The following is a 72,089-nucleotide window of genomic DNA, read 5'->3' on the forward strand; positions in this document are numbered from 1 at the left end:
GCAAGGAAGACGAGGTGCAGGTCGACTGCTACCTTGTTCTTCCGAGCTACGCCACAAGTATAACGTGCGCTCCACAAGGAAGACGAGGTGCAGGTCGACTGCTACCCTCTTCTTCCGAGCTACGCCACAAGTATAATGTGCGCTCTGCAAGGAAGACGAGGTGCAGGTCGACTGCTACCCTCTTCTTCCGAGCTACGCCACAAGTATAACGTGTGCTCCGCAATGAAGACGAGGTGCAGGTCGACTGCTACCCTCTTCTTCCGAGCTACGCCACAAGTATAATGTGCTCTCCGCAAGGAGGACGAGGTGCAGGTCGATTGATGCCTTCTTCCTCAGAGAAACGCCGCAAAAATCCTACCGAGTGAAGAGCAGACCTCCCACTCAGGGGCTTAGCTGCAGCCCAGCGCTCGCCTAAGTTTTTGAAAATCCTACCGAGTGGAGAGCAGACCTCCCACTCGGGGGCTTAGCTGCAGCCCAGCGCTTGCCTAAGTTTTTGAAAATCCTACCGAGTGGAGAGCAGACCTCCCACTCGGGGGCTTAGCTGTAGCCCAGTGCTCGCCTAAGTTTTTTAAAATCCTACCGAGTGGAGAGCAGACCTCCCACTCGGGGGCTTAGCTGCAGCCCAGCGCTCGCCTAAGTTTTTGAAAATCCTACCGAGTGGAGAGCAGACCTCCCACTCGGGGGGCTTAGCTGCAGCCCAGCGCTCGCCTAAGTTTTTGAAAATCCTACCGAGTGGAGAGCAGACCTCCCACTCGGGGGGCTTAGCTGCAGCCCAGTGCTCGCCTAAGTTTTTGAAAATCCTACCGAGTGGAGAGCAGACCTCCCACTCGGGGGCTTAGCTGCAGCCCAGCGCTCGCCTAAGTTTTTGAAAATCCTACCGAGTGGAGAGCGGACCTCCCACTCGGAGGCTTAGCTGCAGCCCAGTGCTCGCCTAAGTGTGTTGAAGAACAAGTTGATTGCAGTAAGTGCTTCATCCCAGCCTGCAAAAGACACTTCATACCAGATGCCAACATATTCAACGTCGAATTCAAGCTCAGATAACGTCTTACGGAACCGAAAGTGCTCAGGCGCTAAGCCCGTTAAGGTTTATCGGTTACAAAAATCACTCGGCATACCGAGGCAAATTTAAAGTATCAAGCACAGAAGTTTTTTACCCCTCTTGCGGAAGGCTGGAGGGCGCAACAAATTCGTCCAGGTCGATTCCATCTGCAATCCGAGTGGCAGCAGCGATGAAGGTCTCCATGAAAGATCGGAAATCATGCTTCTTGGTATTGGCCACCTTAAGGGCTGCCAGCTTGTCCTCACGTGCCTCCTTGCAGTGAACACAGGCCAAAGACAGAGCAACATCCGCGCCGCACCTGGTAGAAGACTTCTTCCATTCCTGCACTCGACTTGGAACCTCGTTCAGTCAAATCATCAGAGACTCGAGGTCGTTCTGAAGCGTCTCTCTTGGCCAGAGTGTTGTATCAATGCGAGAAGTTGCAACCTTCCGCCTTGCGAGATAGTCAACAACAGCAGCAACGCGAGATTCAAGTCGGAGCACATTCATAGCGACTTCGTCTGTCACAGGAGAGTTGATGGGATCCAGGTTTATTTCCAGTCGACCAGTCTCCTCTTCAAAGTTCTGGCAGAACTCTGCAAGCACAATCCCAAAGTCAAGACATCAGTCTGATGGCGAGATCATAGTTAAAATGTCTATCTGTTACAAAAGATTACCTTCAAGCATGAGGAATAGCTTCTTGGCGAGCCCCCCTAGATAAGCCTCCAGATCATTCTTCTTTCCCACCAACTCACTGGCCTTGTCACTCAAGGCAATCTTGTCACTCTTCAGTCGACTGACCTCCTTGTTGGCCGCATCAAGAGCAGCTTTCAGATTGGTATTTTCCTCTTCAAGCTTGGTGATTGAAGCCAGCTTCTCATCTGCGAGCTTGGTCTTCTCTAAAGCCGCTTTCTGCATCTCAGCCAAGTCAAGGTCTTTCTTCTTCAGAGCATCCCTCAGTTTGTCTGCAAAGTCACAGTGAGATCAGACTCTGAAACGGACGAGAGGCAAAAGCAGTCGTCGAGGTTCTCACCAAACATACCTTTTGCTTCCTCCTTCGAATTCGTGAAGTTCTCCTGGACCAGTTTCAGATCAAGCTCGAGCTGGATTTGCTTGTTCTCCAACTCAGTGTAACGAGCCGCAAGCTCGCAAGATTTCTGCTAAGAACCAATCGACAGATGTCGAAAACAGCTCACTTCCGAGTGACTAAGGAAAAATCATAGCATTACTAAGACTACAGCCAAATATAAACATTCGACCATAGTCTCAGGGACTACACCCAGTGGGTGCACTCAGCGTGCCCCCACTAGTTCTATCAGTTAGAGTTGATCAGTCAACCAGCAAATAGCTCAAAAAAAAAGTTATCTTCAGACTATAGTCGACTGCCAGCAGTCCACCACAGTCTCGGGGACTACACCCAGTGAGTGCACTCAGCGTGCCCCCACCGTTCTATGAATCCATTCGACCTGATCGAGTCGAGAAAAAGCTTAAGACATAAAGACTATGGTCGACTGCCAGCAGTCCACCATAGCCTTGGGGACTACACCCAGTGGATGCACTCAGCGTGCCCCCACTAATCCAGAATTTCAATCAACACACCCAGTGGGTGTACGACAGATACTAAAATTTTCAGAGAGAAGGATTTTCAGATATCATATCGTAACAGAACAGGCGGTGACCGACTGACCTGAACATTACTCTAAAGAGCTAAACTGGCGTCATAAGCTGCCTGACTGGCATCTCGGATTGCCTTCACTTGCTCCATCATGACCCCTGCCTGGCGTATTGCCTCTTTAGCAGCACTGGCTTGGTCCTCTAGGATGTGGTGGGTCGAGAAAAGTGAAGGATGAGCAGCACTCGACGACGAAGGGCGAGCACTCGTCAGCGGCACCGCAAAGGATACGGTAGGCCGAGTGATGTTGTCCCCCTCCACGACCAACGTCTCGGGTGTAAACATGTCCTGAGTCGCCTTGCCAGTAGACGCTTTCCTGTTCCTCCTCTGCCTCAGTGGTTCCTCCTCGTCGTCGTCGGGAAGGTCAATAATGATGTTAGATGGAGCTGCAGAAAAGAATCAAAATTAGAGACAAAGAGCCAACCGACTGAAGACGAAACTACAAAAGTCATACTAGGTTTTGAAGTGACAGCATCTTCCATCTCGTGATCTTCAGCCCTGGCCGAGGTATCAGAAGTAGCAGCACTGCAGCTCCAGAAGTCAGTCGATCAGCTCATGAGTCGGCCAAGAATAAATTCATGTGAAACGGGAAAACTCAAGTTACACCACTATCCTGAGATAGTGGGGATCACCATCTTCATCTTTGGCAAGACCTTCGCCGGCTTCGACGGCGCCACTCGAGATTGCTTCGGAGCTTTCTCATCGGCACCGGAGAAGTCGTTCGAGGACACTTGGTCGACTGCGTGACGGGTGCAACCCCCTTACCACACTCGGCTGGAGGATCATGGACAAGCTTTGAGCGTCTTTCCGAACGAGGAGGTGCAACTTCCTCCTCCTCCTCCTCCTCTTCCTCCTCAACAGAGTCATCATCTTCATCGTCGTCATCAGCATCCGAATCCCACTCCTCCGGGCTTTCGCCCCCACTTCCTTCCTCCTCCTCAGTCGGCGCTTGCGCTCCATTAGGCATCGAGTACAACTCAGTGGTGGCCTGACAGACAACAAAACAAGGCAAAGGTCAATCGACCGATATGCAGTGAAACAGAATGAATAAAACGAGATCACAACTGGGGATAAGCGGTTATACCGTGTCCAGTTGGTAGGTATGGTCCAGTGGTGGGATCCTCCTAGCCCCTCGAGGGTTGTCCTTATTCCCTGTGATGGCGGCCATCCACCTCTCCAGTGTGGCGTCGTCGACTGCTTCTGGATGGACTCGAGTGGTGTCTTCAGTACCACAGTACAGCCACATCGGGTGGCCTCGGTATTGAAGTGGTTGAATACGCCGTCGAAGGAAGACCTCCAGAAGGTCCATACCCGTCACTCCGTCCCGAATGAGCTGGACTACGCGCTCCATCAACATTTTTACCTGAGCTTTCTCCTCAGGGAGCACCTTCAGAGAAGAGGGTTTGTTCACTCGGTCCATGGAGAACGGAGGGAGACCAGTCGACTGCCCTGGCGTCGACTCGTCTTGGCTGTAGAACCAGGTCGACTGCCACCCTCTAACTGACTCAGGAAGGGTCATGGCCGGAAAAGTACTCTTACTCCTCATTTGGATCCCAAGACCCACGCACATCTGGATAACCTTGGTCCTCTCATCATCCGGACTCGCCTTTTTCACCGTCTGTGAGCGACAGGTGAATATGTGCTTAAAGAGACCCCAGTGCGGTCGACAACCCAGGAAGTTTTCGCACATGGACACGAAAGCAGCAAGATAGGCAATGGAATTGGGAGTGAAATGGTGGAGTTGCGCCCCAAAGAAGTTCAGAAACCCTTGGAAGAAAAGACTCGGTGGCAGGGAGAATCCGCGATCTACATGAGTGGCTAGGAGAACACACTCACCCTCATGTGGCTGCGGTTGCCACTCGGTCCCCGGAAGTCTTGCTGACCCATGAGAGATTAGTCCCTCATTGGCCAGGTCGTTGAGATCCGCCTGGGTGATGGTCGAGCGGATCCAATCTCCTTGGACCCAACCTTGCGGCAGGCGGGACCTCGACGAAGATCCACCCCGACTGGTCGCTCTTCCTTCACCATCGCCGTCACCTTCTTCGCTCGCTCCAAGGCCGATGTCTTCTCCTTCACCATCGTCACCGGCGAGGCGCGCGAGGAGTGGATGGGCAGGGACAAAGGCAGGCGCAGCAGGCGTGGGTGAGAAAGGCGGAGGGAGGAATGGAGACGCACTGTTCAAAAACCCTCGGCCGGCACCTTATATAGAGACGCTTCCGAGTGGCTGACAGGTAGGCCCGGGCGGTCCTGTCAAATCCCGAAACAGTTGCGCGTGCGATACGTGGCAAAAAAGGCGGCGCAGAAATCGAGGCGTCTACGCCTTATCCAATCCGAGTACCGCGGTCCACCCCGCTTTGCGCGCATCCCAAAATTCGGATCCCACAAAATCCGCTAACGGCAGAGCAACCTGTCAGACGGTAGATTTCCTACGATCCGTCGCTCGGAAGATTCACCAAGTTCAAAAGTTCACTCGACAGAAGAAAAGAATGGATCAAGGCGACTGAAAGAAAAGTTGATGCCATCATTAAAAAAGGTCATTGATCCAAGATGAGACATGCTCAGAACACCAAAAACAGGTCGGAAAGATTATCAACACCTTCCTCACTCAAACATCGATCCATTCGGGGGCTAATGATGAAGTCATGTACCTAGGGTAGGGTCACGAACCTGTCCAAAGTACCCTCCCCAAGGACATCTTTAGAAGAAGCTGCCTTCCAGTCGACCAAGAGGGAATCCACTCGACAGACTCAAAGGCACTCGACCATGAAGACCCACTCGACCACCAGGAGATCGAGAGCCACTCTGTATCCAAACGGTCTGTAATTAAGTAGTCTTTATGGTCATGATGACACTTAATGTAGGACGTTACCAGTAACGCCAATCCTTTATGTACTTTAAACCCTGCATAACTGAGGGCCGGAGGGGTCTGGCAGACACTATATAAGCCACCCCCCTCCTCAGTGTAAAGGGTTCGCACCCCTGTAACTCATACGCATATAATCCAGTCGACCGCCTCCGGGCTCCGAGACATAGGGCTATTACTTCCTTCGAGAAGGGCCTGAACTCGTAAATCTCTTGCGTGTACAACTGCTCCATAGCTAGGATCTTGCCTCTCCATACCTACCCCCCATTCTACTGTCAGTCTTAGTACCACGACAACAGCCAGACTATATGATTTTGTAGCGATAACTTTCTTTGGCCATGTTACTTTGAGAAGACATGATTACTTTGATTAGTATGCTTGAAGTATCACCATTTTCATGTTAATATGAACTTTTATTTTGTATCATTTGGATCTGAACATTCATGCCACAATAAAGAAAATTACATTGAGAATTATGAGGTAGCATTCCACATCAAAAATTTCTTTTTTATCATTTACCTACTCGAGGACGAGCATGAACTAAGCTTGGGGATGCTTGATACGTCTCCAACGTATCTATAATTTTTGATTGTTCCATGCTATTATATTACCCCTTTTGGATGTTTATGGGCTTTATTTTACACATTTATATCATTTTTGGGACTAACCTACTAACCGGAGGCCCAGCCCGTATTGCTGTTTTTTTTGCCTATTTCAGTATTTCGAAGAAAAGGAATATCAAACGGAATCCAAATGGAATGAAACCTTCGGGAGCTTGATTTTTGGAACAAACATGATCCAGAGGACTTGGAGTGCAAGTCAAGAAGCAGCCGAGGCCTCCACGAGATAGGAGGGCTCCCCCCTATAGGGCGCGCCCCCTGTCTCATGGGCCCCTCGGGCGGCCACCGACGTACTTCTTCCTCCTATATAAGCCTATGTACCCCGAAAACATCCAGGGAGCCAACGAAACACAATTTCCACCACCGTAACCTTCTGTATCCATGAGATCCCATCTTGGAGCCTTCGCCGGCGCTTCGCCGGAGGGGGAATCGACCACGGAGGGCTTCTACATCAACATCCTTGCCCCTCCGATGAGTTGTGAGTAGTTTACCATAGACCTACGGGTCCATAGTTATTAGCTAGATGGCTTCTTCTCTCTTTTTGGATCTCAATACAATGTTCTCCCCCTCTCTTGTGGAGATCTATTCAATGTAAACTCTTTTTGCTGTGTGTTTGTCGAGATCCGATGAATTGTGGGTTTATGATCAAGTTTATCTATGAATAATATTTGAATCTTCTCTGAATTCTTTTATGTATGATTGAGTTATCTCTGCAAGTATCTTCGAATTATCAATTTGGTTTGGCATACTAGATTGATCTTTCTTGCCATGGGAGAAGTCCTTAGCTTTGGGTTCAATCTTGCGGTGTCCTTTCCCAGTGACAGCAAGGGCAGCAAGGCACGTATTGTATTGTTGCCATCGAGGATAAAAAGATGGGGTTCATATCATATTGCATGAGTTTATCCCTCTACATCATGTCATCTTGCTTAAGGCATTACTCTGTTCTTATGAACTTAATACTCTAGATGCAGGCAGGAGTCGGTCGATGTGTGGAGTAATAGTAGTAGATGCAGGCAGCAGTCAGTCTACTTGTTGCGGACGTGATGCCTATATACATGATCATGCCTAGATAATCTCATAATTATTCGCTTTTCTATCAATTGCTTGACAGTAATTTGTTCACCCACCGTAATACTTATGCTATCTTGAGAGAAGCCTCTAGTGAAACCTATGGCCCCCGGGTCTATCTCTTCTCATATTTGCTTCCAATCTACTTTTATTTGCATCTTTACTTTTTGCATATATATTATAAAATACCAAAAATATATTTATCTTATCATACTATCTCTATTAGATCTCACTTTCGCAAGTGGTCGTGAAGGGATTGACAACCCCTTTATTGTGTTGGTTGCGAGTTCTTTGTTTGTTTGTGTTGGTGTGTGGGACTTTTGAGGAGCCTCCTACTGGATTGATACCTTGGTTCTCAAAAACTGAGGGAAATACTTATGCTACTATTGCTGCATCACCCTTTCCTCTTCAAGGAAAACCAACGCAAGCTCAAGACGTAGCAGGCTTCCTCAAATGCCCTAGGTCTTCGTGAGCAAGCAAGTTGGATGCACACCCACTTAGTTTCTTTTGTTGAGCTTTCATACATTTATAGCTCTAGTGCATCAGTTGCATGGCAGTCCCTACTCCTCATGTTGACATCAATTGATGGGCATCTCCATAGCCCGTTGATTAGCCTCGTCAATGTGAGACTTTCTCCTTTTTTGTCTTCTCCACACAACCTCCATCATCATATTCTATTCCACCCATAGTGCTATATCCATGGCTCACGCTCATGTATTGCGTGAGAGTTGAGAAAGGCTGAAGCGCGTTAAAAAGTATGAACCAATTGCTTGGCTAAAACCGGGGTTGTTCTTGATGGGAGTATTTTGTGTGATGAAAATGAAACATAGCCTAACTATATGATTTTGTAGGGATGAACTTTCTTTAGCCATGATATTTTGAGAAGACATGATTGCTTTAATTAGTATGCTTGAAGTATTACTATTTCTTATGTCAATATGAACTTTTATTTTGAATCATTTGGATCTGAACATTCATGCCACAATAGAGAAAATTACATTGAGAAATATGCTAGGTAGCATTCCACATCAAAAATTCTGTTTTTATCATTTACCTACTCGAGGACGAGCAGGAATTAAGCTTGGGGATGCTTGATACGTCTCCAATGTATCTATAATTTTTTATTGTTCCATGCTATTATATTACCGGTTTTGGATGGTCATGGGCTTTACTTTACACATTTATATCATTTTTTGGGACTAACCTACTAACCGGAGGCCCAGCCCATAGTGTTGTTTTGTTGCCTATTTCAGTGTTTCGAAGAAAAGGAATATCAAACGGAGTCGAAACGGAATGAAACCTTCAGAAAAGTTATTTTTGGAACAGAAGCAATCCCGGGAACTTGGAGTGCAAGCGAGGGAAGTGTCGAGGAGGCCACGAGATAGGGCGGCGCGCCCACCCCCCTGGGCACGCCCTCCACCCTCGTGGGCCCGTAGAGGCTCCCCCGACCGACTTCTTTCGCCTATATATTCCCATATACCCTAAAGCCAACAAAGGACACAGTAGATCTGGAGTTCCGCCGCCGCAAGCCTCTGTAGCCACCAAAAACCTCTCGGGAGCCCGTTCCGGCACCCTGCCGAAGGGGGAATCCCTCACCGGTGGCCATCTTCATCATCCCGGCGCTCTCCATGACGAGGAGGGAGTAGTTCACCCTCGGGGCTAAGGGTATGTACTAGTAGCTATGTGTTTGATCTCTCTCGTGTTCTCTCTGTGGCACGATCTTGATGTATCACGAGCTTTGCTATTATAGTTGGATCTTATGATGTTTCTCCCCCCTCTACTCTCTTGTGATGAATTGAGTTTTCACTTTGAAGTTATCTTATCGGATTGAGTCTTTAAGGATTTGAGAACACTTGATGTATGTCTTGCCGTGCTTATCTGTGGTGACAACGGGATATCACGTGATCCACTTGATGTATGTTTTGGTGATCAACTTGCGGGTTCCGACCATTAACCTATGCATAGGGGTTGACACACATTTTCTTCTTGACTCTCCGGTAGAAACTGTGGGGCACTCTTTTAAGTACTTTGTGTTGGTTGAATAGATGAATCTGAGATTGTGTGATGCTTATCGTATAATCATGCCCACGGATACTTGAGGTGACAATGGAGTATCTAGGTGACATTAGGGTTTTGGTTGATTTGTGTCTTAAGGTGTTATTCTAGTATGAACTCTATGATAGATTGAACGGAAAGAATAGCTTCATGTTATTTTACTACGGACTCTTGAATAGATAGAACAGAAAGGATAACTTTGAGGTGGTTTTGTACCCTACCATAATCTCTTCGTTTGTTCTCCGCTATTAGTGGCTTTGGAGTGACTCTTTGTTGCATGTTGAGGGGTTGTTATATGATCTATCTATGTTATTATTGTTGAGAGAACTTGCACTATGAAAGTATGAACCCTATGCCTTGTTTCCTACCATTGAAATACCGTTTACGCTCACTTTTACCATTAGTTACCTTGCTGTTGTATATTTTCATATTACAAAAACCTATATCTACCATCCATATTGCACTTGTATCACTATCTCTTCGCCGAACTAGTGCACCTATACAATTTACCATTGTATTGGGTGTGTTGGGGAAACAAGAGACTCTTTGTTATTTGGTTGCAGGGTTGCTTGAGAGAGACCATCTTCATCCTACGCCTCCTATGGATTGATAAACCTTAGGTCACCCACTTGAGGGAAATTTGCTACTGTCCTACAAACCTCTGCACTTGGAGGCCCAACAACGTCTACAAGAAGAAGGTTGTGTAGTAGATATCACTGTCCAGAAATTCTATATCATTTCCAATCAACAATATGTCATCCACATATAATATCAGAAATGCTACAGAGCTCCCACTCACTTTCTTGTAAATACAGGCTTCTTCAAAAGTTTGTATAAAACCATATGCTTTGATCACACTATCAAAGCGTTTATTCCAACTCCGAGAGGCTTACACCAGTCCATAAATGGATCACTGGAGCTTGCACACTTTGTTAGCACCCTTTGGATCGGCAAAACCTTCTGGTTGCATCATATACAACTCTTCTTCCAGAAATTCATTCAGGATTGCAGTTTTGACATCCATCTGCCAAATTTCATAATCATAAAATGCGGAAGTTGTTAACATGATTCGGACAGACTTAAGCATCGCTACGGGTGAGAAAGTCTCATCGTAGTCAACTCCTTGAACTTGTCGAAAACCTTTCGCAACAAGTCGAGCTTTGTAGACAGTAACATTACCGTCTGCGTCGGTCTTCTTCTTAAAGATTCATTTATTTTCTATGGCTTTCTGATCATCGAGCAAGTCCACCAAAGTCCACACTTTGTTCTCATACATGGATCCCATCTTAGATTTCATGGCCTAAAGCCATTTCGCGGAATCTGGGCTCATCATCGCTTCCTCATAGTTTGTAGGTTCATCATGGTCTAGTAACATGACTTCCAAAACAGGATTACCATACCACTCTGGTGTGGATCTTACTCTGAAAGACCTATGAGGTTCGGTAGTAACTTGATCTGAAGCTTCATTATCATAATCATTAGCTTCCTCACTAATTGGTGTAGGAATCACTGGAACTGATTTCTGTGATGAACTACTTTCCAATAATGGAGAAGGTACTATTACCTCATCAAGTTCTACTTTCCTCCCACTCACTTCTTTCGAGAGAAAATCCTTCTCTAGAAAGGATCCATTCTTAGCAACAAATATTTTGCCTTCGGATCTGTGATAGAAGGTGTACCCAATAGTTTCCTTTGGGTATCCTATGAAGATGCACTTTTCCGATTTGGGTTCGAGCTTATCAGGTTGAAGCTTTTTCACATAAGCACTGCAACCCCAAACTTTAAGAAATGACAACTTTGGTTTCTTGCCAAACCACAGTTCATAAGGCATCGTCTCAACGGATTTTGATGGTGCCCTATTTAAAGTGAATGCAGCTGTCTCTAAAGCATAACCCCAAAATGATAGCGGTAATTCAGTAAGAGACATCATAGATCGCACCATATCTAATAAAGTACGGTTACGATGTTCGGACACACCATTTCGCTGTGGTGTTCCTGGTGGCGTGAGTTGCGAAACTATTCCGCATTCGTTCAAATGAAGACCAAACTCGTAACTCAAATATTCTCCTCCACGATCAGATTGTAGAAACTTTATTTTCTTGTTACGATGATTTTCTACTTCACTCTGAAATTCCTTGAACTTTTCAAATGTTTCAGACTTATGTTTCATCAAGTAGATATATCTATATCTGCTCAAATCATCTGTGAAGGTCAGAAAATAACGATACCTGGCGCGAGCATCAATACTCATTGGACTGCATACATCAGTATGTATTATTTCCAATAAGTCTGTTGCTCGCTCCATAGTTCCGGAGTACGGAGTCTTAGTCATCTTGCCCATGAGGCATGGTTCATAAGTATCAAGTTATTCATAATCAAGTGATTCCAAAAGCCCATCAGCATGGAGTTTCTTCATGCGCTTTACACCAATATGACCAAAACGGCAGTGCCACAAATAAGTTGCACTATCATTATTGAACTTATATCTTTTGGCTTCAATACTATGAATATGTGTATCACTACTACCGAGATTCAATAAAAATAGACCACTCATTAAGGGTGCATGACCATATAAGATATTACTCATATAAATAGAACAACCATTATTCTCTGATTTAAATGAATAATTGTCTCGCATCAAACAAGATTCAGATATAATGTTCATGCTCAACGCTGGCACCAAATAACAGTTATTTAGGTCTAAAACTAATCCCGAAGGTAGATGTAGAGGTAGCGTGCCGACCGCGATCATATCAACTTTGGAACCATTTCCCACGCGCATCGTCACCTCGTCCTTAGCCAATCTTCGATTAATCTGTAGCCCTTGTTTCGATTTGCAAATATGAGCAACAGAACCAGTATCAAATACCCAGGCGCTACTACGAGCATTAGTTAAGTACACATCAATAACATGTATATCAAATATACCTTTCACTATCAAATACCCAGGCGCTACTATGAGCATTAGTTAAGTACACATCAATAACATGTATATCAAATATACCTTTCACTTTGCCATCCTTCTTATCCGCCAAATACTTGGGGCAGTTCCGCTTCAAGTGATCAGTCCCTTTGCAGTAGAAGCACTCAATTTCAGGCTTAGGTCCAGACTTGGGTTTCTTCTCTTGAGCAGCAACCTTTTTGTTGTTCTTCTTGAAGTTCCCCTTCTTCCCTTTGCCCTTTTTCTTGAAACTAGTGGTCTTGTTGACCATCAACACTTGATACTCCTTTTTGATTTCTACCTCCGCAGCCTTTAGCATTGCGAAGAGCTCGGGAATAGTGTTATTCATCCCTTGCATATTATAGTTCATCACGAAGCCTTTATAGCTTGGTGGCAGTGATTGAAGAACTTTGTCAATGACACTATCATTAGGAAGATTAACTCCCAGTTGAGTCAAGTGGTTATGGTACCCAGACATTCTGAGTATGTGTTCACTGACAGAACTATTCTCCTCCATTTTGCAGCTGTAGAACTTGTTGGAGACATCATATCTCTCAACTCAGGCATTTGCTTGAAATATTAACTTCAACTCTTGGAACATCTCATATGCTCCATGACGTTCAAAACATCTTTGAAGTCCCGATTCTAAGCCGTAAAGCATGGCACACTAAACTATCGAGTAGTCATCAACACGCGTCTGCCAGGCATTCATAATGTCTGCAGTTGTTGGCGTGGGTGGTACACCTAACGGTGCTTCCAGGACGTAATTCTTCAGTGCAGCAATGAGGATAATCCTCAAGTTACGGACCCAGTTCGTGTAGTTGTTGCCATCATCTTTCAACTTAGCTTTCTCTAGAAATGCATTAAAATTGAAAGGAACGGTAGCACGGGCCATTGATATACAACAACATAGACATGCAAAATACTATCAGGTACTAAGTTCATGATAAATTAAAGTTCAATTAATTATATTACTTAAGAACTTACTTAGATAGACATCCCTCTAATCATCTAAGTGATCACGTGATCCAAATCAACTAAACCATGTCCGATCATCACGTGAGATGGAGTAATTTTCAATGGTGAACATCACTATGTTGATCATATCTACTATATGATTCACGCTCGACCTTGCGGTCTCAGTGTTCCGAGGCCATATCTACATATGCTAGGCTCGTCAAGTTTAACCCAAGTATTCTGCGTGTGCAAAGCTGGCTTGCACCCGTTGTATGTGAACGTAGAGCTTATCACACCCAATCATCACGTGGTGTCTCGGCACGATGAACTGTCGCAATGGTGCATACTCAGAGAGAACACTTATACCTTGAAATTTAGTGAAGATCATCTTATAATGCTACCGCCGAACTAAGCAAAATAAGATGCATAAAGGATAAACATCGCATGCAATCAATATAAGTGATATGATATGGACATCATCATCTTGTGCCTTTGATCTCCATCTCCAAAGCACTGTCATGATCACCATCGACACCGGCTTGACACCTTGATCTTTCATCGAAGCATCATGGTCATCTCGCCAACTATTGCTTCTACGACTATCGCTATCGCTTAGTGATAAAGTAAAGCAATTACATGGCAATTGCATTTCATACAATAAAGCAACAACCATATGGCTCCTGCCAGTTGCCGATAACTTCTACAAAACATGATCAACTCATACAACAATTTATATATCATCACGTCTTGACCATATCACAACACAACATGCCCTGCAAAAACAAGTTAGACGTCCTCTACTTTGTTGTTGCAAGTTTTACGTGGCTGCTACGGGCTTAGCAAGAACCGTTCTTACCTACACATCAAAACCACAAATTTTTTTCCTCAATTGTGCTGTTTTAACCGTCAACAAGGATCGGGCGTAGCCACACTCGATTCAACTAAAGTTGGAGAAATGGACACTCACTAGCCACCTGTGTGCGAAGCACGTCGGTAGAACCAGTCTCACGTAAGAGTATGCTTAATGTCAGTCTGAGCCGCTTCATCCAACAATACTGCCGAATAAAAGTATGACATGCTGGTAAGCAGTATGACTATTATCGCCCACAACTCTTTGTGTTCTACTCGTGCATGTAACATCTACGCATAGACCTGGCTCGGATGCCACTGTTGGGGAACGCTAAAAAAATTCCTATGATCACACAAGATCTATCTAGGTGATGCATAGCAACGAGAGGGGAGAGTGTTGTCTATGTACCCTTGTAGACCGAAAGCGGAAGCGTTATGGCAACACGGTTGATGTAGTCGTACGTCTTCACGATCCGACCGATCCTAGCACCGAAGGTACGGCACCTCCGCGATCTACAGACGTTCAGCTCAGTGACGTCCCTCGAACTCTAAATCCAGCTGAGGCCGAGGGAGAGTTCCTCCAGCACAATGGCATGGTGACGGTGATGATGAAGTTACCGACGCAGGGCTTCGCGTAAGCACTACGACGATATGACCGAGGTGGAAAACTATGGAGGGGGGCATCGCACACGGCTAAACAATCAACTTGTGTATCTATGGGGTGCCCCCCTCCCCCGTATATAAAGGAGTGGAGGAGGGGAGGGCCGGCCCTCTCTATGGCACGCCCAAGGGGGGAGTCCTACTCCCAGTAGGAGTAGGTTTCCCCCTTTCCCTAGTTGGAATAGGAGAAGAAGGAAGAGGAAGAGGGAGAGAAGGAAAGGGGGTCGACCCCCCTCCCAATACGGATTGGGCTTGGGGGGGACGCCCCCACCTTGGCCGCCTCCTCTCTCTTCCACCATGGCCCATTAACTCCCCGGGGGGTTCCGGTAACCTCCCGGTACTCCAGAAAAATGCCCGAACCACTCGGAACCTTTCTGGTGTCCAAACATAGCCGTCCAATATATGAATCTTTAGGTCTCGACCATTTCGATACTCCTCGTCATGTCCGTGATCACATCCGGGACTCCGAACAACCTTAGGTACATCAAAACACATAAACTCATAATACCGATCGTCATCTAACGTTAAACATGCAGACCCTACAGGTTCGAGAACTATGTAGACATGACCGAGACTCACTTCCGGTCAATAAACAATAGAGGAACGTGGATGCTCATATTGGTTCCTACATTTTCTACGGAGATCTTTATCGGTCAAACCGCATAACAACATACATTGTTCCCTTTGTCATCGGTATGTTACTTGCCCGAGATTCGATCATCGGTATCTCCATACCTAGTTCAATCTCGTTACTGGAAAGTCTCTTCACTCGTTCCATAATGCATCATCCCGCAACTAACTCATTAGTCACATTGCTTGCAAAGCTTATAGTGATGTGCATTACCCAGAGGGCCCAGAGATACCTCTCTGGAACACGGAGTGACAAATCCTAATCTCGATCTATGCCAACCCAACAAACACCATTGGAGACACCTGTAGAGCATCTTTATAATCATCCAGTTACATTGTGATGTTTGATAGCACACTAAGTGTTCCTCCAGTATTCGGGAGTTGCATAATCTCATAGTCATAGGAACATGTATAAGTCATGCAGAAAGCAATAGCAACAAACTAAACGATCATAGTGCTAAGAAAACGGATGGGTCTTGTGCATCACATTATTCTCTAATGATGTGATCCCATTCATCAAATGACAACACATGTCTATGGTTAGGAAACTTAACCATCTTTGATTAACGAGCTAGTCAAGTAGAGGCATACTAGGGATACTCTTTTTGTCTATGTATTCACACATGTATTAAGTTTCCGGTTAATACAATTCTAGCATGAATAATAAACATTTATCATGATATAAGGAAATATAAATAACAACTTTATTATTGCCTCTAGGGCATATTTCCTTCAGGACTGTCGTCTCTACCGGGGACTGGACGAAGGGATCCAGGCCGCCGCTGCCTGACCGGCCATGGCACCACCACGGTGCCTACAGCCGGCGGTGTCAGGCCCACCACGCTCGCATGTAGATGCACACCGGAACCACCAGCCCGCCCAAGCCCATCTGGGCAAGATCAGATCGGCGATCTCGGCCACCGCCACAGGGGCGACTCCGCCGCGGGGAGGTTGCGTCTCCGCTGATGCCGCCGTCACGCATGTCGTAGGGATGACGCCGATCCTTGCCAGCGGATCTCTGCCGAACGATGCGCCTCCGCCGCACAGAAAAATCGCCACCACCGCACGAGGGATAAGGCCCCGCCACCACCATCATAGGCCAGGCTTCGCCGGTGAGGCCTCAGGCGGCGGCTGGACGGAGCAGGCGAGGGGAGGGGACCTAGGGCCCGCGGCACGAATTGCCTAGGGTTGGCGACGCGGGGGTGGGTGCGGTGGTAAACCTGTATGACCTTGTAGGAAGTGGTGATGCTTTTGATTCTTGTAAGCTTGCTCATACCTGGTAATTTTTAAATCCTATCAACTGTAATGGTGTTCCTTGCAAACTCACTCAAATGGTGGTGGCTTGGGGGGGAGGGGGGTTCATGCCACGCTCAAAATTTTGTTATCTTCTCAATAAATAATGTATTTCTTAAAGTATTACTGGATTCAAGACTATCACCCGAAATTATTCCTGGGTAGGTGCAATTAAAGACACAATTTACTTAATCCAAACATATTTAGAGTAGAGAAAACGTGTTGCCAAATCTATAGTAATCTGGTTGTTTTGATTGAAATATCTTAGTGTCTGGTTGTAAGAAACGTGTTGCCAAAATCAATAACAATCTGGAATGGAATGACACAGGGGCTCTTTTGTATACTACTTTAAAATCCCATAAGAGAGAAAGAAACAGTGTGCGATTGTAAAAAAACAGAAAGATGCAAGGACCAGGAATAAATAATCCAGGGACTGGCGCGCTAAAAGAAGAGTATGGCTGGACCGAAAGAAGAAAGGGTTTTATCACTTATGCCACTAGTTGTGTCCCAGTGTCCCACTACTCAGTTTTGCCATTAAAAGTTACAACTGCTTAAAATGCCATCGTTCCATGAGATGCTTGCTCGAAAATGCCATTAGATATCTCAAAAATGCCATTGTTGCGTTAGATGTTTTCTTAAAAATGCCATTGCACATTGTTATTTTCAGGCCAAATCCGTTGACCATGTTTATGACAAAAATACCCCTGGATCCACATTTCAGTTATTTCTATTTCACAATCATAAGTATGGGCCCCACTTGTAAGGAGTAAGCAAGCGAGCAATTTTACATGAAAATAAGAGCGTTGTTGGGATCAAGTGGGACCCACACTTTATTGTAGTGACATAGAGGGAGAGCTAACATGTTGGTTCATAGATATTTATGTCATTATAACAATGTAAACGAGATTTGAGGTGAAAGTAATGGTGTCTGGTAGCGTTTTTGAGCATGCGCCTAACAAAGCAATGACATTTTTGAGCAGTTGAAATTTCTTGTGGCAAAACTAATTAGTGGGACGCAACTAGTGGCATAAATGATAAAAGCCCAAGAAGCAAAGGGCTTGAGAGAAATGTCCAGGGACCGGCGTGCGAAATCTTTAAAATTTTTGGACCATTTCTCGATTTGTGCGTGTCATCCTTGCACAGGGGCCATGCTAATATTCTCTGTATCATTTCAATTTTACCAGATGTCCCCAAAGGGACAGTGTTGTAGCCTAAGAGCATCTCCAACAGACGCGCAACACGCGGTGCGCTAAAAAACAATATACAGCGCCGGAATCGCCAGCTTTTGCACGTCGCGGTGCGCTGGCTTCAGTGGCCGCTGCAAAATATAGCGTGTCCGAGCCGCTCCAACAGACGCGCTAAACTGCAACGTGCGTGAAGAGCTGGCGCTTGCCATATGTTGCATTTTGGAGACAATATAGTGATATTTCAAACATCAAAACAAGACATGGCATAGTTTAAAATCACCGAAACAAGTTCATGACATAAAAGGTCAAATTCACGCCCACAACATCATCCAACCAAGTTCAAAATCCGAACCAAGTTCATGACATAAAAGTTCACACAAACAAATGGCACATCAACAATCATGCCTCGTCATCGTCTTCATCCTCCTCTCCCTTCGATTCATCATCCTCATCCATAGACAATTCTTCTTCCTCCTCTTCATTCTCGCGCGCCGCATCATCACGTGGAGCTCGGAAGGTGTTGGAAAGATGTTCAACGGCATCATGCGAAGGTGTGTGGTGAGGCACATCGGAAGACATTCCACCCATGCCACCCGGAGGTGCTCCCATTCCTCCCATGAGAGACACAAAACTCATGCCTTCCATGGTAGCTCCGAAGCCACCCATGCCTCCCATGGCCCCCATGGTAGATCCAAAGCTACCCATGCCGCCCATGGTAGCTCCGAAGCCACTGATGCCTCCCATGCCACCGCCACCCATGCCAACCATGGCTCTTTTTTGGACCAAGACTTCTTCACGGGCAAGATTGACGTACTCCTTTTGTCTCTCGTCGAGGGTAGATGTGTCCATGAAGAACAAGTACTTCTCCCATTCCAACAACCTAGTTCGCTCCTCCATGGTCAATTTCTTCTCCTCCAATGCCACCTTCCTCTCCTCGGTCGCCATCCTCCTCTCATCGGCCGCCAACCTCCTATCCTCGGCACCTTGGTTCCTTGCCATCTTCCTCACCTTGCTCGCTTCCTTTCTTGTCTTCACAATAGCTTCCATAGCATTTTTTAGCTCGTCATCTCCTTTCCTCTTCTTCTTTTCTTTTTCGTCTTTCTGGCATCCATCCGGTATTTTGGCTTGGAGTACGAAACCGAGTTTGGTGTAGTGCTTCTCTTTCCATCATCACTTGATGCCTCCTCCTCATAGTCATCCAAATCAATAGTTCGCTTGCGTTTGTTGCTCTCCTCATCATCATCCAAATCAATAGTTCACTTGCATTTGTTGCTCTCCTCATCATCGACACCATCACAAGGCTTCCATTTCTCATCATCCTTCAATTCTTCATAGCAATGAGACAAGGTAAATGGTCTCCCTTTCTTGATCTTCCCTTTCTTGGTCTTCTTCTCCTCTCCTTGGAATAAGTTTTGTGCAATAGTGAGCTACAAACAAAAGAACAAGTTAGCACTTGAAACACCAAGAAGAAGCATGATGAACATGGAAGAATCATGAAAGAAATGACACTTGCCCTATCTCTATCATTAGTGCCACTTGGGTTCAACGAGTCAACCACCTTAAGTGCGGCGACCCACCTTTGACAATCTCGGTTGATTGTCGACCACCGGGAGCGAAGAGATCTTCCGGAGTGGTCAATTCCACTTTTGTGTGTAGATCAAAGTGCTCCTTCATCCGGAACCAATATGCATCTCTACTTTGATCCCCTCCAAATGGAGGGATCCCTCGACACTTGCAACCAAGTATTGCATAGTAAGATGTCTTCGTCCATGGTTAAGTTGCCCCCTCTTCCTTTCGGTGCATGGACTATGCCCTCACCATCCTCGTCCACCTCAAACTCATGATCATCGAAATGCATCTCATTGGTTTGAGACCAATGAGAATTGTTGGAGCCAACACCCATAGCTGACATATATGACTCATCATTGAAACTACAAAGTATATACAACAAAGCAAATAAGCTATCCATATGTATGCATTCAAAAAAAAACAAAAAAGTTGGCGAAATTTTACCTTGTGGGCATTTCATCGAACACCTTGTGCGCATCGGCCGCCGGCTCAACAAGTAAGCTCACCGGCACTTTGGTCATGGCCGCGTCACGCCCTGCAGGCTTCTTCTTCGGCTGCCTAGAGGAGCCGTCCGCCCGCGCCGCATTTGGTTGCTTCGAGAGGGGGGCACGCGGCTTCACGGCAGGCGCCGGCGCGGCGCCACCCGCCGCCGAGGTCGTCCGTGGCGGCATGGAAAGGCCACGAGTGATATCGGTGCTTGGAGGAGCACTGACAGAGGCGAAGCCAAAGCTTCCCGCACTAGGGTTTGCGGCGGCGACGGAGGGGGATGTCGGGGAGTCCGTCCATCGGGCGAATTCGCCAGCGGCGGTGCAGGCAGGACGAAAGCGGCGCCGGCGTCCGAGTGCAGCTCGTGGGAGCGGACGCTGCAAACAAACGGCATGCAATGGCGTTTCGAACCGCGCGCTGAACTACTTGTGCCACGCGCGCGGTTATTACGTCTCCACTGGAGCTCCCAGAGCGGTTGCGCGCGCGCTAAAAACTCAAAATTTTCAGCGCGGCTATTGGAGATGCTCTAAACATTTGCTTATAAGCTAGTCATTTGTTCACTCGCTGCGCAAGGTGGGACTAAACGTTGTGTCTGTTGCTCCCTCCACAGCGCCCAGAAGCCAACGTCAGGTCCTCCAGTGCGCCAAGCAAAGAGCTTGTTGGGCTTCTTTCTTTGATGCGGCCCAAAGTTAGCAGATAGTCTCGTGGGCTTCTATCGTTCCGCCCCTTCTTGTCAGTCCGTCACACATACTTCATAAGCCAACATCATCATCGAGAAAAAAAACTCCATAAGCCAAATCTACAAAAAACATAAGCCTCATCATCGAAAAGAAAAAATGCCCTAAAAAATCAAAAAGAAAAAAAAATACTCGCATGCACAGTTATACGTACTTGCTAGCCTTTCTAAAGAAAGCTATCCTTGTTTCCGCAAAAAAAAAACTATACTTGTTTTTTTTAACCTAAAAAAAACTATACTTGTTAACGCCTCGTGAAATGCCTGGTTATTGGTAAGCAATGTGTAACATGTACGTGCTCTTCGCAAAAACAAAAAAAAACAATATGTGTACATGCTCAAGTTGTAACTATTGTGTGACGTACGACATGACATGGTTTCTATGTACAGGGTTTTTGAGAGGTAAACATATTTGATTTAGGACCCCAATAACTCCGGACTGTTGGGAGACTCCCATCCCGAACGAGTCATTCGCTAAGGGAAAGCAATCCATCGAACAATTTCATTTGCTTTTTTTTTAGAAAAACAATTCCGTTTGGTGGGAGAGAACACCCCAGTGTGAACCCTGTTGCACTACGGGCCTTTTTAAATGGGCCTCCCCTCAACCAAACGCCATCATTATTCCAAAAAAAAAAAGATATAAAAAGGCTCAATTTCTTCTTGGCTACTTTCAAGCCTTATTAAACCTGGAACTTGGACTTGATTTTTGTTACAATTATTTTTGAAAAAAAATATCAGAATATGTAATAACTGCCATCATGTTCAAATGTATCAGAACTTGATGAAAAAAATATTTGGCATGTGATGTCCATGTAAATTGCCTTGGTATACAAAAAGAAATTACCATGCTTTATTCAAAAAAATTGTTGTGTTTCAAAAAATAATGTACAAACAAACAGAATTTATTATAGTTGCCATGGTTCAAACAATAAAAATGCCATGGTTGCAGGAAGTAAATTTGCAATGGCACATGATATAATTTTGCTATGGTCTCAAAATTACAAAAAGTAGCCATGGTCCAAACAAAAATAAAATAATTGCCATGGTTGAAAAGAAATCTACCATGGTGCAAACAATAAAGTTGGCATGGTTCATAATTTTTTTGCCATGTATGAAATATGAATTTACCAAGGTCGAAACAATAAAAATTCCATGGTTATAGATTTTTTTTGCCATGGTCCATGATATAATTTTGCCATGGTCTGGAATAAAAAAAAGCACCCATGGTCCACACAAAAATAAATAACTTCCCTGGTTGAAAAAGAAAAAACGCCATGGTGCAAACAATAAAGTTGCCATGATTAACAAAAAATGTTCCCATGGTTCAAACAATAAAAATGCCATGGTCATAGAAATAAATTCGCCATGGTTAGGAAATAAAATTTGCATTGGCGAAAAAATAAAAAATGTCATGGTCTTCTAATAGGAATGTGGGAAAATAATATTTGAACTTGCCATGCCAACGCATCTTAAACTTGCCATGGCAAGTATTATATGGCATGTGAAAGGCTCATAACTTGCCTGGGAAACACAACTTAATTTGTCATGGCAAAAACGCATCTTAAATTGGCAAAAATATATATTGTGGTTTCATGTCAAAACACACCGTAAAAAGCATCTAAACTTGCCATGGCAACATATCTTAATTGCCATGGCAAGTGTTAAATTGGCGTGTGAATAGAACTCCAAATTGCCATGGCAAAACACATCTTAAATTGCCACAGTAAAAAGTGTTCTTTTACTTTCATGAGAAAACACACCGTAAAAAAATCTAAACTTTCCATGGCAACATATCTTAAAATTTGCCATGGCAAGTATTCGTTGGCGTGTGAATAGAACTACAGATTGCCATGGCAAAAAAGTGTATTTTAGTTTCATGTCAAAACACACCGTAAAAATCATCTAAGCTTGCCATGGCAACATATCTTAAAAATTGCCATGGCAAGTGCTAATTGGCGTGTGAATAGAAGTCCAAATTGTCATGGCAAATAGTGTATGTTAGTTTCATGTCAAAACACATCGTGAAAAACATCTAAATTTGCCATGGCGGGGACGGAGATGGGAATCAATGAAATGGGTGTGTGTGGGGGGGGGGGGTCACAAATTGTTGGTTGTTTTACATGAAAATTTTGATTTTCAATCTTGGAAGGCGCGATGACTCCCGCTCGCCCTCTCCCCTCCCCAAACCCACTAAGCCCCATCACTAGTTGTATCCCTCCTCACCAAGTCATGCATGCCACACATGTTTGTCAAAATGCCTCAAAACCGCTAGGTTGCTAACTTAACACAAATTATTCTGAGGTGCAAAAAAAATATTTCATAAATACATCTCTTTTAGTTTCTACGCAGCAACGCACGGGGACAATTAAATAGCTTAACACGAGCAGAGAATGTATCGGAGACAATGTGGGATGTCGAGATGACACGCTGGATTATACTCCCTCCGTTCGGAATTACTTGTCGCTTAACTGCATGTATCTAGTGCGAGATACATCCATTTGAGTGACAAGTAATTCCGGATGAAGGAAGTATTATTTAAGGAAAAAAAGTACAAAAGAAATATCATGATCTAGGACAGTTGTCCTCGCTTTATGAAAAAACCATAAGAAAACTTAGAAGTACATCTGATCCCACAAGACAATACTTATAAATTGGATCCGCCACCCACCCGCTTCATCGTCGTCACATCTTCGGAGGAGAGAGCGGAAACAAGAAGAGCAAAAACTGTGTTGCCCGCATAGGCCTATAGATGTAAACCCCTTGTTGATTTGCCGTAGTAGCCAGCCACCGTGTATGATGGGATATGGGGGACGATGCCAAATCGCCGGGGTGCGAGCCTCGATTTATGTCGATAGTTAAGCTAAGTCACAGGCAAGAACTCGTGACCTAGTCCGTGATCGCCCATGGGTGGGAACAACTTGCACAAAAGACGATGCCGCCAATAGCAAGCAAACAATCAAACCAACACCAGATGATGTGGAAGCACACATCCAACGATGACACTGGCCCAAAGGCTACTAGACGTCATTGACCATGCCGCCAAGATAGGGTCGAAGCTAGGTCGCTGTTATTCAAAGCAACGTCACCACCTCCATCTGAACAACATCATGGAACCAAAACCTAATCCAAACTACATACCGAACATGTAAAACTAAGGTTCCCCCTCTCTCGCCGCCGGTGTAGCAGACAGAGGGAGGGAAACCACCGACCTTGACAACGGGAGGAGATAGAGATCCGGAGAGGGGAGGGATTTGAGGGTACCGGCTAGGCGAGAGTTGAGATGGGTTGCCGCTCCTCTCGTGTGTTTGATGCTTTTCTGAGTTTTCTTAGGGTTGGTGTCCTGCTTAGAGAGACGAGGCAACGGTGGCTCTGTGAAGATGGAATAAGGTACTCCCGCCTAGCTCCCGTCCCACTGGTGCTTCTAGCGTCATCGGAGGGTGTGTGTGGAGGTTTGTCTTCGGCGGATCTCGCGGGATTCGATCGGCTTTTGTCTTTCGGTGGATCCATATGGATTCGGTATTTGTTCGTGTGTCTACAGGTAGGATCCCTTTGATCTAAATTTCTTTTCAACGACGGCGGTTGCTGCTCTTGTGCACTGGTCCTAAAGGGCCTTAGCATGACAACTTCCCGACTGTCTACTACAAGTTTTGCCGGGCTCTAGTGAGGGACTGGCGATGACGGCGGCGCGCCTTCGTCTCGCTTCAGTACTTGTACTCGTCGATAGGTGGTCTATGAATATGAATATAATTTTTATTATTTTGGTATTCATTGTATAATCATAATTGATGATGAATAGATTGAAAGTTTCTTTTTTAAAAAAAGATTCTGCAGAAACTGGAAAAGAAACATAAAAGAAATGAAAAAATAACGAAAAATAGAATACCCTCTCTTCTCATGCCTTCAGCCACTGTGCGTCTGTGCCCCACCTGGATCCCTCCACCGCCGTCACACGGACACGGCTACACCACCCATCCAAATCCCGCATCTCTTCCTTCTCTTTCAGCGTGTCACCGCCCGAGGTCGTCAGTGCGCAAGAAGAAGTATCTCGCCGTCCTCTTGCTTTCTGCGACTGCGCCGCGATGGCCGTCGCCCAGGCCGCAGCGGTTGTCACGCCGGTGGTGGCCGGGGCTGCGCCGTCCGTCTCTCCGCGGCCGCCGTCCCGGGGACCGGCCGGAGCCGGAGGCGGGCTGGGGTGGCGCCGCCGTCCGAGGGGGAGCGCCAGCCGCGGCCTGGTCATCGCGGACGCGTTCGGCGGGCAGTACGAAGACGGGTTCGGGGACGTGGAATTGGTACGTACGGTGAATGGTCGCTGCACTAACTGGTATCCACATTAGGTCGGTGGGCGCGTACTGATTTGCGCAAAGAAAAGATTTTTTTTGAGCATCAGTACAGACACTAGCGCTCATATACACGCGCATACACTCACCCCTATGAAAGCACGCGCGCACACCCTACCCCTATGAGCACCTCCGAGAGACTGAGCCGGCATATCTTCTTGAAATTTATGAAGTCATTATAGGCGCCTCGTCGTCGACGGGAACGTCTCCTCCCATTGAAATTTACGAAGATTGATACGTATATATCAGAGTAGCAGTAGTTTCTGACGGAATGATAATATTCATGTGTCTACCCTTTTTCTTTCTGGGGAATATTCATGCGTATCCTCAATTGGACTTCTGAACTTGTTTCTTTGCTAATCCTCTGTCGCGTGATTCCCATAAATATTAGTGGTCACTTAAGAAGTGCACATTTTCAAACATAGAATCACAGTACAACGAGTAAAACCTTAACAAGTTTGCTGATTCTTAGGGTTTTTGTTTTTGAAAAAACTAATTCAGATAAAGCAGTGTACTATTAAGTCTAAAATTGCAATCTTTGAACATGCAATATTCTAGTGCAGATTTCGGTTTGCAGGTTACATATGAAGCGACTTTGGACGTGAGAGCAGTTAGATGTTGATGCAGAGGCTTAGAAATATGAATGAGATTTTAAAAGATCCGAAGCAACTTTTAAATCTTTACCGAGAAAAGCAAATTATAAATAGACAATCCCTTTGAAGATAGAGAAAGTCCATGCAAAACATGAAAGCAAATTCAGACGGGGAAATGGCATCTTGCCAAAAATCATACAAGAGTGAGAAACAATCCACAGGAATATTGATGATGGCCTCATTTTCTCATCCAAAAAGTCTATATATGGAAAAGAATGTAGGGTGTATCAAAATCCTACAAGATTCTTATGGGAATTATCTGATCCAGATAGTCCCTTCGAAAGATGGCTTGGGTATCTATTCATACCAGGCCTAGACTGTCCCCTTACCTTAGCCGTGGTTTGTTTCACTATATGCCTATGCCATATTTTTCGATGGCCGTCCCCTTTGACATGTCCCCATCTGCAGGAAATCATGAATTACTTCACTTACAAGGCCACACAGACGGTACTCTATCAGTTGTATGAGATGAATCCGCCGGCATACACTTGGCTTTATAAGTAAGATGTTTTCTCCTTGGCCTCTTGAATGCAAATTGGTTTCCCTGTTGGACAGTTCAAATACTTCGAAATATTTTTTCAAAAATTATACTTCTCCTTTGTCAGTTATCTTGTCGTCAATGACGCAAAAGAGGGTATACATTTCCTGCGAGCGCTCTCGAAGGTACCATCTTTGTCTCTTGCTCCCCCAGGTTACAGAAAAGAAAAACCAGGAAATACAGCAGTGCGTTCCTGATAATTTCTTAACCTGTTTCGTAAATGGATACCAGGAGAGGCAAGACCTGGCAGAGAGGGTGATGGTCACACGCCTTCACTTATACGGCAGATGGATCAAGGTAAATGCAGGCAGAGAGCCATTTCAACGGTTCTAAGATAAGCATAGGATGCAAAATGCAGAAGAAAAATATTTACCTCTCCGTTTTTTTTTCTTTTTGGCATATGATCAGAAATGTGACCATACGAAAATGTACGAAAGGATTTCGAATGAGAACTTGGAGCTCATGCGTGAGAGGCTAATGGAAACAGTGGTGTGGCCAACTGATGACACGAACTCCAGCGACAAGCAAGATTGACGGTTACATGTTGAGTAGGATATGATTGCTTCACTCGATAATGTACTACACGTGGAGTGTCGATTTGAGTTACTCATTTGTGGATATAGTCCTTTATCAGAAAGAAAATGAATAGGATAATCGGCGTACATTCTCTCGTAGGGGTTTGTGTGAATGTCACTTGATGATTTTTGTCCTGTGAAGTCGAAAAAATATCAGAACGTGCGATAATTTTGTTTGTTCATGTTTGACAGTGTGCCTGTGTCCTCTATGCTAAGATTTGTATTGGGCATTCAAAAAATATCAGAACGTGTGATAATTTTGTTTGTTCGTGTTTGACAGTGTGCCTGTGTTCTCCATACTAAGATTTGTACTGAGCATTCGGGTTTACTGACTTTCCTTCTCTCTTCCCTTTTTTTAGTCCTGGGGATGCACAGCATGAGATTGCTCGATTTAACTAAATATGAAGAAAACAACACGTCATGATCAAGATCGCTAAGGGTAAACGTCATGTCGAAGGGAACCTTCCTTCAGGCCGAATGTCTGAACCCATTCGGGCGAAGCCTGCCACATACTATACTTATACAATAACAATACCTGTTCCAATCTGCTGAACGAAGCGGCCGTAATAGCTTCCTGTCTTCGACCATCAGAACAACATTTGGGCGGATATCCCCGAGCCCCGTGGCCTCTTTCCATGGTGGTGCCTGCTTTTGTCCCTAATCTTGGCCGGCCATGGCGATGCAAACCAAGCCCCGTCTCACCTGTTGGAAAGCTCGACTCATTATTCATTGTTTTGGAGCTTCAGATAGCTCCACCTCCACCAATGTTAGAGCTCCAAACCTGAGCTGCTCCTCTCTTGTCTTACATCTGTCTTCTCAGGAATTGGCAGGCCGGCAGTATGACAAACCCGAGCACTGCAAGGCCACCAACGGTTGACCAAGTTGATACCTTCTTTGCTTACTTGCAGCACCATGCATATGTGACAACTTCTAAGCTCTGCAGAAGTTGTTTCTGTTCCTCTTCTTCCTTCCTTCGAGGCTTCCACCACCCCCCACCACCACCGCCGCTCTTTCTCCAGCCATGAGATCGAGAGCCACGGGAACTTGCTTCCTGGCTCTCCAGTTCATCCTATTCTTCACTTTCAATATTGCCGGCGTCAGTCCTCTGTCCTTCAAGCTGAATTTCACCGAATCCAACTATACTGCGTCCACCGCAATCAAGTTCCAGGAGGATGCCTTCTACAACAAGGGGATCAAGCTGACCAAGGACGAGCTCAAAGACGAGATCACTAACAGTGTAGGCCGAGCAGTCTACGCCGATCCAGTGCTCCTCTGGGATACCACCACTGGTCAGTTAGCCGACTTCTCAACCCACTTCACCTTCAGGATAACTGCCACAAACTTAACCGCAACCAACAATCCATACGGTGAGGGCCTAGCCTTCTTCCTCTCACCGTACCCTTCGGTGGTTCCCAATAGCTCCACTGGTGGTTTTCTTGGCCTCTTCAGCAATGGGAGTGATCAGAATGACCCATCCAATGAGCTCGTGGCTGTTGAGTTCGACAGCCACAATAACACATGGGATCCAAAAGGCGACCATGTGGGCATCGACATCCATTCAGTTGTATCCGTAGACAAGGTGTTGTGGAATAGTAGCATTAATGATGGTCGCATAGCCAATGCGTGGGTAAGTTACCAGGCCAGCTCCTTCAACTTGAGCATCTTCTTGACGTACCTGGAGGATCCACAATTCAGTGGCAACTCCACCTTATCTTATTCAGTTGATCTCAGAAAATACCTCCCAGGCAAAGTGGCCATTGGCTTCTCAGCTGCCACGGGTAGATTTGTTGAGCTCCATGAGATACTTTACTGGGAATTCAATTCTACGGATTTGCAGCTGATGAAGACTGAGAAGATGAGAAGTGTACTGGTCATAAGCTTGGCTACTACCATAAGTGTCATGGTATGTTCTGTGTGCTTGGTTTGGTGCCTTCTGCATTTTAGGACTAGGAGATCAAGAAATGAGAAACAAAAGAAGCTAGGGTATCATGAGTCCATTGATGGTGAATTTGAAAAAGGGAGTGGCCCAAGAAGATTTCGGTACAATGAACTTGTGGCCGCCACAAGGAACTTTGCTTTGGAGAGGAAGCTTGGAGAAGGAGGATTCGGCGCAGTCTACCAGGGCCTTTTGAAGGATCAAAACCTCGATGTTGCCATAAAGCGAGTGGCAAAGGGGTCTACACAGGGAAGGAAGGAGTACATATCTGAGGTCAAGATCATCAGCCGGCTGAGGCATCGCAACCTTGTGCAGCTTGAGGGCTGGTGTCATGAGCATGGAGAGTTCTTGCTTGTCTATGAGTTCATGCCAAACAGGAGCTTGGACACACACCTCTATGATAACAGTAATTTGCTAACATGGCCATTGAGGTTCAAGGTCACCGCAGGTGTTGCATCTGCCCTCCTGTACCTCCACGAGGAATGGGAGCAATGTGTCATTCACCGTGATATCAAACCGAGCAATGTCATGCTTGATTCTGCATTCAATGCCAAGCTTGGTGATTTTGGGCTCGCGCGGCTCATTGACCACGACCGAGCCTCGCAAACTACAGTGTTAGCTGGGACAATGGGTTACATGGCTCCAGAGTGTGTCACCACTGGCAAGGCAATCAAAGAATCTGATGTCTACAGCTTTGGGATTCTTGCATTGGAGATTGCATGCGGAAGGCGACCAGTTGTACTAAAGGAAGACGATGACAAGATCGTATTGGTTCAGTGGGTATGGGATCTCTATGGAAGAAACAAGATTCTTAATGCAGTTGACAGCAGGCTTGATGGCACATTTGAAGATAGAGAGGCAGCGTGTTTGATGGTCGTCGGACTGTGGTGTGCACATCCAGATTACAATCTCCGACCTTCGATTCGTCAGGTCATAAGTGTACTGAAGTTTGAAGCACCATTGCCAAACCTTCCCCCGAAGATGCCAGTGGCCATGTACTTTGCACCGCCAATTTCTCTGTGCAGGTTTTCATACACCTCATCTGATGGGACACTCAAGCAGCAGGAGCTGGAGAGGTCCAATGGTTATGGAAAAACAAGCTCATCCACTGCAACCAATGCATCCAGTTCACCTCCTTCTGTGCGGTTGCCAGAGGTGGGCTACTAAGTCTGGCAGTTCCTTTCTATATGTTCAACATGTTAACACTTTCGCTTTTGTTTGGTGCCGACTGTATTAGAATGGCACTAAAGTTAAACTGCAGAGATGTTGTTATTAACTCTGGCTGGATGTTGCCAACAGTTTAATTCAGTTACTACTTTTGTATAGATTGGCTACCTGTAGAACATAAGCAACGAAATGTATCCTGAGTGAGTACCTAGAGTGGTGTTGACAGTTGTTGTCTTGTTCATTTTTGTTCAGCAAGTTAATTGCGCATTTGTATTTGGATATTGCATTACATGACGATAAAAATTAAAATCAATTCTGCACTACATCAGGTGAAGGCCTACTCTCACAACCTACTAACCGTAGATACAGTGAACAAACACCAATGAGCATATGTCCTTCCTGCTTATCTTCGGTTACCTTTTTGTTGAACTATGTTCCCTTTCACTCCCTCAACTGCGCATTGAGATACTAGATGTAGATGTGTCCTATTTGAATCGACCTTACACCGAACTATTCAAGTGTTGGGACTGTTACCATAATGCAAACATATTTATATCCACATAACGAAAGGAAGTAATAAACTACGTAATTATATCTGTACCACATAACAAAAGAGAGCAAATTACCAAATAGATAAACCACTAAAATGAAAAATAGTAGCTATAGAATTTTGGACGAGTCTATGTAGCGGCCGGCTGCTCGCTGGCATGCGCGAGCGGCCGGCCTAAAATAGAAATTCTTTTATCCGCTAGCGTCTGCTCTGCATAGACATACATGTGTGTAATTTTTGTCCGCTAGCGCATGTATCTTTTAGCATTTAATACATTCACATCGGTCACAATCAGTTGGAAAAAACAGATCACATATGCATTTGTTTCGGTTTTCAAATTTTCAAAAAGCTATATCTTCCAAACCGCGCGTCGGAATTAAGATCCGTTTTCACCGCTGAAATCCTCGCAACGTGCTCTTCAAAACTATATCCCGCATGGGGATGTTTCGACGAACTAGTCTTCCTGCCAACTAAACATCAATGTGTGTGCAACTAGACTAGATTGCCGCGCCAACTGAGCATATGTGTGTGTGCCAAAAAAGTCCTGCCAACTAAACATCAATGTGTGTGCAACTAGACTAGATTGCCACGCCAACTGAGCATATGTGTGTGCAACTAGTGTCCTGCCAACTAAACATCAGTGTGTGTGCAACTAGACTAAATTACAAGCCAACTAAGCATATGCGTGTGCAATTAGTCTTTCTGCCAACTAAACATCAATGTGTGTGCAACTAGACTATATTACAAGCCAACTAAATATCAATGTATGTGCAACTAGACTACATTACAAGCCAACTAAACATCAATGTGTGTGCGACTAGACTACATTACAAGAGGAGGTTGCACATCGACTTTCGTCGAGGCAATAGACTAGTCGCACATCAAAGTTGTCGTGGTTGCTAGGTTGTAACCTCATACGAAGGCGCAGCTCCAAACATTAGTTTTGGAAAAAAGTTGCACGATGTAGTAATAAAGTTGCACAATGCAGTAATAGAGTTGCACTATATAGCTCCAAAGTTGGCACCGAAAAAATTCGTCAAAATATACCCATGCGGGATCTAGTTTCAAAGATCTCGTCGCAAGGATTTCAATGGTGAAAACAGATTTGAATTCCGACGCGCGGTTTGAAAGATATAGCTTTTTGAATTTTTAAAAACCCGAAATAAATGCAGATGGATCTGTCTTTCTTAAACTAAAGGAGCAGTGTGAACGTATTTAATGCCACGCCTACGTGCACTAGCAGACAAATAAATTACCACATGCATGCGCTGTGAGAGCCGGCCGCTCGGTTCGACTAAAAAGTGCGCGGCCACTTTTTAGATTTCAGGTAGAATTTTATTTCTTTGACTCATACCAGAGCACCAAACAAAAGATGTGGAACGTTGAGTAAATTAAGGTCAAGTAAAATAAGATCTTACATGCCCATATTCGTTCCTAATGCACAGAGGCACCATGTCATTGAGATATTGACTGGAGGTCCATCATATTGCAGTAACAGTATTAAACCACGGTAATGCTGCATACCACATACTTGACATGCCCAAAGCTCAAACTACAAAATTTGCCATGTCTCTGGCCTGTGAAGCATATGTATAAAAGTCAACAACCATAGAGTTCAGGCAATGTATTATTTTAGGTGAGCGTTCATGAAATTCGGAACTACAATCCAACACTTTGATCATGTACCACGAAATCAACTATAAATTGGGCCAGCAGAAGCACCCGCACAATCCAAACCAGCATACAACTAAATTCTCGTCCTCAGTTGCACAATGTGATACTGTTCCGAGTTCGGAAGAAAGATTTCCTGCTTAATTTTGTCCTCAGTTGCACAATGTCACATCGTTTGCAGGAAACATTTTGTGTTTAACTCTAGCAGTAGAATCAGCATGGGCATAAGCAAGCATACATTACATCCATTACCTTTTGGAAGCTGCTTCTTCACTTCTTGCCACGCTGCTTCTTCACTGTGAAGCGGTATACCACCGGACCATGGCGCCAGCCTTCGGGGGGTGGATCCTTGTGCAACACCTCAATGTCGAAGACCTTCCTGGCCTTCCCGAAGAATTTCTTATCCGTGCGTTTCCACCTCCTCATGTGCGCCATCAGGAACACCACATCCCCCTTCACGAAGAAGCACAGCGTCTCTATCAAGGGGTCGACCAACTCCTCGTAGTAGACCACGTCCGACGCCACGACGAGGTCAAACCGAAACGCCGGCGCTGGGGCCACCACGGCCTCCATCGCGGCGGCATCGCCCCAGGGGAGCGGCACGACGGAGACGGAGCCGCCGCGGGAGTCGAGGAGGGGCGCGTTGAGGGAGGCGTTGTGGCGGAGATTGGGGAGCGCGGCGGAGAGGTCGGAGAGGACGGCGTGCGCCGGGAGGGCCGCCGCCAGGGCGAGGCCCGCGGCGCCGGTCCCGGAGCCGAGCTCCAGGATGCTGAGCGGGCAGTGTGCGGTGGGCGGGCGCGGGAGGAGATGCGGGGAGGCGGGGAGGAAGCGGAGGAGCGTGGTGGCGGAGGGCCAGAGCTGGAAGGTGAGCCCGAGGGAAGGGATGGTGCGGACGGTGATGGGGGACGGAAGCGCGGGGAGGTGGAATTGGTGGAGCTGCGCCTCGGATGAGGGGGCGGCGGCGGCGGACGCGGGGAGGAGGTTTGGGAGGAGGAGGAGGAGGAGATCCTCGGAGTCGGAGTCGGAAGCAGAGGATATGGCGGGTATGTTGGAGGGAGATGCGTTGTTGGCGTCGGAAACAGAGACGTTGGACGAACATGCGGCGGCGGCGGCTGCGGCTGCGGCGGCAGAGGTGGCTGTGGCGGCGGCCGCCATTATAGTGGTCGAACAGAGTTCGTTGGTTGCCCGTTTGGGCGGTTTTGCTAAAACTCAGCTATCACAACCATTGGATTAAAAAATAGCATCGCGATTTGTGCAGATTGCAGGTGAGGCCCGTGGCAGCCTGTTTCGTCTTTTTTTTTTGAATGTAGCCTGTTTCGTCTTTTGTTTTGTTCATTAGTATTTGACACGATGTAGTATCCTGTCCCGGCCCGTCACAGCCTCCCGTCGTGTCTTTTCTGAAATCAAAACAAGGTCCGGACTCTCTAACCTCCAGATTACCTGCACAATATATATAGGCAACATATCCTGTGAATCCGGTGCCTATTGTGTATCCCTGTGTCCATGTGATCTCAGCCCTATAATCTAAATCGCGCGCCTCCTGTGCAGCAAGAGGAATAATTGTATTTAGACGCCCGCTTTTGGACCTAATAACCATTTCATTTGCAAAATAACCCCCAAAGTCTCTCATCCACGATCCTCAACGGAGGCCCCATGTCGTTTCGTCCTGCTCTAATCTTCTGAATCCTCTCGTGCCAAATACCTCGTCTCATCGCTCCAAAACCTAAATTTCAACCCGAGGCCTCCTACGACAGCAAGCTTGGCCTGGACGACTCCATGCAGTCCTCCGGCAACGGCAACAAAGTAGCGACGACAACAGCTACCCAACGACCACCAGCGACGGCAACGAAGATCCGGCCGCCGTCCCGACACGGCAGTATGGTTCCGCGACGGTAATGACTCGTCTGAGATGAGGCGCCAACACCCCCTGGACGGCCTCCTGCAACCACGGAAATCCCGATGCTGTAGCCTGTCCTCCATTGGAACTTGGAAGCTGTAGACTGCAGGAGATGTACTAGTCGAATGCTTGCTCAGATAGTCATATTACTGCAATTCCTTCATAGGAAGTTGTACCCTGTAGTACATGTATTAGTGTCGTGCCTAATTGCTTATAGTCTGTAGCAGATGTAGGCATACACAGATGAATTAGTGCAATGCTTATATTCTGTAGCATGTCAGTTTGATTGTATCCCGGAGCTCTAAACTGTAGCAGATTGTACTAGTGTTTTTGCTCACATAATCATATTAGTGCAATTTTTGTCAGTTTGCTTGGCATTTGGCCAAAAAAAACCTTCTGTGCTACTGCCAAAAAATTCAGTGACTACTTCAGTCATGCGTTAAAAAAAAAGTGACTTGATGTTGTCAAAACTGAATTAGTCACCGAACAATTTTCTACAGAACTAGTCACTGAATATTAACTTATAGGAACTAGGAAGTTGCGACAGCATTGTCCAGTTTTGGGATCAATGCTATAAGCAACAAGTCACTATGAAAAGTTTCCCTGAACATCTGCAAAATTAAGTGACTAGATCAGTTATGTGTCGAAAATAATAATAAGTGACTTTCAAGTTATATGGTCGAAGCAAGTATTATTCAGTAAAGCTTCTGAACTACAAGAAGTGCTCTGCGATGGCTTTGTTCAGTTTTGAGATCAAATATATAAGCGACACAGCAGTATGAAAAGTTTCTTCAACATTTAACCATGTAATAGATATGAAGAGGCAAGGAAAATGCATGTATTGCCACTACACATCCTCTGAATTACATAGAAACCAGAAATGTCATCATACTTCCAGACTTGGTAGAAAAAAATGAAGTGGATTCTCATCCATTATATGACTTCAGTGCAACCAAGTTTAAGTCATATAGCATAGATAAAATCATCATTTTCCTGGACTTCTTTTTTATATCAGAAAACACCATTTGGTTGCACATCTTCCACAATCATGCTTCTTTTCCCTTGAGTAGTTTTACTTGGACAATTTCGACTATCATGAAACACCATTTGCTTGCATGTCTTGCACAAGCGCGCAGCCTTTTCCTTCGCTTCTTTGTCCTTCTTTTTTCGATCATCCTCCTTGATCTCCTTTCCACTCTTTATTCTTCCACATCTCCCCACAGTACGAACATCAGTCGGTGGATGTATATTAACTTCGGTAGGAATATTGCTACCAATAAAAGCCTCATATTTCTCTTGCTGTCCGATACGAACTCCAAAGCCCGATAGATGTGCATATGCCTTGTAGAACTTCTCCACGGCCTCGAGTCCCTCAAATGTCATACCTACTTTAGGCTTCAAGTGCTCATCACATTCAGGTGTAAAAGACGTACACTGCAATGTCAAGAAGAAACCATGATACACGCATTCATGCATAGCTCATTGAATTAAATTGTTTTAGTTGTTAGTGCAAACTGAACTTACAGACAGAGGTGTGTTTGTGTTCTTTTTTGATGTACCAAATCCTCCCCGGGACATGTGCATTTGCACGTTAAGGATTGGCTCCATATCACTACACGCGACTACACGATTAGCCTTTCATACAGCAGTCACACATGTATATTCAAGGACTGAATTTCTCTGTTGTGTTACCTGAAACTTATGATGTTGTCGTATCGCTGAACGTATATGTTGTTGTGGTACCTGCTAGCCGCTCGTCTTCAGTCTCCGCTGAAATAAAGTATCACCCGTTATAGAAGAAATACGTCTAGATCGGAGAGTACATGTATTGGCCGCTTGCCTGTGCTCATCGATCAGGTTCGTATCAAGTATCAACATGGGAGCAAAAGGATCACATGACTGGGAGTCTGGGACGGTACCTGCATGGGATGGCTGCCGATGGACGTCGGGATCAATTCAATGGAAATTGGATCGGCTGCTGCTTGACGGCGGCGGCGCACGATGCACCACGCACGACGCACTCGATTGGCAGGGGGAGGGGGGTTCTTGTAAAATTAGTTTGCTGGCTTCAGTTGGGGGCGGGCGTGTAGGTGTAAAATTACTACAAAATCTGTTAACACACACGATTTTGATCGTGGGGCTGAGAGCAAAGGGACACACGGATACAACATACCGGACGGATTCATAGGATATGTTGCCATATATATATATATATATATATATATATATATATATATATATATATATATATATATATATATATATATATATATATATATATATATATATATGCAGGAGGAGTCGAGCTGCAGCTCTCGAAGCGATCTAGGAGGGGCATCCAACTGATCGATACCTTTTATTCAAGAGAAAAGGCAACCGATTGATACATCGACAGGAAAAGAGAGAGCCAAGGAGATCGAGGAAAGCAGATAATGGCCGACGTCGAGATCGCTATCCATGAGGGCCTTCTCGTCACGGCGGAGCCCGACGAGGAGTCTATCCGCCGTTTCCGGCGCAAAGTCTTAGGCTTGGTGGGCCTCATGAGCAGCGCCATGTTCGTGATCGTCTGGATGATGTGCATATATTATTACGCCTTAACAAGGAATCCGATTGTCCCGCTCTGGGGCGTCGCTTTCGGCCTGGGGATTCCAGCCTTGGCCGTTGGAGGCTCATTTTACTCCGTCAAACATGCTCTTTGGGAAATTGTTTGTGAAATTTGTAGCTGTAGATAGTATAAACTCGTAGATAGGTTGCCCTAATTCCGTGTATCCGAGTTAACATGTATTGTCAAACTGTGGCTTTAGTTGCACTCACATATACTGAATATATTCCACTTTTCTTATGATTCTTTTTTCTAATTTCTAAGGCATGTTTTATTTGCCCTTTTTCCTGACAAAGGGTGGGTTTTATTGGCTTAAAATGAAGCATTAAGAAGATACAAACTCAAAGAGCACACACCACACATATAGCGATCAACCCGATAGGCTAGCTTAGGAGCCCACTAAGCTGACAGTGTAACTCTTGTTTTCACCCCATTGATCGCTTGATCAACACATGTTTTCCACTCTCTTCTGCTTATGAAATGAAAGCCAGAAATGACCACTTTCAAAGAAAAAGGCGTACACCCAGCTTCTGCATAATTAGTGCATACGGCCAACACCAACGCGCGCACACAAAAAATACGCCGGCGGATAGCAAAGTCGTAAAAGACCAAAACTATGCGTAGGCGAGGAGAAAGAAAAAACCCAAAGCGTGAAGATCAGCGATCGGCAAACTACAACAATAACCATAACTGCACCAACCATCGTATGACACCACACAGATAACGAGATTCTTCAACAACAACGCCTTCAAAAAGATATGGACGCCCAAGGCTGGAATCTAGGCTTGAAGAACCAGTTTGAGCATACCTGAGCAATACCTTCAACAAGGTAGTAACATAAAAGCATCGCCATTGCCAGGTATAACCAACACAGATAAGACCTAGGCTTTCATCCCGGAGCTCAAGACCGACGTCACTTATGTGCCACCACTTTTCCGCGATCCCAGCAGCTACATGCGATGTGGGCCGTTACCGCTGCGCAACCATCCCTCTGCGTCAAGCCGTCATTCATAGTGGGTATGAAGCGGAGGAGCGTGGTGGCGAAGGGCCAGAGCTGGAACCTGGAAGGTGAGCCCGAGGGAAGGGATGGTGCGGACCGTGATGAGGGACGGAAGCGCGGGGAGGTGGAATTCGTGGAGCTGCGCCTCGGGTGAGGGGGCGGCGGCGGACGCGGGGAGGAGGTTTGAGAGGAGGAGTGGAGATCCTCGGATCGGAGTCGGAAGCAGAGACGTTGGACGAGCATGCGGCGGCTACGGCAACAGCGGTGGCTGTGGCGGCGGCCGCCATTATAGTGGTCGAACAGAGTTTTTTTTAGGGTTGTGGTCAAACAGAGTTGGTTGCCTGTTTGGGGCGGTTTTGCTAAAACTCAGCTATCAAAACCATTGGATCAAAAAGGGCATCACGATTTGTGCAGATTGCAGCTGAGGCCCGTGACAGCCTGTTTCGTTTTTTTTTGAGAGAGAAGTTTCGTCTTTTGTTTTGTTTATTATCACGATATATACTACTCCCGACCCGTGACGGAGGAGTAGCCTGTCCCGGCCCGTCACAGCCTCCCGTCGTGTTTTTTTTCGGAAATCAAACAAGGTCCGATCAATCATCATCATAGTAATACAACACCGAAATATTCTGGGACTTTACCAGCACAATATATATGCAGGTGGAGTCAACCGGCGGCTCTCGAAGCGATTTAGGAGGGGCATCCAACTGATCGATAGTTCTTTTTTCAGGAGAAAGGCAAAAGATTGATACATCGACAGGAAAAGAGAGAACCAAGGAGATCAAGGGAAGCAGATAATGGCCGACGTCGAGATCACTATCCACGAGGGCCTTCTCGCCACGGCGGAGCCTGACGAGGAGTCTATCCGCCGTTTCCGGCGCAAAGTCTTAGGCTTGGTGGGCCTCGTGAGCAACGCCATGTTCGCGGTCGTCTGGATGATGTGCCTCTATTTCGCCTTAACAAGGAATCCGACCCTCCCGCTCTGGGGCGTCGCTTACGTCCTGGGGATTTCGGCCTTGGCCGTTGGAGTCTCATTTTACTTCGTCAGACATGTTCTTTGGGAAATTGTTTGTGAAATTTGTAGCCGTGAGAATGTAGACATTAGACTTTTATAGATAGGTTGCCCTAATTTCGTGTATCCGTGTTCACATGCAATGTCAAACTGTGGCTTTAGTTACACTCATGCGTGTCCACTTGTTTTTATGATTTTCTAATTGCTCGGGGCAACCCTAACCGATTCTCTATAACTGGTTAGAGGAGTAAAATTTTGGTTTTACTCCTATAACCGACATGTAGGTGATCCCCATACACCGCTCGAGCTTCGAGGAAAAACTCTCCTCCACTCCGTTGTCTCCCCCGCCCCGCTCCCACGTTGCATATACGCCGGCGCCGTCCTACCAACCCCCGCCCGCCACCGCACACACCTGTAGGCTGCGCCACGGTCCTTGACCGCCCGAATTTGGGCCTCTCTCATGCCGTCGCCGGCGCACAACCGGTAGGTTTGAGGCTGACGCCGTCGTCGGGTGCGCCTTTGCTATGGATTGGCCGAGTACCGGACCACACAGCCCCGACAACGGCTCCGCGCCACATGCAGGTATTGAAATCGGCCTCTAGCCGCTCTGATCTCTACCGTCAGCGGTTCACCGGCAAAGAAACGCTTGGCTGTCACCCGGGCTCGGTGCTGGCCCATCGGCTCGTCGGCTCCCCGTTGCCGACCATAAAGTGCAACGACTGCCTGTGGCAGGTGGTGCGTTGGCTTTCCACCACACCGGAACATCCCGGATGGGTATTCTTCAAGTGCAAAGTGATGGGGTATGTGCTTCTTTGGATTCGGTTGTTCACCGGGTTCGGCGCAATTTCGGTAGCTCATTGTTTGCTCAAATTTATGTGTAGGATGTATGCAAGTTTTGGTATTGGGAAGAAGATTACGTCGATCTATTGATAGCATGAAATTTTTTAGATGCTCATGCACTCGTTGCTAGAATAGAGGCTAGAGATGAGACTAGATGAGAAGCAACGTCGAATTCGTTCGAATCGAAGAAGAAAGAGGTGTGCAAGATTGAGAAGCCAATAGAGAGAATCAACAATGAATACATAGAGAAGGTATTAATCCAACTAATTGGAGCAGTTATAGAAGTTGGATATCTTTTAAAATGTCTAATTATCGTTTCTATTTTCTTTGGTTTTTCTCTCGTAGCGAAGAATTGGTCAATTATGCACTCCAATGTATCAAAATGTCATTGAATGAAATAAAAAAGCAAAGAAATGTGATCCGGTGGCCCAAAATGAAATGCAAATGAAAAAATAACTCCATTATATATAGGGGATTGGTTAGGTCGGGCGAAAACTTAGTGGAGTAAAAATACTCCACTAAGGATTTATTCCGCCGGATCCTTCACTATTTTTAGGGGATCGGTTAGAGTTGCTCTAACGCATGCTCTCTTTGCCTTTTTCTGACAAAGGATGGATTTCGTTGGCTCAAAATGAGCATCAAGAAGATATAAACCCAAAGAGCACACACTCGGTCTCAACATAGCTAGGATACACACAACCAACACCAACGCATGCACACATAAAATACGCCGGCAGATAGCAAAGTCATAAAAGACCAAAGCTATACATCGGCGAGGAGAAAGAAAAACCCAAAGCGTTAAGATCCATGATCGGCAAACTACAATAGTGGCCATATTCGCACCAACCATCTCATGACACCACAAAGATGACGAGATTCTTCAATAACAACGCCTTCAGGAAGATATCGACGCTCAAGCGCCGCCGTCACCGGATCCTACCAACCGAGGCAAGAATCTAGGTTTTCACCCTGAAGAACCAGTCTGAGCATATCCGAGTAATTCCTTCAACAAGGTAATGACATAAAAGCATCGTTATTGCCAGGTATAACCAACATCACTATTGCCGTGGAAAGGAACATAGATATCCATCACATCCACTTCTCACCAAAGCCTGAAAAAATCCCACGCAACAGTGTCAAATGCTTTTGATATGTCCATCTTGATCAACAGAGAAGGTGTCATATGCTACCTCAGTGATTTTGTCATTGCCTGCACGTACATGAAGTTCTCATGGATTGACCTCTGATAAAAGCATTTTGGCATGGGGCAATAAGAGTGTGCATCTTTGGTTGCACTCTTGTGGGCTCGTGGCTAGAATATTTGCGACAAGCTTTGCAAAAAAAGGATCGGGCTTATCGGCATGAACTCGTCTATTGCGTTGCCTCTGAGTGTTTAGGCAGGAGCACTAGGGTAGCAGTTTTCAGAAGATGCAACGACTGGGAATTGAGCGTCTGGAGCTTTTGCATTGTCAACATAACCTCGTTCTTGACAGTAGTCCAACAGTGCCTAAAGAATAGTCCCGTAAAACCATCCAGACCCGATGTTTTCTCTGGGTGGATATCAAAGACTGCCTTCTTCGCCTCCTCTTCTGTGAAGTCCCTTTCTAGATCAGAGAGATCGCAGAATTCCATTCCAAGCTGGGCAAGATTGAGTCCAGCGGTTGGAGGTTGGTAAGCACCGAGAATGCTATTAAAATGGTCCCAAAAAATATCCTCCTTCTGCTGCTGGTCCACCACCGTGACATCCCCAACCTGCAGGGACTGAATCATATTCTTTCTAGATCGCGTTGTTGCCTTCATACAGAGAATTTTTGTGTTTCTATCTCTCTCCTTTAGCCGGAGGAAACGCGACTTCTGCCTCCATATTGCTCTGTCAAGAGCCGCCAAACCTAGACATTGCATCTTATTGCTCCTGCTATTGAATGTATTAGGTTCTGACCTGCACCTGCATTTGACATATATCATCTTGATCAGCTGCTAGAGCGTGAGGCATCATATTCCACTCTCAGCAACTCTAATACTCCCTCCATCCCAAAATAAATGTCTCAGATTTTTACTAACTTCAGTACGATGGAGGGAGTATGTGTTTGCAGAACCCAGCCCCTGGTTAGTAGATCTGTTGCTGCATGACTGGAGTATGTTTGAGATTAATTCCTGCCGTGTCCTTACAGTAGTTTCTGTGGAGCACAACTATGACATGGGAAGTTAACAAATGTCGTATGTACTCTGCTCCTACCTCGTTCGATGTTCGTGGAGGGCTAATGTTCCATGCCCAGAATTTGCATGGTCACCCAGCTCACTTGGACTATTCAGAATCTACCAACACAGCATGTCAGGATTTTGGCATGCGCATTCCAGTAAGCATGCTGGTGTGATCAGGTTCTTGTGTGTCCATCCATGCTTTGACTCTATTATCCAGCATCATTTCATTCTTTCTGGGAATGGCAGAACTGACGGACAAAGAAGATCCTCAGTGTTCTAGCAGTTCTGGCAATCATAACTGTGGAGTCGAAGTGTAATGGTACAAATATCACTTGGAGTTGTTGGCGTCACATGTTTCGAGTCACTTGGGACAGCCCAGCCGGTGCGTGTACGGAAAACCGAGGTCCAACCTGAGAACTTGCTCTTACCATAGTCATTGCTCCTGGGCTACCTCTGTGGTGTTGAAGCAGTGGCCCTGGCCGTGACCTGCATCTCCGGCGTGTTGGTCTCTTACTTGGCTCGGCCGCCAGGTCAAGGTGACACCGTGAATCTGGCCAGCATGCCGCTGGGCGGTCTTCGGCCAGGCGGTGGTCACCTCAAGAGGTTTGGACCTGTATGATCTGTGTCTGGCGAGGACGACACGGAGTTTGTGGCCGCGAGTCTGCTGTCGTCTCATATAGATCAGCATACGCTGCCATTTGTGAGGATGGTGCATGGCCTTCGGAGTGTCCCGAACTAGGGATTTCGTGGTGCTGCTGTCCTTCGTCTCCGTCAAAGACTTCTTCGAGTGTTGGCGAGTGGCTCTTGTCGAGTCTCGTCAGCCTACTCGTCCAGGCATGGTCATCACTCGCCGTAAGGACCGTGCACACATGCAACTATTGGGATCGAGGCAAGTGGAGGAGACAACATAAAATGATTTCCATTGGGTGGTACTTCTCGAGTACCCAATCTAGAGCTCCGGGGTGAAAACTCTGGTCTGACCTAGTTGGTTATACCTGGCAATGGCGGCGTTCTTTACGTCGTTACCCAGATGACGGCATTGCTCGGAGTTTGCTCAGATTTGCTCTTCAGGGTGAAAACCCGTGAGCCAACCCTTGGTGGTTGGATTTGGCGACGGCGGCGCTTGTGCGTCGTTTCCTTGTTGGAGGCGTCGCTTTTGAAGAACCCTTCTCGGAGTCTTTATGATGTCAAGAGATGACTGGGGCCGATGGTCACCGTGGTACATCGTCAATCGTTGTTTCATTGCTTCGGTTTTTTTTCTTTTCTTCCTCCGCCTAGGCATAGCTTTGGTCTTTGCATGACTTTGCCTTTGCCGGCGTGATCATTTTTGTGTGTGTGTGTGTTGTGTTGGCTGTGTGCATCTTAGTTATGCAGAGGCCGGGTGTACTCATCATGATTGTATCCCTCGATACTACTGTGTGAGTCAATAAAAAACACCCTTTTTCGAAAAAAAAACTGGCCAGACCTCTTTTTACAGCAACATGTTGGTAGGCTCATCAGAGGAGTAATACCGCGACAACCTCCATGTCATTCGGGGTGGTGTTCTCTTCGACAACATTATTGGAGTTCTTGATGGGCTACAAGTGCCATGGGATCCAGGTATCATCGGCTTGCGGTCAAGCCGATTCTCAAGGGGGGGGGGGGGGGGGGCGAATGTCATGACCTTGGTCACATAGAAGCCAGTGGGCCAAGTCATGACATGGGCTTGGGCCTTTGGAGCAGCCATTGAGCGTTATAAAAGAAGCAGTAGCAAAGGAGAATGGGAACGAAGATTGAAACGTCTTGAAGCCTCTCATCCTCTTGCTTCTGTCGCTCACCTTCCCGCTACCTGTATCTCACCCTTGTTGCTGATTCTCACCTCAAATCCCTTCTCTTGTATCCGAAATTAGTACTGATCTGATTGCTCATCCCATGTATGTGTTTGGGTCGTGACATCCTGCTAACGGATTTACCAAGGAATGGCTGAAAGAGATGCGGGTGTGGGAGATCGTCTCTATAGTCACATCTTCTCTCTCTCTCTCTCTGTATGTGATTTTTTTACAGTACTGTGCAATTTTCACTCCAATGTATTTGAGCTTTTCAAAGTTGAACTATTTTTCTGAAAGATCTTAATCCTTAACTCCTATCTACATTGTTCCGTTGTCCTAGTTGTTGTGAATATGCCAGGGCTTTTGTTGTTGAATTTGAGCGATTTTGTCTTCGGTGCAATACAAGCATACACACAGATTTAATTTGACGTGTGTGCACTAACACCTACAGGTTCACGACTATGGCGGACTTGAAGAGAAATGAGCACGTTGGAGAGCGCTCTGTGTTTCCTTACCTGACCGCTCTAGTCAACTGCGCCCTTTGGCTTTGCTATGGCATCTCACCAATGGGTAACAGTCTCATAATTGTGATCAATGTGTTCGGGGCTGCATTGGAGATCTATTACATCTACACATTCCTGTACTTCTGCGGGGAAGATGAACGTCTGTGGGGATACATTTATGTGGCCTTGGGATTCTTTGCGTGGTTCAGAATCCTTATGCTTTTTGTTTTTTTTTGAAAAGGGGGATTCCCCGGCCTCTGCATCAGATCGATGCATACGGCCTATCTTATTAAACAAATAAACAGGTTCTGAACAAAGGTCTTACAGAAAAAAGAACCAAAGCAGCCTATAGCTCACATAGAGCATCGACTGCAAGGCAGAAATAAGATAAGCCACAACCCGGCTGGCAAAATAGCAGATAGGTAAACTAAACTCCTATCCTATTACATGATCGCCATCCAAACCGGTTGAAGATATCCCGCGCTACCGTCTCCCACCGGACAGATCCAGTAACCAAACGCTCCCTGGCCTCCGTCGGAGTGAGTAAGGACCAAGTACGGATCAGCGCCGTAGCCCGGAATAACACCTGCAAAAAATGAATATTTGTTGTCCTGTTAAAAACCAAATCATTCCTGCAACTCCAAATTGCCCATAATAACGCACATACTCCTACACGAATGTGTCTGGCTGTTTCGGACTCAATCCCAAACAGCCACGCCCCAAATAACGTGTTTATCGATCTCGGTGGAGTAATATTAAAGGCAATTTGCACAATGCGCCACAACCCTTGTGCCAACGGGCAATCAAAAAATAAATGCTTGATAGTCTCATCCCGATCACAGAAACTACACCTAGTAGATCCTGTCCAGTTGCGCTTAACTAGATTGTCCTTTGTAAAAATAACTTGTTTATGCACAAACCACATAAACACTTTAATCTTCAAAGGAACCTTAACTTTTCAGACCTCCTTAGTCGTAGGTATCACAGATGAATTAATAATATCCATATACATCGATTTTACCGTGAACACCCCAGTTTTAGTTAGTTTCCAACACAACTGGCCGGGCTGAGGATTTAGCTGAACGTCCATCAGCCTACGGACCAAGTGAAGCCATGCTTCCCATCCAGGTCCAACAAGCACTCTCCTAAACTGCATGTTTAGAGGAATAGACTGCATCACCGTCGCAACAAGAGCGTCCCTACGCTGAACAATACGATATAGTGTTGGATATTGTGTAGCCAAAGGCGCGTCACCCAGCCACGTATCCTCCCAGAATCGCGTATCATCTCCATTACCAACAATACATCTCGTTCTGTTGAAGAAAGCGGCCTTAACCCTCATGAGCCCTTTCCAGAACGGCGAATCTGTAGGTCTGAGAGTGACTTGGGATAAAGTCTTTGAGTGCAGATATTTACTACGTAAAATCTGCGCCCAAGTTGCCTCTGTCTCAGACGACAACTTAAACAACCACTTACTAAGGAGGCATCTGTTTTTGACTTCAAGGTTTTCAATACCAAGTCCTCCTTGGTCCTTTGGTCTGCAGATAATATCCCATTTGGCCAATCTGTACTTCCTCTTAGACTCATCACTTTGCCAAAAGAAGCGAGAACGATAAAAGTCTAGCCTTTTCCTCACCCCCACTGGTACCTCGAAGAAAGATAACAGAAACATAGGTAAACTCGTGAGCACCGAGTTAATCAGAATCAACCGGCCTCCATAAGACATGAGTTTTCCTTTCCAACAACTTAGTTTCTTCTCAAATCTATCCTCGATGCACTTCCACTCACCATTCGTTAACTTACGATGGTGTATTGGAATACCAAGATATGTGAAAGGTAGAGACCCAATTTCACACCCGAACAATTGTGTATAAGCTTCCTGTTCGTCTTTGGCTCTACCAAAACAGAACAACTCGCTTTTATGGAAATTAATCTTTAGCCCAGACAATTGTTCGAAAAGGCATAACACTAGCTTCATGTTCCTCGCTTTGGCCAAATCATGTTCCATAAAAATGATTGTATCATCAGCGTATTGCAGGATGGACAGACCACCATCCACCAGATGAGGCACCACTCCCTCCACCTGACCGGCCTCTTTGGCCCTCCCAATCAGGATCGCTAACATATCAACCACAATATTGAACAAAATAGGCGACATAGGATCGCCCTGTCTCAGACCCTTGTGCGTTCGGAAGTAGTGGCCTATGTCATCATTAACTTTAATGCCAACACTGCCTTTTTGCGTGAAAGTTTCCACTTGATGTCTCCAACGCTCATCAAAACCCTTCATTCATAGAGCTTGCTGGAGGAACGACCATTTGACTTTATCATAGGCCTTCTTGAAATCCACTTTGAAAATAACCCCATCTAGTTTTTTCGTATGAATTTCATGTAGCGTTTCATGAAGAACGACAACCCCTTCGAGGATGTTCCTATCCGGCATGAAAGCCGTTTGAGAAGGTTGAACTACAGCGTGCGCTATCTGAGTAAGCCTGATCGTGCCAACCTTGGTAAATATTTTGAAACTGACGTTGAGAAGGCAGATAGGCCGAAATTGCTCAATTCTCACGGCATCTGTTTTCTTAGGCAACAACGTTATCGTTCCAAAATTAAGTTGGAACAGCTGCAAATGTCCCGAGAACAAATCATGGAACATCGGTATCAGGTCCCCTTTGATAATATGCCAACACTTCTTGTAAAACTCAGCCGGGAAACCATCCGGCCCCGGTGCCGTATTACTTTTCATCTTGGCAATAGCCTCGAAAACTTCCTTTTCCGAGAAAGGGGCAGTTAACACATCATTCTCCACAGAAGTAAGTTGAGGAATATCGCTAATCCTAGACTCATCCAGGGATACACAGCTCTCCTCTGGTGGTCCAAACAACCGTTTATAGTATTCAGTAATGTAGATTTTCAGGTTGTCCTGGCCGACTATTGTACCCTCATCTTGCTCTAGCTGGAAGATCCTCTTCTTCCGGTGCTTGCCATTGGCAATCATGTGGAAGAACTGAGTATTCGCATCCCCCTGGACAACTTTTCTCACCTTTGCCCGCAATGCCCACTTTAATTCTTCCTCACGAAGCAAATCCTTCAGCCTCATCTCAGCCTCATGCTTAATATGAAGCTCAGTGGGTAACAGAACCATAGTTTCTGCTTTTATGTCTAAGGTTTGTATAAGTGAAAGGAGTCTTTCCTTCTCGACCTTATACACTCCACCTAGATGTTTAGCCCACCCACGAAGGAAGCTTCTGAGATGCCTAATCTTGTTCTGCCATCGTTCAATGGCACCTGTACCTCCTACATCTCTGGCCCACTCTCTGGCAACAAGATCCAAAAATCCTTCTCTTTCAAACCACGCCAACTCGAAAGAGAAAACATTTTGTTACCCGAGTAAGTAGCCCCACTAGAATCGAGCAACAAAGGAGTGTGATCAGAAATCCCGCGAGAAAGAGCCTGAACAGTTACAACTGGAAACTTCTGTTCCCAAGCAACACTAGCCAGAACCCGATCCAACTTCTCGTAAGTTGGATTTGGCATCGCATTAGCCCAGGTGAACTTCCTACCCGAAAGCTCAATTTCTCTCAAATCTAAGCTTTCAATAATGGTATTGAACATAAATGACCATCTCCCATCGAAATTGTCATTATTCTTTTCATCACGCCTTCTAATAATGTTGAAATCACCCCCAACCAGAATTGGGAGCCGCTCAGACCCACAGACTCTAACAAGGTCTGCCAGGAAATCAGGTTTGAACTCGGCCTGCGCTGCCCCGTACACCGCCACCAAAGCCCAGTCAAAACCATCAACTTTGGACCGCACCCTGAACTTAACCGCAAAATCCCCCATGACCACACTGCGAACTTCGAGAGAGTCACATCTAACACCAAGTAAGATTCCCCCCCGACCTGCCTCTCGGCGGAAGACAATGCCAGTCAAACTCCATCCCCCCCAACAACGTATTGAGAAATTGAGGTGAGAAATTTGCTCTACCCGTTTCCGACAAGGCAATAAAGTCCAAACTATGCTCAATAGATGCCTCCGCAAGAAACCTTCTTTTAACCAAGTCCTTAAGACCTCTGCTATTTCAAAAGATTTCTTTCATATCTCATCATGAAATTTTTTAGCCGTGCGAATCCTAGCGCTCCTACGGACTGCGGACATCGAGTAAGTTTTGCGCTTCCACTTGCGCTTAGGGCTGGTCGGGCCCTCCCGGTCCAAAGTGCCCATAACCGCTGGGTTATCTACTTCCAACCCTATATTCTCGTCCTCCTCCTCCGGCTCCTGGAGGGGCGGTGCTAGGTCATGACAGAAATTATGAAGTACTCGAACTCCCAAGACATCAATCTCAGAGTCATTCATTGGTTTGACCGCAGCTAAGTTACGAATTACTTCTAAAGCCCTCTCGGCTTCTAGATCAAGCAAATCGTTAACAGAATTAGTAACTTCACCCTCATTACTACCAAGTGAAATTCCTAATTGGTGTGCCTTATCCACAATTTGATCGTGCGAGAAATGCATAATAGTATTGGAAGTATTTACGGACATACCAGTTGTGACTTGGACTTCACGAAGCTTGGCCGCCCTGACGGCACAGCGCTGCTGCATGTCGTCCACCTCCGGATGGCTCTGAAGCCGACAACTCATGCGTCGGCCCTCAGCTGCCTGGTCCGGTATCCCGCCAAAATTATTTCTACCTGAAAGCTCAATTTCTCTCAAACCATGACCAACTGTCTAACTGTAGCTGTCCACCTCTCATCGGCCTCAATGCAGTACCCAAGTTTGGTTGGATTCTCCTGCGCTAGTATCCAGTTGGTTCTTCACGTCGCCTTGAGGCAGCACGGTGACTCTGAGTTGGATGAGCCGCTTGTGTAGGTGGTGCGGCATCCGCGATGACACATGAATGCGAAGAACGGCAGCAGGATATTTAACTCATCATCTATCTTTATGTTATAATATCTATATATGGCATTGTTGGCATGTTATGAAGTGTCATAGACATGCAAACTGAAGCAGCTCGTGCGATATGTAAACAGGATGCCACTTATTTTTGCCTTCTGATGATTACACCATCAATTTGAGTCAGTCTGGTTAAACTGACGGGAATTGTAGTTAGCTGTAGAAGTAGCTGAGTGTCCCTCCTCTTTCTGGCCTTGTGCCTACATTGATTGTTCTCTAACTCCAGTAAACGAGTTTCTTTTGGCCTTGTGCTCTGGCTGTCGACCGTGTTAAATCAGCGATTTTGTAACAGTGTTTATTATGTTATATATACGTCATGTGGAAAATTCGATGAACTCTGAAAAGCAGCAGAGAAGCATAGGAGCTCCACGAATCTATGATACAGTGTGTAACTATATACTAGATGTAACTCGCAGTGGAGCAATATTCAACATACTGTATGACCTGGTGTCTGCTTACCAAGAATAGAATCGGGTGCCCAACCAGAAACAAAAGAGCATCTACAACCACGGAGTGCTAATCTGAGCCTCTATACGTCAGCAGCGGATGCGTATGCGGATAATGGCTGAACGGGTATCAAATCTTGTCATTTGCAATCACCGTTTCTATTTTTAAGACATCAAATCCATGCAAACATATGCACGTCGACCATTTTGGCCAAACATAGTTTTACACACACGAATACAAATTGTTCATACTTAATAATGCAAAATTTAAACATAGTTCAAACATAGATATTGTTCATAGTGCATAATTGATAAAATAAAAGCAAACTTTACTAATTTTCAGTGTGAACCCCATATGTACTCCACAAGATAATGCATAAGTTGCATATATGCACCTGTTGATCTTGCAGTTGTTGATGCATTTTCAGAAAGTTGGCAATGCTCTCTGCCTCTTGTTCTGGAAGGCGGACCTGAACATCGGGTTTCTCGAAATCATGCGTGCACGCTGCCCCTTCACCCTCATCCTCAACAATCATGAGGGAAGAGGCCTTCGCGTGGGGACTAATTCATTTGAAAATTTAAATCTGAGAATTCCATCGTTAGGTTCGCGTTTCTTATAACTCTTGAGGAGTTATGTCGAACCAAGGACGAGGAGTAATAGAATTAATCTTTTAATTCTCTTGAATGTACTCCATACATGTGCTTTTCATATTCAGTATCCATCCGGGTTTTAATAAAACAATTTCCAGCATCTAATCATGTCAAACTTAAGGTTTGGGCTCAGCCTCCGAGGGAATGAGAGCACCGTTCTGGGGCGCGTCACCCGGAGTCGCTTGGCGGAACACGGCGCTCCGCGCGAGGAGGAACCCGATTGCGTGTCCGGCGACGGCGGCGAGGAGGACGCCGACGTTGAACGACATGACAGCCAGCATCACCAGGTACGCCAGCGCCATCTTCACCGCGTGCAGCCCCGTGAGCGCCAGCACCGCGGCCGGCCGGCGGCTGGAGACCCCCCTCGACGCCGCGGAGAGGGCCTCCACGAGCGCGGCGAGCGCGAGCACGATGAGGAGGCAGAGGACGTACATACCTGCGCCGGCACGGTCTCCGGGCCAGTCGCGGAAGAGTACCTGCGCTCGGTGCCCCCAGAAGAAGGCCGCGTGCATCACTGGCATCGTCCCCATCCCAGGCATGTCGGCTGCCGGCGGCGGACCCATCGGTCCCATCGGTCCCATCGGAGCCATCGGAGCCATCGGCCCCATTGGCCCCATCGGAGGCATGCCCGTGGGCGGCGGTGGCGGCATGGCCATTTCCCCGGTGAGTTGAGCAGAAATGTCGGGTCGACGAGTTAGTGGGCAGTATAGTTAAGAAGAACTCGCCCAGTGACTCTTGTCTATTGGAAAGCGAGGAATTCTACAAGAGAATGGAAAGACATAATAAAGGCATATCTATCTAACAAGAAAGAAAATAGGAACAAGAACAAGGAAAAGATGATAGCGATAGGGGCATTAGATACCGTGAGCATTGGGATAGCAGATAGAGGATGTCTTAGTGTGCTGGTGCTGCTGGTGTAGCTGTCTCTTCCAACAAGGCTGCTGCTCCGATTCTTCCTATAACCAGCCTTTATATTGACCTACGGACTAAAGGACTGAGTATTATCGAACTGATGCCATGTAGTATTTCAAGAGTTCCAACTTTCCATCGCAAAAAATGAGTTCCAACTAAAAACCAATTATTAGGGTGGATTTCCAAGTTTGAGCGCTATATTTCAATTGGCACTGACGCTACTTCTCAGACATGATATTACTATTATCTTGGGAATTTTTGGACAGAGTATTTTATCACTAGTTGTATTTTGAACCATGTGTATTCTAATATTATTTCCCGCACAAAAAAGTATTCTAATATTGTACTTTAGACTACGGAAATGATAGTGTTCTCGCAGCAAACATGTTGATTGTCATTCAATATCCAAGCACGAATCGCAGCGCAAGGCTGCTGCTATGTCAGTTTTCAGAATTGTTCGCTGTAACCAGCTTCTTGTAGAACATCCTCTCCTTTATTCTCCCCACACAAAAATTATGCCAAAGGTGCATGGGTGGTGGCTCAATCCGGTGACCTCCTGAATGAAGGAGGGGCGGCTTACCAGTTGATCTACAACTGGGTTGTGAAAAAATACAATCAAATTTGTTGTATGTTTTGAAGCTAAGATGTTTTGAATCCAATTTTTTATTTTGAAAATTTCGGTTGAAAAAATCTGGAAGTTTCGAAAGTTTTCCATCTTTTGAAGGATGCAAAATTCCTTCTTTTTGCCATGTGCCCACGACACAATCCAAAAAGTTGCCATGTTTTTTGGAGAACATTTTTTTCAAAACTTGTCATGTGCATTTTTATATTTTTTTGGGAATGTGCCCATTAAAAAATCTCAAAGCTTCCATGTTTTTAGAGGATAATTTTTTTGACCATAATACAGTAAGGCAAAATGCCCTAATGTGTGTCATTTTTCGTTATAAAGAAAGCATAAATAGTGTTACAATGGTTGATGGGGTTACAACCAAATCAGGAAAAAATAAACAACAACTATCAGCTAGAAATAGAAAAAGGTTCAGATATTATCTATCCAGGATGACATGCCATCCTTAAGACTAGGTTTGGCTCTAAGCATGGTTAATTTGAAGGTTTTAATGAAGTCATATCTCATGCAGTAAGGGAGCATGGGTTACCCTCAAAAATCAATCCATTCCTCTGATTCCACATACTCCAACATCCCACAGTCATCATCTCCATAAAGAAATTCAGTTGATATCTCTTATTTGGTTCAATGATCATGTCATGAATGTTCATGTCGGTGTTCCATTCAATACCAATATTCCACCAAAAACCCTGACTAAAAGGATAGGAGAATAGTAGATGGGTTCTGTCTTCCATCCCTTCATCATTACATAGAACACAGGATGTGGAGTCAAGGTGAAAACTTTTCCTGGTAAGAAGATCACATGTATTTATTCTATCATTGAGCATTAACCAGCAGAAAAATTTGTGTCTGGGAAGACAACATGATTTCCAAATTCACTTTATAGGAGGAGCTATTTCAGAATGGCCCGTGAGGAAGTTATATCTTCTTTGTCATATTGGGAGAGCTTCCCCAGTTGAATATCCATTTGTCATGATCATGGTTCTGTCTAGTGTCATTTAGCTGATTTGATAGTAGATGAAACTGTCGGTGAGCAACAACTGATAGTGGCAGCTGGAAAAGGCTATATTTATTGTCAATAATCTTAGCTGCAAGAATTGAGATATTCTCCTGGTGTGCAAAGGAGTATAATTCAGGGATCCCAAATTTCATAATAGATCCATTCCAATTATCTTCCCACAGCAGAGCAGAGTTTCCAGAATTGGCTTGACAGATGGTCATTGACTTGAACATATCTAAAAGTTTGATGCAGTCCTTCCACCATAATGAGCCTTTGTTGTTTCTAGAATGTGGGACTTCATTATTTTGGTAGTATGCATTCCAAAGCAATCTTACCCAGGGTATATCAGCCTTGTTGTAAAACTTGTAGAGATGCTTAATAAGAAGGGCTTTGTTTGAGTTCTGAGATTGAGTACACCAAGTCCCGCTTGATCCTTTGGTTTGCAGATCATTTCCAAACTTGCAAGGCATGTCCCCTTTTTGTTAATGTCATTACCATACCATAAAAAATTCCTACTAGATTTGTCCACATGATCCAGAATGGTGTAATGCACCTTTAATGAGCACATAGCAAATATGGGCATGGAAGCAACCACAGAGTTAACATATATGAGTCTGCCAGAATGATTCATAAATCTAGCTACCCCAGATAGTCTTTTGTCAATTTTTGTAATTACTGGGATAAGATCTTGAACTGTAGGCTTCGTTGTGCCCAAGGGAAGCCCTAGGTATGTAAATGGAAGACTTTCAACTTTGCATCCAAATGTGTTGGCCAGATCAGTTACTGTTTGCAGATCAATATTTATAGGGACCATGGATGACTTGCTGTAGTTAACAGAAAGATGAGTGGATAGACTAAACAGATGGAGTAAGTATTTGAGATGAATAAGCTGATCCTCATTTGCTGGCATTATCACTAAAGTGTCATCCGCCTATTGAATAATTGGGTAATCTTGCCCATATGCATGATTTATAGGAAGTAAAATTCCCCCATTTGCCCAAGCATCATTGATAACAGACTAAAGTAAGTCAGCAGCAATAACAAATAGTAGAGAGGAGTAAGAATCCCCTTGTCTAACACCTCTCTTGCGCATATTTTTTCACCTACAACTCCATTAAATAAAACAACAGTAGAAGCAGAATTTAATATGTTGGACACCCAATTAATCCATCTTGGCCCAAATCCTTTAGCCTTTAGCATAGCAATAATAGCCTTATATTCAATTTTGTCAAAGGCTTTTTCAAAATCAAGTTTGAGAATGATGATAGGCTTCTTTGATTGATGGCATAGATGAAGATATTCAAAAGCATATCCCAAACAGTCTTGGATGTTTCTACCTTTGATAAATCCATATTGGTTTTAATGAATAACAGAGGTGATGATCTTTTGTGCTCTGTTGGCCATTAATTTGGTGAAAAATTTCAGTGGTAAACTAACCAGTGATATTAGTACGAAGTCATTCATAGTCCCAGGATTTGCAGTTTTGGGAATAATGGTGATGAAAGCAGTATTAATGCTATGAATGTCACAGTTGCTCTCAAATAAATCCCATATCATAGTGTAGAAATATTGTTTGATAAAATCCCAGGATTTTCTCAAGAATAACCCATTAAAACCATTAGGCCCTGGTGCTCTGTCAACAGGAAAATCTTTGTCTACCTCCTCAATTTCATCCACTGTGAATGGAGCATCAAGTTCAGATAGGTCATGTGATTGGATTAGTTCATCAAGATTGAAGAGCATATTAGGGTTTATGGATTTTCCAAGCCTTTCATTGTAAGACTGCCAGATGATTGCAGCTTTATGATCGTGATTCTGATATATTGTACCATCATCACTAAGGATGGAGGTTATATAGTTTTTTCTGAAGCTCTGAGTTGCCATGGCATGAAAAAAGTCAGTGTTCTCATCATCAAGTCTGATACTTCTCATTTTGAACCTGGTCTTCCAATAAATTCTTTTTGCTTCCAATAGTTTGCTAGTGTGCTTCCTCAGTATTTTCTTGAAATTGGATTCCATGATAGAGAGTTGTATTTGGTCCTCAATGTCATCCAATATGGTGAGCACATAGTTGTAGGCGGCAATAGTGGTGTTCAATCTAGATAGGTTTTTGCTCCACTTTCTTAATCCTAGTCTGAGGCATTTAAATCTAGTAGAGACGTCTTTAGCAGAATTGCTTAATTGCTGGTTTCTGTTCCAACACTGTATCACAATTTCATAGAATCCATCAAATTCAAACCAATAGTTTTCAAACCTGAATATGGAAGCTCTTGGAATGTCACTACCAATTTGTATGTGGATGGGAACATGATCAGAGGAGATTCTGGCAACTGGGTGAGCCAGAGTGTTAGGGAATGATATAGTCCAGTTTGCAGATGTAAATGTCATATCTATCTTTTCCAGAAGTGGCATATCTTGCATATTGCTCCATGTAAAATTTCTTCCTTTAAGTGGAATCTCCACAAGATCCAATTGCTAAATCATACTGTTAAACATCAACATGTTGTTTGTGTCTCCTCCAGGTCTGTTTCTATCATGGGGACTTCTGATCAGATTGAAATCACCCACAAGCATCCAATGATCCATATCGTGGCATCTATGTTGTTCAACCAATTGAAGGAATCAACTCTGCTCTCATTGTGACATGGTCCATAGATATTAGTGATATGGAATATGTGTCCAGGTAAATTGCAGACTGACCTGACTGTAATTTGAAAAGTGGATTGGTTGATCACAGTTCCAGTGAAAAGACTACCATTCCATATTGTAATGAGGCCACCAAATAGTCCAAAGATGGGCTGAATGCATATTGATTGTATCTCCTAGGTGAAAATTTTCTGAGGTAGGACATATCAAAATTGTCTCTCTTTGTTTCCTGAATACAAACAATCCCATGGTTACTTTCATCAATTCTGGCCCTCAGGTCAACCCATCTAGTTTGGGAATTTATTCTGCTTACATTCCAGTTGAGAATATTCCATTATCTATTCATAATAAAATTGTTTGACTGGGAGATCATATTCAGAGGATGAGTTAATCATCCGTGTATCAACTGGCAGCTAATAAAACTGATGACAAACATGGCCATCCCAAGAACTTATCCACATCACCAAAGAGCAGTATAAAAGATCAATCACATCATGACCATTCAGATATCTCATATATAGCAATAATAAATAGATAGTAGATCTCAAATAAAAGTGCCTTATTATGGAGTACAACTCCTTACAAACCAGATATAAAAGTTCAACATAGCAAAAGGACCAACATAGACCGACAGAGGAATAAAAGGGCATATGGCCATTAAAGGTCTTGGCACTACAAGACCAGATAACATAATAATTAAGATTATGCATGACCAATGACAACCTTCAGTAGCTCCCCAGAGACCTCCTCAGGAGGAATCTAAAGCTGCTTTGTGGCTATGGCTTGAATATTGGCAAGTGGGAGTTCTAGAGGGGGAGCAACCAGAGGATCACTGAGCTCAAACTCAAAATCAACAGAAAGGTTTTTCTTGTAGTTTGCCAATTTCTTTGCTTTAGTAACAACAGCTTGATCCTTGAAACCTGCACTGAGACCAGCTAAACAGCGTCTGCAACGTAGTTCAAGTACATCCAGAGGAGCATTGACCTTCTTGCGCTTGTTGACAGCAGGTGATCCATTGATAGCATTGTTTGCAACATCAGAATCGTCAATCTCTTGGGTGTTGTGGTTTGAGGACAAAGACTCCAGCTGTGCAGGTAATGCAGGTCAAAATCCATATTGCTGCTATACTCTGACTCCTCAGAAATTTTAGTGATTCTAGCAGAGGATGCAGGTGGAGCAATGTGGTTTTCAGTGGTAATAGTGAACAGACACTTTTTGGCAGTGCCATGTTCTTCTTCAACATTGATCAGTTGGCATTTGGTGCTAATAATAGTGGTGCCAGCAAGTTGATCTATGATGACAGGGGCAGTGGCCATGATTTTTGACACCATGTGTTGAAGAGCAACAAAACAGTCAGTGGCCTCAATAGCAGGTTGTATAGGTGGCTCATGATGATCCTGCTCTGGACTGAGGGGGGTGTATGAACCATAGGCACATCTTCTTCATCAGAAGCAGGTGCATGGTGAGCAGCAGGAGCAGCATGGTGGTTTCCCTCGGATACAAATGCTATGATCCTTGAATATGTGATTCAGTGGAAAACTCATATGCATGTGTAGAATGATAAACAATGAAGAATAGGTTCCCAGTCTTGCCTCTAAGACTCGCTCAAGTATTGTTGGTGGTCACGTTTTCCGGATCTTAGGATATCACTAAGTGTAATGATAGTCCTAAAACAGCATTGAGAGTATTATGTTGGAAGAACAATCATATTGAATCGATCCAAACTTGTCTGCTATGAATTGAGTTTATATCGTTTGTAATCAATTGTAATAACACAGAGTGTTAACACGTGATTTTGCTCCTTAGACCATGAGAGTATCGTAGTCACTTCTTACCATACAGTGGACTCTGGGGTTGCTCAAACATCACCTGTAGTACAGTGATCATAATTACAACTTAGAGGCTTAACGGAAAGTTTGACAAGGGACTAGATAGCTCAAGAGTGAGATTTGCTCCTCCGACAATGGAGAGATATTATTAGGGCCCTCTCGGTGTGACGGCATCCATCATCGTCTATCTAGATACAGGTGACTTCATCACGGGGATGCTAGAATACTAAACGAGAAAGAAGAATAAAACCAGTAACGAGGATAACGGTATAATGAACATGTGACGACTCAGGAGGATACCGATGCATCCCGGGTTTTGTGAAGTATTGCGAAGAAAAGGGAACATCACATGATAACCAAAGTTTCACTTGAATATAATTCGTGTGCTCATAAGGATCAATATGGACATCCACTATTCCGCTGTCGGTCATTGAACGAAGGGGTTTCTTTCATGTCTATGAGTTACCAAACATAACGGGTCACATTCTTAAGAAATCATAATTTGCAGAGTGTTAGTGGACGGGGGTGATGAGAATATATTTGTGGAGTTATTTCATAAATATACGAAATAGTTTTGAGAGGATCCGTAAGTGTTTCAGGGTCACCGGAAGGGTTTCAGAGAGTATCGGGTAATACCGAGTATTTCTGATACTTAATATATAGGTGGGATTTTTTTGGTGATGTTAAATTATATATAAAGGGTCTAATAATCATTAGAAGGCTTCTATATTAATTTAAATATCAACGGGTCTTAAAAGGCCAAGAGGCGGAGGAGGAATTGGGCCACTAAGGCTCAAGAGGGGGAGGCGCCCCTTCCCATAGTGGGGGGCCAAATTGGGGTGGGGGGACGACTCCCCCTTCCCCCCTTGGCCGGCGCAAGGGGAGGGGAGTCCTTCCCCTCCTCTTGGTTACTCCCTCTTCCCTCTAACCTATATATACATGAGGTGTTCGCCCTTTTCTATACACAAGTTTTAGAGCCTCCTCTAGTTCATCTAGCCCTAGTTCTAGTCGGTCCTAGTTGACTAATTAGAGCTTGGTCTAATTCCTCTAATCCTCATAATTAGAAGCCCAGTGTGATTCTAATCTCCCCCATCTAATTCTCCGTTGATGATTAGTGGCGAAGCGCTGCCGGATTGTGAAGGTTACACGCTTGCAACCAAGTAGAGAGGCCATGCTTTCGGTCTTCGGTTCGAGGGACTATTCACGGGATCGTTCATCAATGGTTTGAGGGAATCCAAGTATGATCTACACCGACATGATCTTTCTCCATGGTAACTCGGTGACGGTAACAGTTGTGATCCCAACCCGTTATGCATCTTCATATTAATCTTGGGTGTGTGTAGGCACGATTTTTTTGTTTTCTACTATGTTTCCCAACACCCAACCTACGGTAGCACCGCAGAAAGTATCAATTGTGTCAAGTAGATGGGGAGGATGAAAAGGTGACTACCAATTTTTAATCCCTTTTTCAGTTTTAAGGGATACAAGAAGAATATAGTTTATCTTGATATGCAGCCAGATGAATAACCAATATGCCAAGCACTCAACCAACAACAAGCTAGGAAGATAAACACTAAATCAAGCTTGCAACAAGTAAGTGAAGGAAAGAAGTACCGGCAATTTCATCTCAAGATAAACACTCGAGCAGCTTGCGGACACTAAATCAAGCTCTCAACAAGTAGTGGTGAAGTCAGCAGTAGTAGTATTGATCGCAATTGATGGCACGGTAATACTCTTGAGATGAAATTATTCTATGTCTTCATAAAATTTCAAATAAATACAAATAATAGGGTCCACACACCACCAGCACACATGCACTCACACATGGATGGGTACCACCATTATCCTAACAATTTATCTGCTGGTTCATTTCAATAACATCTTTTTATTTTTCAATAACATATGGTTATGTTTGATAGTATGATGTGTGTTAGTGGATTGTCAAGGAAAATACGTGTATTAGTTGAGACGACATAGTTCTTGGTTATTTTTAGCTCTGTGAATAGCATCTTAATTTTTTAAAGCATGTGATAACACACGAGCATTCTACTAGTAATACACAATAACTTAACATGCCCCTACCTAAATGATGATTAGGCACACTTTTTTAGAACGAAGATGCTAGGAGCGTCCAGCTTTAAATTAGTAAAGCCCACAACATAGGCAACGTAGCAATCAAGTCCAACCTTACAAACATCACGGGATGCTCAGGCCGCACAAACGCGGAAAGTTATAGGGTTCACAGCCAAAAGAGCACGAGCAGAAATTACATGGCGCAGAGGCCAGAATACTGAGCACGCATGCTCGCACATGACCAAAAGGGCCACTCCAGATCAAGAAGTGCCAGCTAGCTCCCTAGCCATCACGTACACCTGGCGCAGAAGGTCTTGAGCATGTTGCATCCTCTCAGCATCCTTGCGCCTCGCCAACGGACTCCACTGTTGCAGGAATAAGTTGCATTTGTACATTATATTAGCCGGGTGAGTCGGGAAAATCCCCTCAATAGCTAGTTTGTTCCTAGTTAACCAAAGCACCCAGAACAATGCCCCCACACAGCTCCATAGCACACGTTTACTGCTCCCCTGGACCGATTCAAAGATGGCCACAAGATCACTAGTTGACCTCGGGTCCTAGGACACATCGGCCGCGGTCCGGACCGTGCTCCAGGAGAGCCTGGCCAACGGGCACTGGAAGAAGACGTGGTTTGCATGCTCGACCATGTTACAGATTGCACACATGCCAGACGACAGCCCCTGCCTTTTAGCCACATTATCAACGATGGGCAGTTTGTTCCTGAACAACTGCCAGAAGAAAACTTTGATTTTCAGTGGTAGGCGCGCCTTCCATAGGCCCTTCACCATCGGCAGGGCAGGCCCCTGGCAGTGCTTGTAGTATAGGGATTTGACCGAGAACTTGCCGAACATGGTGAGCGCCCATGTCACCGAGTCGGCTGTTGTGGACAGCGGTATCGGGCCTATGAGCGCAAGCAACACCGCAAAACTCGCCCGCTCTTGGTCGTTGATCTCTCGGTGGAAGTAGATCGCCGGGGGGGGGGGGGGGACGAGGCAAGGGCCGCGGCCACTGACATGTACAGGTCTACCACGATTGCATACAGGTCCTGGAAAGTCGACCAAAGAGGTTGGGAGCCCACCCAAGAATCGAGCCAGAACCTAGCCGATCTACCGTCTCCGATGGTAAACTTTGCCCCCATGGCAAAAGCCGGACAAATGGCTTGGAGGTCATTCCAGAAAGGTGAGACCCTAGCTACACCTTCGAAGAAATTTCCATTCGGGAAATATTTGGCACACAGCAGATCTGCCCACAAGCCAGTCGCCCCTTGGGATATCTTCCAAATCCACTTGCACATGAGTGCAATGTTGAGGATTCTAGTGTTGGTGATCCCGAGGCCTCCAAAGGGCTTGGGCGACAAACCGCGTCCCACTTGACCATATGGTATTTGCGCTTCGGGCCCGTTCCTTCCTAGAAGAAATGCGAACGGGGCGTGACCATTTTGGCGTGAACACCCTCGGCCAAGAGAAATAGGCCCATCGCAAACTGGGGCAGGGAGGATAGGCTCGAGTTCGTGAGCACTAGCCTGGCTGCGAAGGAAAGGAATTTACCCCTCCACGCACAGACCCCCCCACCTTGGTCCAGAGCAGGGCCCTGATACGTCTCCAACGTATCTATAATTTTTGATTGTTCCATGCTATTATATTACCCGTTTTGGATGTTTATGGGCTTTACTCTACACATTTATATCATTTTTGGGACTAACCTACTAACCGGAGGCCCAACCCGTATTGCTGTTTTTTTGCCTATTTCAGTGTTTCGAAGAAAAGGAATATCAAACGGAGTCCAAACGGAATGAAACCTTAGGGAGCGTGATTTTTGGAACGAACGTGATCCAGAGGACTTGGAGTGGAAGTCAAGAAACAATCAAGGCAGCCACGAGGGTGGAGGGCGCCTCCCCCCTACTAGGCGCGCCCCCTATCTCGTGGGCCCCTCGAGAGTCTACCGACCTACTTCTTCCTCCTATATGTACCCATGTACCCCAAAAACATCAGAAGCGACCACGAAAACCTAATTCCACTGCCGTAACCATCTGTATCCGCGAGATACCATCTTGGAGCCTTCGTCGGCGCTCCGCCAGAGGGGGAATTGATCACGGAGGGCCTCTACATCATCTCCAAGGCCTCTACGATGAGTTGTGAGTAGTTTACCACAGACCTTCGGGTCCATAGTTATTATCTAGATGGCTTATTCTCTCTCTTTGAATCTCAATACAATGTTTTCCTTGATCTTCTTGGAGATGTATTCGATGTAACTCTTTTTACGGTGTGTTTGTCGAGATCCGATGAATTATGGGTTTATGATCAGGTTTATCTATGAGAAATATTTGAATCTCCTCTGAATTCTTTTATGTGTGATTAAGTTATCTTTGCAAGTCTCTTCGCATTATCATTTTGGTTTGGCCTACTACATTGATATTTCTTGCAATGGGAGAAGTGCTTAGCTTTGGGTTCAATCTTGCGGTATCCTTTCCCAGTGACAGCAGGGGCAACAAGGCATGTATTGTATTGTTGCCATCGAGGATAAAAAGATGGGGTTTATATCATATTGCATGAGTTTATCCCTCTACATCATGTCATCTTTCTTAATGCGTTACTCTATTCTTTATGAACTTAATACTCTAGATGCATGCTGGATAGCGGTCGATGTGTGGAGTAATAGTAGTAGTAGATGCAGACAGGAGTCGGTCTACTTGTCACGGACGTGATGCCTATATACATGATCATGCCTAGATAATCTCATAACTATTCGCTTTTCTATCAATTGCTCGACAATAATTTGTTCACCCACCGCAATACTTATGCTATCTTGAGAGAAGCCTCTAGTGAAACCTATGGCCCCCGGGTCTATCTCTTATCATATAAGCTTTCAATCTACTTTTATTTGCATCTTTACTTTTCCTATCTATATTACAAAATACCAAAATATATTTATCTTATCATATTATCTCTACCAGATCTCACTTTCGCAAGTGGCCGTGAAGGGATTGACAACCCCTTTATTGCGTTGGTTGCGAGTTCTTGTTTGTTTGTGTAGGTGCGTGGGACTTTTGAGGAGCCTCCTACTGGGTTGATACCTTGGTTCTCAAAAACCGAGGGAAATACTTACGCTACTATTGCTGCATCACCCTTTCCTCTTCAAGGAAAACCAACGCAAGCTGAAGACGTAGCAAGAAGGATTTCCGGCGCCGTTGCCGGGGAGGTCTTCGCTCAAGTCAAGACATACCAAGTAAACATCACAAACTCATCTCCCTCGCATTTACATTATTTGACATTTGCCTCTCGTTTTCCTCTCCCCCACTTCACCCTTGCCGTTTTATTCGCCCTCTCTTTTCCAATCTCCTCTCTCTTTTGCTTGCCTTTTTGTTTGCTTGTGTGTTGGATTACTTGTTGTGATGGCGCAAGATAATACCAAGTTGTGTGACTTTTCTAATACCAATAATAATGATTTCCTTAGTACTCCATTTTCTCCTCTTAATGATGTTGAGTCTTGTGAAATCAATGCTGCTTTGCTGAATCTTGTTATGGAAGATCAATTCTCCGGCCTTCCTAGTGAAGATGTCGCTACCCATCTAAACAACTTTGTTGATTTGTGTGAGATGCAAAAGAAGAAAGATACGGATAATGATATTGTTAAATTGAAGTTATTTCTGTTTTCACTTGGAGATCGTGCTAAAGTTTGGTTTTCGTCTTTGCCTAAGAATAGTATTGATTCATGGAATAAGTGCAAAGATGCTTTTATCTCTAAGTATTTTCCTCCCGCTAAGATCATCTCTCTTAGGAACGATATTATGAATTTTAAACAACTTGATCATGAGCATCTTACCCAATCTTGGGAAAGAATGAAATTGATGATTCGCAATTGCGCTACTCATGGTTTGAATTTATGGATGATCATACAAAAAATTTATGCCAGCTTGAATTTTGCTTCTAGAAATCTTTTAGATTCGGCCGCGGGAGGCACGTTTATGGAAAGCACCTTAGGAGAAGCTACCAAACTCCTTGATAATATTATGGCTAATTATTCTCAATGGCACACTGAAAGATCTACTAGTAAGAAAGTGCATGCTATAGAAGAAATTAATGTTGTGAGTGGAAAGATGGATGAACTTATGAAATTGTTTGCTACTAAGAGTGCTTATATTGATCCCAATGATATGCCTTTGTCTACTTTTATTGAGAATAATAATGAATCTATGGATGTGAATTTTGTTGGTAGGAATAATTTTGGTAACAATGCTTATAGAGGAAACTTTAATCCTAGACCGTTCCCTAGTAATTCCTCTAATAATTATGGAAATTCCTACAATAATTCTTATGGTAATTATAATAAGATTCCCTCTGATTTTGAGAATAGTGTGAAAGAATTTATGATCTCTCAAAAGAATTTTAATGCCATGCTTGAAGAAAAATTGCTTAAAGTTGATGATTTGGCTAGGAACGTTGATAGACTTTCGCTTGATGTTGATTCTTGAAACTTAGATCTACTCCTCCTAAGCATGATATCAATGAGTCTCTCAAAGCTATGAGAATTTCCATTGATGAGTGCAAAGAAAGAACCGCTAGATTGCGTGCTAAGAAAGATTGCTTTGTAAAGGCGTGTTCTTCTAGTTTCCATGAAAATAATGATGAAGATCTTAAAGTTATTGATGTGTCCCCTATTAGATCTTTGTTTTGCAATATGAATCTTAATAATGATGGGACTGGAGATGAGTCAACTTTAGTTAAAAGGCGTCCCAATGATTCGGAGTTTTTAGATCTTGATGCTAAATTTGGTAAAAGTGGGATTGGAGAGGTCAAGACTTTAAATAGCATTGAACCCACTATCTTGGATTTAAGGAATTTAATTATGATAATTGTTCTTTAGAAGATTGTATTTCCTTGTTGCAATCCGTTGTGAATTCTCCTCATGCTTATAGTCAAAATAAAGCTTTTACCAAACATATTGTTGATGCCTTGATGCAATCTTATGATGAAAAACTTAATTTGCAAGTTTCTATACCTAGAAAACTTTATGATGAGTGGGAACCTACTATAAAGATTAAAATTAAAGATCATGAGTGTTATTCTTTATGTGATTTGGGTGCTAGTGTTTCCACGATTCCGAAAAACGTTATGTGATATTCTAGGTTTCCATGATCTTGATGATTGCTCTTTAAATTTGCACCTTGCGGATTCCACCATTAAAAAGCCAATGGGAAGGATCAATGATGTTCTCATTCTTGCAAATAGGAATTTGGTGCCCGTAGATTTTATCGTTCTTGATATAGATTGCAATCTTTCTTGTCCTATTATTCTTGGTAGACCTTTCCTTAGAACGATTGGTGCGATTATTGACATGAAGGAAGGGAATATTAGATTCCAATTTCCATTAAGTAAAGGCATGGAGCACTTTCCAAGAAAGAAAGTTAAATGAATCTATCACGCGGGCCACTTATGAATTGAGTGACAAAGATGGCACTACTTAGATCTATCCTCGCTTTTATGCCTAGCTAGGGGCGTTAAACGATAGCGCTAGTTGGGAGGCAACCCAATTTTATTTTAGTTTTTTTGTTTTTACTTCTGTTTAGTAATAAATTTTGCATCTACCTTCTGTTTAGATGTGTTTTTATGTTTTAATTAGTGTTTGTGCCAAGTAGAACCTATAGGATAACCTATGGTGATAGTTAATTTGATTCAGCTGAAAAACAGAAACTTTGCGCGCACGAAAATAATTTTGTTAATTCACAAAAACGTGATTTTGCTCTTTTTGCTGTAGATCAATAGAAACATTTCCCAGGACTTACTACTTTGGTAGGATTTTTAGAGTTCTAGAAGTATTCGAGAGTTATAGATTGCTACATACTGTTCTGTTTTTGATAGATTCTGCCTTTCGTGTGTTGTTTGCTTATTTTGATGCATTTATGGCTAGTATATAAGGGTATGAACCATAGAGAACTTGGAATACATTAGGTTTAACACCAATATAAATAAATAATGAGTTCATTACAGTACCTTATGTGGTGGTTTTGCTTTCTTGCACTAACGGAGCTTATGAGATTTCCTGTTGAGTTTTGTGTTGTGAAGGTTTCAAGTTTTTGGTAAAGATTCGATGGACTATGGAATAAGGAGTGGCAAGAGCCTAAGCTTTGGGATTCCCATGGCACCCCAAGATATTCAAGAATAGCCAAAAGCCTAAGCTTGGGGATGCCCCGGAAGGCATCCCCTCTTTCGTCTTCGTTTATCGGTAACTTTACTTGGAGCTATATTTTTATTCGCCACATGATATGTGTTTTGCTTGGAGCGTCTTGTATGATATTAGTCTTTGATTTTTAGTTTACCACAATCATCCTTGCTGTACACACATTTTGGGAGAAACCCACTTGATCGGAATTATTAGAATACTCTATGTGCTTCACTTATATCTTTTGAGCTAGATAGTTTTTGCTCTAGTGCTTCACTTATATCTTTTAGAGCACGGCGGTGGCTTAATTTTGAAGAAATTGTTAGTCTCTCATGATTCACTTATATTATTTTGAGAGTCTCTTATAACAGCATGGTATTTGCTATGGTTATAAAATTGGTCCTAGAATGGTGGGCATCCAAGTTGGGTATAATAAAAACTATCATAGGAAGTGAATTGGATGCTATGATCAATTTGATACTTGATAATTGTTTTGATATATGGAGGTAGTGATATTAGAGTCATGCTAGTTGGGTGATTATGAATTTAAAGAATGCTTGTGTTGAAGTTAGCAAGTCCCGTAGCATGCACGTATGGTGAAAGTTGTGTAACAAATTTGAAACATGAGGTGTTCTTAGATTGTGCATCCTTATGAGTGGCGGTCGGGGACGAGCGATGGTCTTTTCCTACCAATCTATCCCCCTAGGATCATGTGCGTAGTGCTTGGTTTTTGATGACTTGTAGATTTTTGCAATAAGTATATGAGTTCTTTTGACTAATGTTGAGTCCATGGATTATACACACTCTCACCCTTCCATCATTGCTAGCCTCTTCGGTACCGTCCATTGCCCTTTCTCACCTTGAGAGTTGGTGCAAACTTCGCCGGTGCATCCAAACCCCGTGATACGATACGCTCTATCACACATAAACTTCCTTATATCTTTCTCAAAACAGCCACCATACCTACCTATTATGGCATTTCCATAGCCATTCCGAGATATATTGCCATGTAACTTTCCACCGTTCCGTTTAGCATCATGACACGCATCATTATTATCATATTGCCTTGCATGATCATGTAGTTGACATCGTATTTGTGGCAAAGCCACCATGCATAATTTTTCGTACATATCACTCTTGATTCATTGCCCATCCCGATACACCGCCGGAGGCATTCATATAGAGTCATATCTTGTTCTAGTTTTGGGTTGTAATTCATGAGTTGTAAATAAATAAAAGTGTGATGACCATTATTATTAGAGCATTATCTCCAAATAAAAAGAAAGAAAGGCCAAAAAGGAAAAAAAGAAAGGCCGAAGAAAAAAAAGGGAAAAAAAGAAAGGCCAAAAAAAAGAAAGGCCCAAAAGAAATAAAAGAAAATAAAAATAAAAAGGGGGCAATGTTACTATCCTTTTCCACAATTGTGCTTCAAAGTAGCACCATGTTCTTCATGTAGAGAGTCTCATATGTTGTCACTTTCATATACTAGTGGGAATTTTTCATTATAGAACTTGGCTTGTATATTCCTACGATGGGCTTCCTCAAAATGCCCCTAGGTCTTCGTGAGCAGGCAAGTTGGATGCACACCCACTAGTTTCTTTTGTTGAGCTTTCATACATTTATAGCTCTAGTGCATCCATTGCATGGCAATCCCTACTCCTCATGTTGACATCAATTGATGGGCATCTCCATAGCCCGTTGATTATCCTCGTCAATGTGAGACTTTCTCCTTTTTTGTCTTCTCCACACAATCCCCATCATCATATTCTATTCCACCCATAGTACTATATCCATGGCTCACTCTCATGTATTGCGTGAAGGTTGAAAAAGTTTGAGATTATTTAAGTACGAAACAATTGCTTGGCTTGTCATCGGGGGTGTACAAGATGGGAGTATTTTTTGTGTGACGAAAATGAAGCATGACCTAACTATATGATTTTGTAGGGATGAACTTTCTTTAGCCATGTTATTTTGAGAATACATGATTGCTTTGATTAGTATGCTTGAAGTATTGCTATTTCTTATGTCAATATGAACTTTTATTTTGAATCATTTGGATCTGAACATTCATGCCACAATAAAGAAAATTACATTGAAAATTATGCTAGGTAGCATTCCACATCAAAAATTATGTTTTCATCATTTACCTACTCGAGGACGAGCAGGAGTTAAGCTTGGGGATGCTTGATACGTCTCCAACGTATATATAATTTTTTATTGTTCCATGCTATTATATTACCCGTTTTGGATGTTTATGGGCTTTACTTTACACATTTATATCATTTTTGGGACAAACCTACTAACCGGAGGCCCAGCCCGTATTGATGTTTTTTTGCCTATTTTAGTGTTTCGAAGAAAAGGAATATCAAACGGAGTCCAAACGGAATGAAACCTTCGGGAGCGTGATTTTTGGAACGAACGTGATCCAGAGGACTTGGAGTGGAAGTCAAGAAACAATCGAGGCGGCCATGAGGGTGGAGGGCGCGCCCCCCTACTGGGCGCGCCCCTATCTCGTGGGCCCCTCGGGAGTCCACCGACCTACTTATTCCTCCTATATATACCCATGTACCCCAAAAACATCAAAAGAGACCATGAAAACCTAATTCCACCGCCGTAACCTTCTGTATCCGCGTGATCCCATCTTGGAGCCTTCGCCGGCGCTCCGCCGGAGGGGGAATTAATCACGGAGGGCCTCTACATCATCTCCAAGGCCTCTCCAATGAGTTGTGAGTAGTTTACCACAGACCTTTGGTCCATAGTTATTATCTAGATGGCTTCTTCTCTCTCTTTTAATCTCAATACAATGTTTTCCATGATCTTCTTGGAGATCTATTCGATGTAACTCTTTTTGCGGTGTGTTTGTCGAGATCCGATGAATTGTGAGTTTATGATCAAGTTTATCTATGAGAAATATTTGAATCTCCTCTGAATTCTTTTGTGTGTGATTAAGTTATCTTTGCAAGTCTCTTCGTATTATCATTTTGGTTTGGCCTACTACATTGATATTTCTTGCAATGGGAGAAGTGCTTAGCTTTGGGTTCAATCTTGCGGTGTCCTTTCCCAGTGACAGCATGGGCAGCAAGGCACGTATTGTATTTTTGCCATCGAGGATAAAAAGATGGGGTTTATATCATATTATATGAGTTTATCCCTCTACATCATGTCATATTTCTGAATGCGTTACTCTGTTTTTTATGAACTTAATACTCTAGATGCATGCTGGATAGCGGTCGATGTGTGGAGTAATAGTAGTAGTAGATGCAGGCAGGAGTCGGTCTACTTGTCACGGACGTGATGCCTATATACATGATCATTCCTAGATAATCTCATAATTATTCTCTTTTTTATCAATTGCTCAACAGTAATTTGTTCACCCACCGTAATACTTATGCTATCTTGAGAGAAGCCACTAGTGAAACCTATGGCCCCCCGGTCTATCTCTTATCATATAAGCTTTCAATCTACTTTTATTTGCATCTTTACTTTTCCTATCTATATTATAAAATACCAAAAATATATTTATCTTATCATATTATCTCTATCAGATCTCACTTTCGCAAGTGGCCGTGAAGGGATTGACAACCCCTTTATTGCGTTGGTTGCGAGTTCTTGTTTGTTTGTGTAGGTGCGTGGGACTTTTGAGGAGCCTCCTACTGGGTTGATACCTTGGTTCTCAAAAACCGAGGGAAATACTTACACTACTATTGCTGCATCACCCTTTCCTCTTCAAGGAAAACCAATGCAAGATGAAGACGTAGCAAGAAGGATTTCTGGCGCCGTTGCCGGGGAGGTCTTTGCTCAAGTCAAGACATACCAAGTACACATCACAAACTCATCTCCCTTGCATTTACATTATTTGACATTTGCCTCTCGTTTTCCTCTCCCCCACTTCACCCTTGCCGTTTTATTCGCCCTCTCTTTTCCAATCTCCTCTCTCTTTCGCTTGCCTTTTTGTTTGCTTGTGTGTTGGATTACTTGTTGTGATGGCGCAAGATAATACCAAGTTGTGTGACTTTTCTAATTCCAATAATAATGATTTCCTTAGTACTCCGATTTCTCCTCTTAATGATGTTGAGTCTTGTGAAATCAATGCTGCTTTGTTGAATCTTGTTATGAAAGATCAATTTTCCGGCCTTCCTAGTGAAGATGCCGCTACCCATCTAAACAACTTTGTTGATTTGTGTGACATGCAAAAGAAGAAAGATACGGATAATGATATTGTTAAATTGAAGTTATTTCCATTTTCACTTGGAGATCGTGCTAAAGTTTGGTTTTCGTCTTTGCCTAAGAATAGTATTGATTCATGGAATAAGTGCAAAGATGCTTTTATCTCTAAGTATTTTCCTCCCGCTAAGATCATCTCTCTTAGGAACGATATTATGAATTTTAAACAACTTGATCATGAGCATGTTGCCCAATCTTGGGAAAGAATGAAATTGATGATTCACAATTGCCCTACTCATGGTTCGAATTTATCATACAAAATTTTTATGCCGACTTGAATTTTGCTTCTAGAAATCTTTTAGATTCGGCCGCGGGAGGCACGTTTACGGAAATCACCTTAGGAGAAGCTACCAAACTCCTTGATAATATTATGGCTAATTATTCTCAATGGCACACCGAAAGATCTACTAGTAAGAAAGTGCATGCTATAGAAGAAATTAATGTTTTGAGTGGAAAGATGGATAAACTTATGAAATTATTTGCTACTAAGAGTGCTTCTATTGGTCCCAATTATATGCCTTTGTCTACTTTGATTGAGAATAATAATGAATCTATGGATGTGAATTTTGTTGGTAGGAATAATTTTGGTAACAATGCTTATAGAGGAAACTTTAGTCCTAGACTGTTCCCTGTTAATTCCTCTAATAATTATGGAAATTCCTATAATAATTCTTGAAGGGCAAGCGGACCCTCCAAGATGTGGCGGCCACGAATGAAAGCCAATTGTGAGCGACAAATAGTACGATGAGCGATCGGGACGAGGCGTGTGGTGCACGATTTGGCACAGATCTTGAATGGAACTTAATTAGCGCAATGGGTCTATACCGACGAATGATGTCCGCACCGGCCAGTTTGGGGATGAGCGATAAAACGCTGAAGTTAAGCCTGGCTATGTCTACCAAGCCCCGCATGAAGCCGCCGCACACCTCAAAGATGGATCGTGGAGCAAAGGCCAAAAGTGTTTGAACATCGCCATCGGCCACCCATCCGGACCCGGTGCAGTGTCCGATTTCATGCTCAAGAGCGCTTCGTCAATCTCCTTGGGTAGAAACGCAAGTCCCAACTCAGCGTTCTCACTATCAAGGACCCGTTGGTAGGGCAACCAGATGTCAGGGCGAAGACCAGCCCTCTGATCTTCTCTGGTCCCCATCAAATTGATATAGAACTCGTAAACGTGGTTCATAATATCCGCCTGTCGCAACATCAACCCCTATTGTGATTGCAACCGCAGGATCGCGCATTTCTGTCGTCTTCCGTTCGCATAGGCATGGAAGTACTTGGTGTTGGCGTCCCCCTTGAGCGTCCACTTGAGGCTGCCCCTGCGCCTCCAGTATTCCTCCTCGCTTCGAAGCAGAGCTTTGACCTACCCTTCCAGGGCGTAGCGATGAGCCTATTCTGGCTCGAAGAATGGTCTCACGTCAGCCTGGGCGTCAAGCTACGAGATCTCATCGACAAGCCTCGCCCTGCGGACCTTATCGTCACGCCCTTGGTTCGTGCCCCATCCCTTGAGGCTCGCATAGAGACGGCCCCCTGCCGCAGTCCAGAACTCCATTGGGCCGCCCTGTGGGCCAATGAGTTGCACGCAGCTCAACCATTTTCCCCTAAAAGTGGTGTCAAAACCTGGTATCTCAAACCAGGCCATCTCAAAAAAGAAACGGGGGTTGCGTTGGATCATGTCCTCCTCCGAGGACAAGATCAAGGGTACGTGGTCCGACCCTATGTGCATTTCCACAAGGAGCAAGCATAAAGGGTATAGAACCTCCTAATTGGGTGACATGAACACTCGATCTAGCACTGATCACACCGAGGCTAGCTGCTTGTTCGTCCAAGTATACCTAGCGTCGGTCCTAGCCACTTCCCGAAGCGCCATAGGCACGATTGCATTGTTGAACATAGCCACCCTTGGCCAGTTGATGGTATTGTTGTTCTTGTCCGCTCCCGAGTGGATCAAATTGAAATCACCCCCTACCATCAAGGGGATCTGGGCTGCGGATACCGCAAGCACCTTGGCTTGGAGTGGTTCGCGGGTCCAAAAACCTGGATGACCGCGAGCTCTCTTAACGACGCACGAACACGAATGTTTGTCGTGACGAAAAAGGAGCCAACATCCTAGGTCAAGACCTCATACATGGAAACATAGAAACCAAGAAGCATGCCTCCAGAATGGCCTGTCGCCGGAGCGTGGCTCCACGCGAAACGTTCGAGGGGATCGACAGAGAGAATATCTTGGTGACGGAAATCAGCTTTGATCATTTCCTGAAGCCCTACGACGTCGATGGCCTCTTTCCTAATGTACTCTTTCAGTTGGGTACGACGCCCCACGTGGCCGAAGCCACGAATATTCTAGAACAAAGCCTGCATCTATATTATACGATTTCGCAAACAAACACCCCTTGAGGCGATCGCCTTGGCCACACGCCTTGCCTTGCCGTAGCAAGGCGAGGGAGGAGAAGCAACCCCTGCTGCTGTGTCCCCATCGGGCCTAACCACAAGCACGTTCGAGGCCCCTGCCTCAGTTGCCAGCTGATCCGCGTGTTTTGCAGCCGGCCCTGCTAATGCTGCCTACACCAATTCCTTGGTGCGGATCAGCGAGATGAGATCACTAGTCCTTCCCTCGCCTAACGAGACCATGCCACTCTCCCCCAACACCTCACT

General features: G+C 44.6%; 4 protein-coding genes and 1 non-coding gene across 5 annotated transcripts; 2 read left to right on the forward strand and 3 right to left on the reverse strand.

Moving 5' to 3' along the window:
- Positions 1 to 17,744: 17,744 nt before the first annotated feature.
- On the reverse strand, positions 17,745 to 17,847 carry LOC123047730 (U6 spliceosomal RNA). The gene has a single exon (XR_006423103.1). It is a non-coding gene; the product is annotated as a U6 spliceosomal RNA (small nuclear RNA).
- Positions 17,848 to 24,560: 6,713 nt separating this feature from the next.
- LOC123044492 (chaperonin-like RbcX protein 2, chloroplastic) lies at positions 24,561 to 27,004 on the forward strand. Its single transcript, XM_044467232.1, has 5 exons — positions 24,561 to 24,911; positions 26,021 to 26,112; positions 26,218 to 26,275; positions 26,382 to 26,447; positions 26,559 to 27,004. The coding sequence occupies exons 1-5, from the start codon at positions 24,702 to 24,704 to the stop codon at positions 26,682 to 26,684; spliced, it is 552 nt and encodes a 183-aa protein (XP_044323167.1). The 5' UTR covers positions 24,561 to 24,701; the 3' UTR covers positions 26,685 to 27,004.
- Positions 27,005 to 27,313: 309 nt separating this feature from the next.
- LOC123044493 (L-type lectin-domain containing receptor kinase IX.1) lies at positions 27,314 to 29,828 on the forward strand. Its single transcript, XM_044467233.1, has one exon. The coding sequence runs from the start codon at positions 27,747 to 27,749 to the stop codon at positions 29,826 to 29,828; it is 2,082 nt and encodes a 693-aa protein (XP_044323168.1). The 5' UTR covers positions 27,314 to 27,746.
- A 2,097-nt stretch (positions 29,829 to 31,925) lies between these two features.
- Positions 31,926 to 33,437, reverse strand: LOC123041103 (protein-lysine methyltransferase METTL21D-like). The gene has a single exon (XM_044463809.1). It carries the CDS (start codon positions 33,202 to 33,204, stop codon positions 32,320 to 32,322), a length of 885 nt encoding a protein of 294 aa, XP_044319744.1. The 5' UTR covers positions 33,205 to 33,437; the 3' UTR covers positions 31,926 to 32,319.
- A 16,562-nt stretch (positions 33,438 to 49,999) lies between these two features.
- LOC123041104 (copper transporter 4-like) lies at positions 50,000 to 50,846 on the reverse strand. Its single transcript, XM_044463810.1, has one exon. It carries the CDS (start codon positions 50,617 to 50,619, stop codon positions 50,080 to 50,082), a length of 540 nt encoding a protein of 179 aa, XP_044319745.1. The 5' UTR covers positions 50,620 to 50,846; the 3' UTR covers positions 50,000 to 50,079.
- Positions 50,847 to 72,089: the final 21,243 nt, after the last annotated feature.

This window comes from Triticum aestivum, chromosome 2B, assembly GCF_018294505.1.
Source record: "Triticum aestivum cultivar Chinese Spring chromosome 2B, IWGSC CS RefSeq v2.1, whole genome shotgun sequence".
In the NCBI taxonomy this organism is placed as follows: Eukaryota; Viridiplantae; Streptophyta; class Magnoliopsida; order Poales; family Poaceae; genus Triticum; species Triticum aestivum.

Bases quoted from the DNA above. Each gene is read 5' to 3' on its own strand.
- LOC123044492 (XM_044467232.1), top strand. From the start codon at position 24,702: ATGGCCGTCGCCCAGGCCGCAGCGGTTGTCACGCCGGTGGTGGCCGGG. The intron at 26,113-26,217 runs GTAAGATGTTTT...CTCCTTTGTCAG, and splicing joins GCATACACTTGGCTTTATAA to TTATCTTGTCGTCAATGACG. The intron at 26,276-26,381 runs GTACCATCTTTG...AATGGATACCAG, and splicing joins TCCTGCGAGCGCTCTCGAAG to GAGAGGCAAGACCTGGCAGA.
- LOC123044493 (XM_044467233.1), top strand. From the start codon at position 27,747: ATGAGATCGAGAGCCACGGGAACTTGCTTCCTGGCTCTCCAGTTCATC.
- LOC123041103 (XM_044463809.1), bottom strand. From the start codon at position 33,204: ATGGCGGCCGCCGCCACAGCCACCTCTGCCGCCGCAGCCGCAGCCGCC.
- LOC123041104 (XM_044463810.1), bottom strand. From the start codon at position 50,619: ATGGCCATGCCGCCACCGCCGCCCACGGGCATGCCTCCGATGGGGCCA.